Genomic DNA, 72,089 nt, shown 5'->3' on the forward strand with positions numbered 1-72,089 from the left:
CCCCCCAACAAGATGTATATACCTACCATTATTCGCCCTCAGCTCATGCAGTGGGTCCATACTTCCCTTTGTTCCGGCCATCTGGGTATCACCCGTTCCACTGAGCTGCTCACTAAGAAATTTTGGTGGCCCTCACTTAAGGACGACGTCCACGACTATGTCCTTTCCTGTCCGGTCTGTGCCCAGTCCAAAACTCCTCGTCACCTTCCCGCTGGACTCCTCCAACCATTGCCCATACCCGATCAGCCGTGGTCCCATATCGCCATGGACTTCATTACCGACTTACCTCCTTCAGACGGTCAGACGGAGATCCTAGTGGTGATAGACAGGTTTTCCAAGATGTGCCGCTTGATTTCCCTACCAGGACTACCCAATGCAACCCAGCTGGCCGACCTCATGATCAGTCACGTCTTCCGCAACTTTGGCATCCCCGAGGAGATTACTTCGGATAGAGGGACCCAATTCACGTCTCGATTCTGGCGAGCCTTCAGTGACAGACTAAGCATCCAGCTAAACTTCTCCTCGGGATAACACCCCCAAACTAATGGTCAGACTGAGCGCCTCAACCAAGAGATAGGTAAACATCTGACAGCCTACTGTGCTCAGAACCAGGGTAACTGGCACACCTACCTTTCTTGGGCCGAATACGCCCAAAATAGCCTGGTCAGCTCTTCGACCCGTCTCACCCCATTCCAATGCGTCCTGGAGTATCAGCCTCCCCTTTTTCCTTGGGAGGCAAATCCGAGTGATGTTCCTGTGGTGGATACCTGGGCCCAGAAGTGTACCCAGGTCTGGAGAGCCTCTTCAGCACTCTAGCCAAACCCAGAAATCCAAGGCTGACCGCCGACGCAGACCCACGCCTCTATTCCATCCAGGCCAGCAAGTGTGGTTATCGACCCGAGACATCCGTCTTCATCTCCTGTCGAAAAAGCTGAGCCCCAAGTACGTAGGTCCCTTTAAGATTTTAAAGAGAATTAACCCTGTCACTTATAAATTACTTTTGCCACCCCGCTACAAAATCTGTCCTGTGTTTCATGTCTCCTTACTTAAGCCAGTGTTTTACAGCCCCATGTTCCCACCCACTGCATCCCAGACACCCCTTCCACCACTTGATGTTGGAGGTCAGCCCGCATATGCGGCCTGGGCCTTGTTGGACTCCAGACGTCGTGGTGGTCAGTTGCAGTATCTGGTAGACTAGGAGGGCTACGGACCTGAGGAACAGTCGTGGGTACAGTCGAGGGATGTCTTGGACCAAGCTCTCAAGCTTGATTACCATCGCCAGCATCCCGATCGTCCCGCGCCATTCCCCAGAGGTCGCGCTCCTCACAACAGAGCGCGGCTGTCCGCAGCCGTCCGCAGCAGAGGGGGAAGTACTGTAACGAACTCTAATTCCCAAGTTCACTCCGCCACCTCTGGCTCTCCCACTCGCTCCCAATCACCGGAATATTAGTTTCACCTGCACTGTTCATTTCCTCTATTTATACCCTGCCCTTTCTCCCCACAGTTGTTGGTTATTGTTTAGTTTACCCCTTCACTTTGCCAACTCTAGTGTTTCGCTAGTTTTCCCCAGTTTACCTTCTCTCGTGTTGTATTTGTTATTCTGATCTCCCGGCTTCGACTTTACGCTTCCCTCTGACTACGCTTATCTGGATTTGCCCCTTTGTACTTTTGCCTGTCTGCAAATAAAGCAGTTTTATCCCGCATTGTGACTATCTCGTCTTGTGTGCGTTACAGTACTTGTATTTAGTGTGGCTGCTTTTGGTGCAATGAACTATCTTAAGTATTTAGTATTTCTTTTTCTTGCCAAAGACACATTAGGGGGAGTATTTTAAGAATCATGTAAATGCATATAAAAAACAAATTATCGAATTTCATTGCGAATCGAATATAATTTTCAAAAACGTTTTGAATCGAATCAAAAACATATAAACCATGAATCGAATCGATTCGCTTTCAACCCAAAGATTCGTACGCCTACTATTGGGGTATGTTGTCATTAATAAAGGTAAAATTATCTGTATAATTTTTCCTGAGCAATGATGAAGGAAATGTTCAGAAACCTTTATGGATGCTGTTTCCAAGAAATTCACTTTCAAAGACAAACCTGACCTGAGAAATATTAAATGTAGTAAAAAGTGTTACAACTTGCCCTGGTCTCCCCTATACTGTATATAATTTGCTATGTGTGTGTTCCAGATAGAATGACAAAAAATTAACTAAAGCATAATATGATTCTGCACTGATTCACAGAGAGGCAACACAGTTTAAAGCCCCAATTTTAATGCAAGTCTTTTCAGAACTTTGTATTGGTTTATGGCAACATGGCATTTAGGAAACTATCCACTGGGCTACAAAGGTTCAGAAAAAAGTATATTTATATATATTATATTTATATAATATATGCATATACATACATACTTACACACACACACACACACACACACACACACACACACACACACACACACACACATATATATATATATATGTATATATATATATATATATATATGTGTATATATATATATATATATATATATATATATATATATATATATATATATATATATATATATATATATATATATATATTAGTTATTTGAAACTTTAAAAGAGAACAGTACACACTTGCACATGTGAATATAACCACAATGTCTGATGAAGTATTCGTAGGCCAGTGAGAGGACAAAACCTTACATTTTTTTTCCTTTTTCCTTTTCATTTGTTGTCCCCCACTTTCAAGGTTTTTCTAAAGATAGTAGCTCCAGAAGAACATGACCACACTGATTAAGAAGAAAAAATAAAATAAATGACTAGAAAACAGTCAAGTCTAAAACGAGTAGTTGAGTTTATAATGCACATTGTTTAGGCGGCTCTTTGTACAGTACATTTGTACAATATGTATGTGTGTGTGTGTGCACGTGTAGAAACGGGTAAAGGGCTCGGATAGTTGGTATAGTTTACAGTGGACTGTAAACAGAGACACATTGATCACAGAGAGGACAGAGTGAGCGAAAACATCCATGTCCATTGATCATCCATTTTTCTCCTTTTGTCTCTCGTCACTCTAAATCCCCCCTCTGTTCTTCCCTCTTCACTTCCAGTTTTCCAGAAATTTGGCGAGGTTTCTCAGTCCTGCTGAGAATTCTCAGGGTCTTTACATTGTCAGATTGCATCCAATTTAATAGTTTTCCAGGCGCCCAACAGAGCTGGGAAAAACCAAATCCGCCGTGATTATTGAGTTTAGTAAAAAAAAAAAGAAACCCCTTGATGCTTTTGGCCGGTTGAGTTACTGTGCAAACTCATGCTTTTTCAGGAATGTCCACACGGAAGGTGCTAGGAAATCCTTTTGAGGGCTATAGGATAGAGCAGAGAACACGAGGATTGTTAAATCAAATCGCACTCTTCATTCTAACCAATGTTTTTTCCAAAATTTTGCCCAATCTCAAGGGAACATCAATGTAGTGATGTTTATCTGTGCACCACCAAAACATTTGTTTCTCAATGTTTCCTTGAGAGAGTGTATTACCTAAATTTAACTTCTCATTTATTATTACAAGTATGGAATACGGTGAAGGCGGGACTTGTGAATATAAGGTCCATTATATCCACATCTTTGAATGGAAACTAATACATGCACATGCACACTTGGTCTCCACCAATAGGACAGCACATGTGGTACACTTCCCCCAGTAGTACTACGTAGTATGTACTAAATTAAAACAGATGTCTTTGAAAAGCCAAAGAGCAGGATAATCTCACCACCGCCACAGTTTACATGATGTAGTCAGAGGAGAGGAGGCAGGATGCTTTGACTGCAGTCACAAGTGTGATTAAAGTCAAGCTGTGACATATGGTAATTAGAACAGACAGGGTTACAGTGTATGATGATATGGTATAACAGGTAAATATTGAAGGATTTGATCACTAATGCATACGCATGCCGGATAATGTTTATAACAGAGCAATAAACATGTTATATGGATGTTATTACAGTTATATAGTAATTCCATATGGCATGTTGTGTTTTGTGTACACTGACATAAACATGCACCATAATTGATACCACAGATGTAAATTTGCTAAATAGTGGCTATGTGAAATGTAATACCATGTAATAATGTTAAAATAACACTTTGCTTGTGGTCCTTGTATAGTGCAAAATCTATTATAAAGGTATTCTTAATGCCTTATCAAACTCATTGCAATAAAAATGATCTTTTCCTACATTTTGTTACCAATATTATAATAAATTACAATATTCACCTAAATATGTTTGCACAATTATGCATTACAACACACAATAATACATATAATTTGGTGTTGATCATGTGTTTTTTAAAGATATAACTATAAATAGGTAAGTATTATAATGTATTATACCTGTTGAAACAATTATGCTCAAGAATATATAACTAATTGTAATAATATATAGCATTATAATGCATTAAATACCTTTATAACTATATATACAGACTTATGCATTAAAAAATAAAGATATACATAAGTGTTACCAATGTGGTGAGATATGAACTGCATAGGCATACCATGCTTTAAAGATGATGTACATAGATTTCAGCTTAAGGAAAAGTCACAGCACACAGTGTATATTATGTAGGAGGAATTGTTTTAGTTGGAAGTTCAGCCTTTATTAGCCAGTAAGCAAATCTGTAATGGCACATTCGTTCACCAGTGTCATTAAATTCTTTGGGTGGGAGAATTTAGAGGGCAGGGGGAGGACAAAATGTTGGACACAGCTCCACAATTTCACTCAAAAAAGTCCTTTATTGATATGTCCATATATTACACATTTATTTTTTTTATTTTTATTTTTTTTGAAGGAAAGGGGATAACAAATTGGAAAGTGACAGAATAGGTCAAGAAAGTGTGTTTTGAGAAACAGGATTACATTGTTTTCTTTTTAGAAATATAAATAATTCTGTACAAACAGAGCCATGGGTTATATTTGGAACAGATCAGATCTGGTGGTTTCAGAAATCGTACACCTTGAGTGAGTACTCACACAGATTGTTGGGTTTGTATGGCGCTCGGGTGCTTGGTAAGAGTGTGTGTAGCTCTTGGCGTGTGAGTGTGCCATGGTGTGACTTGTCTTTGCCGAACGTAGAGAATGATCTATCATCGGCCCGATTGCACACATCACCCAGAGGCTTGCTTTCCAGTACCTCAGTGTCTGGCACCGCGTCCATTCCCGGTACGTGCAGGTTGCTACGGTAATCGGCACCTTGGCGACTGTCACCAGGCATGAAGGAGGGCATCCAGCAACGGTCAGAGTGTCCCAGAGCCTTACACTCCTCAGTACAGTTGGAGAAAAGATCAGCTCCTGTGGAGAGAAATAATAAAGTAAAGGATAGATCTGCACTAGCAGCACACAATTAAAGTGTACACCAACAGACAGAATGTATAATTAATGGTGCTTTTTAAAACAAATGTATTTTTGCAATTCCGTTCAGTGCCGTAGAAATTACACACTTCAGCTTTAAGGTTAGGGGTTTATTCATATTCACATAATTAATGACAGAAATTAATTTTTGAAGAACAATTCCTTTAAAGGGATAGTTCAGCCAAAAATACATATTCAGTCATTGTTTACTCACCGTTGTGTTGTTTTAACCCTATATTACTTTCTTTATTTTCTTAACACAAAGGGAGAAATTGTGAAAAAAAAATTGTGCTAAGTGATGCCGTTTATGCATTTCTATGCCCAGGCTTATTTTTTTTGTTAGTTTTTGGACTGGTGCCAGTTCACAGTGGAAAGAGTTACCCGTGGGTCCCACGTAATGCCGAAATAGGAAACAAGAGATCAATATCATCGCTCGGCACATTTGGCTAGGACAAAAACTCTGATTACCATAGAAAATATACCTTTTATTGTGTGTCATTTGCCGTCATGTTACGGCAGGTCATATATTTCTCCCTTTGTTTTAAGAAAAAAGTCATGTAGTGTATAAGAACACAGGGGTGAGTGAACAATGAATGAAACCATAGACATGAATGCCTCAAATTGTGCATCTTTTTGAGGAAAGTGTTTATTTAGGGGCCAGACTTGGGTGTGGGTAGCTACTTTTGACTAAGGCTAGTAAGGTACCACCTATACCAACCTAGCAACCACCTATCAAAGCCATAGAAACCACTCAAAACACCTTAAGAACGCCTTACCGTCAGCATTGCAATGCCTTGACAGACATCAAAAACACCCTAACATTTCATTATAAGCAAAGACCTAATTTTGAAATATTTCCAGAATTCATCTTCTCTGATGATATAATACAAAAAGACTGTGAAATCCATGCATAATGCTAAAACAAACTAAATTAGCGTTTGCGTGGGAGCATTCTCATTCCTGTGTCCATGTTCTGAGCTCTGTTTAGCCAACAGATGCTCTGAGGAGGCCAAACACTTTCACACACTACCAGATTTCCTGCTTTCACTTTATGCCCTGCTCTTCAGTTTAACAATTCAGTGTCAACAGTAACACAAAGAGAATAAATAAAGGCAAAATTACTATGAATTATCCTGAGCACAAAGTCTGAAATTATTCATTTTCCAATGGAGATGATTATTCAAAAAGACAGACAGTGAAGCATTGCAAGCTTTTTACTCATTTTATAATCAGCCACTGCGGTCATTGTCAGGCTTCAGCAAAGCAATGTAATTGACTGGAGGCCTTCTGAAAGAAGGATAGTTATATACACAAAGCAGTGAACTCTCTAGCATTTTGTTTCCCTTTCTGCAGTGTCACTCCCACTGCCTGTTATTAAACGAATCTGCTGTGATGTTTACATGCTCTTTTCATGCTGTTAATTTCACCAAGTCTCTTATTCTAGGGTCTATCATGTCCCTAATTTAAAATGCTCTGCAACACAACCAAAACTAACACCACAGGTAAAAACCATCCTCCAAAACACACACTTGTGCATACACACTCATGCTTTTTGGCTAATGACTACACAGAGCATGATAATTAGCTGGTTTCAGAGAAAAGGAAAGAAAGGGGAGCTTTAAAAAGAAATAAATGAAAATGAGGGCCAGAGAGAAGTGTGGTGTCATGGTGAACCCTAAAAAAACCCTGAAGCTGTGGTTTCGGATAAAGACTGAACATAATGTAGACTCAGTTAAACCTTTTTGGGTATTTAGAGCACTTCAAGACCAACTCAAAATTGGTAAACGAGAAGATGAATGCATGAATAAAGATGAAAAATTGAGGAAACAGGGAGAAATGAGGTCAGAACTGTGGCCAAGTGGCTATTGCATGCTCTCATTCATGTAGCTGTGGTTCGAATCTGAGCCACATTTTGCCCCTATGTCCTTCGATCACCGATATTTCATTAAGCTGGATATTCATGGACCAACATTTGTTGGTCACTAGCAACATTTCATCAGCAATCAAATCTCAAGGTTATGTTATGGTTATGTTATGGTAAGGATGGGGCTTGGGACTTTAACAACACTCTTATCTACCATTCCCCTCTGATTTTAGGGGAGAGACCCATCTGTACCTTAAAGAAAAGCAAAGATTGCAGGTATAGTAAGGCACTTACAATGAATGTGAATGGGGCAAATTGGCCCTAATTATCATTCTTTTTGTGAACGATTCATGGCGCCAAAGGGAAGAAATTTGTTTTTTTTTAAGAAATTTTGATCTAAATAACTTGCTCTGCCTCTGAAACTTTCCTTTTCAGATGATACCCCCAGCCACTAAAGACTACTCTTTATGATCCAATCAATTCTCATTGGAAAAATGAAGTCCCACTCATCTTTTTTTTTCTTGAATATCCTGTTGCACTTAGAAATAGGTTTCAATTACACATGTAAATTGATTATAAACACTGTTTCATGTCAACTTTAACCGAGGCACTGGCAATATGTGTGGTTTACTTTCTAACCTTGGAATCTGGGTTGGAGAAACATGTTAGAATTCTGAACGAGGAAAATGGTCGGGATAGGTTTGGGGTTAAGGCCACGTCCACACTAATATGTTTTCGTTTGAAAGCTCTTTTTTTTCTCTAAGTCTTGGCCGTCCGTCCACACTGACATGACATTTTTGACAGCGAACACAAACGAGCTTTTCGAAAACGCTCTTCCAAGTGGATACATTTGAAAATGTATCAATGAAAATGTTGTAGTGTGGACAGGGAAAATGGTGATATCTAAAAAATTATGCCGTATTTGTTGTCATGTGATCCATTCAAATCAAAACAATCAAAATGGCAGCCCATGTTGTAGGCTAGCGGCATTGTTGTGCCTGCTATTCACTTAATAGCGTTATTAAAGATAAATGCTACTTTGTACATCCTTTCAAAGGTGACAGGATGATTACTCGGAATTGGTGTCTGGTGACATAACATGTGGACAGTTGCATTTCAGACCTTACATGGGACGGCAATTTTTCACATGTGCAGTTAGAGGATTTAAGGGTTTTCATATGTGTTAGTGTGGACAAGGAACTTTTGGAAAATGGTTAAAAATGACAGTGTGGACGGAGAGCATTTAAAAAATGTAAATGCCATTTCCAATTTTTTCAGATTGTAGCCTAAGGACAGAGTTTGACAGAAATGTTGTTCCAGAACCAACACAATTTTAGTAATTTGTCTGGTTTCTGTTCATTCCTGATTTTTTATAGTTGGCAAATCATAGTCACCTTCTTGATCCCCCCAAATCAGAGCAGAGAGCATATATACAGTTTATAAATAATACAATTTAATACATTTTGCCTAATTTAATTATGTGTTCAGCTACCAAAAATAGTGTAGTACTATCAGCACCATTTGACACATTTCATTATGTTTAAATCCCTTCCACAGAATTCTATAGATTGTCCCTCAAAATACACACAGAAAATGTGAAAACATATTCTGTCTGGGTCTGAATTAGACATAAAAGTTATCTTTGTGGAGTTTTATACCAAGGTCAGACTCGACAGGTAAAACGATGGAAGGTATGACAAAAACAAAAGAAGTGTTGAGTTTTAGGAGGAGAAGGTGAGGGCATATGATATGGAGGGCAGGATGAAAGAGTTTGTTGGCTGATATGTGAAATGTGAAACAGAGGGCCAAAGACAGACAGAAGAAGGTAGAGAAGGGGGTGGATGCATGCCATGCCAATCTCTAATCTTTAATTCCTTGTGGCAGAAGGCTTTTCAGAGTGAGATCAAAGGACCTAGTTAGACAAATCTGCCCTACTAATAAATCTGACCATGCAATATGTGTGTGTGCAGGGATCCGTGGATGAGACACCATGAATAATAATGCTTTATTAGAGTCAAACTATTGTAATGATTTGTGTAGATGACCAGGATACATGTTATTAGTGTGCCTTTGAGACCTGCAGATAATATACATAAAGCGCATTAGATAAAACGCACTGACCCAGAGTTTTGTGCTGATTAGTTTCAGTTTAGGGGACTTCAATAAACGACAAAGCGTTTTTTCATGATCAAAGTGTCTGGTTATGTAGTGCCCTGATAAATTTGTTTTTAAAGCTTGTTTGTGATGCCTCTTTCATTTGCTGGACAACAAAGAAGGCATAGCATGATAATTGGTTACGAGGATTGCTGGAATCATAAAGTTAGTTGCACAAAATAAACACACATACTGTCAGAGTTTAATTAGAAATGACTTTCCAGAGGACAATTTTTGTGCTCAGAGCGTCATCTTTTATAAAGTAGATTTTTAAATGTTTCTCCTACAATTCCTTAGGGTATATATTCAAATGTACATGAATGACACAATTGTTGGCATACAGTAAGAATGTAGAGCAATAAACATATGTGGATAGCATAGCTCAGATAATCTGGTTCAGATTGATAATTTGAGTTCAGATTGAAATCTCAGATTGTTTATTGTAAACATTGCAAATTGAGCACTATTTGTCACGCTGTTGAGATTACTTCTAAAACTCTAGAAGAGACATGAGATTAGGAGAAAAATCTGAAAAGCACAGGCTTAAGCAAAAGTCTCCATTTGCTCTCCATCTCAATGCTGTCTAGGAGAAGCAGTTGAGAAAGTAAAGAGCAGCCTGATCTCACATATAATTCAGCAAGTGTGCGTGCCAATTTTTCATTAGCCGAAATCGGTATACGTTGAATGAATTTGAAAACACTGCCTCCAAAGGATAAAGCAGTATGTGTTTCAGAGCATATAAACAAGTGTGACATCCATTTATATCCAGGAGAGTTCACCAGAAGCCAGTTGTAAACTTTATTGTTTTCAGCTGAACAGGGTGTAAAACAGTGAAGAGAAATGTTTATTTATTTAATCTACCCCCAACCAAAATCCAAATCTAACCATAACCATTAGTAGAGACAAAGTGTAATGTTAGGGATGAAAATGCAACCTCCTCGTTTGAATGGGTATTTACTGTGGTCTCCCATGCAACTGAAGCAATGCGCTAACAGTCGTGTCACGAGGGAAATTACTCGTTGTTGAGCCGTTCTATATATGTCCGATGAGAGATAGGGCATGTCAGTGAGTCAGCATACTTTTGCCGATCCTAGGGTACCGTAACTTTCGGAAACAGCATGCCGACTTCCCATGTGATCATGTTGCAAAGAGACCTATTTTATGATTATTCTGTCCTATGGACTATGCAACCCTATTGATCTAACACTCACAACATCTTAGCTCATACTCAACTCACAACTCTCACAAAAGCTCAGAGTGTTGAGATGTCCATAAATCACTTCCACAACTTCCACAACCAGCTCTGTCATTTGACCATATATCTGTGTGATATATATATATATATATATATATATATATATATATATATATATATATATGGACAGATTGTACACAAAGACATGAAGCTTTTAAGGCACGGATTCATGTCCTTTGTGACATCCTCTATATCAAGTAAACAGATAAACATGACTGTGTACAATCAAACTCAATGTAATTATACCAGTGGTCTCTAAATATCCCCACAGAGAGAGAAGACAGAAGCTCACAGCATAAAATTCACATCTATATCTGTCAGACAGAGAAACGGGACATGTAAGGCATGCTTGCTTTTGTAGGTGAAATGAAAACGTCTCGGTTACCTACGTAACCTCGGTTCTCTCTAGATGAGGGAACGAGTATTGCGTAAGCTAGCTTATGCTACAGGAAAGATTCATCTTTTCTGAGATATTGAAGCCAAAAAATTATCCTTAATTTTGTATCATTTGTCAACGCAGTGCAGCAACTGCAGACCTTGAGCGGGCTAGCTAGCGAGCTCATTGGTTGCTCTGCGGCAACTGCTGCAGCCTATAGACGAACTTGCGTGAACTCGCGCCCAATGAGAGGCGCCCGCGCGCTCACTGTCCTAAAGCCCGCCAGAATGGGCGTGGCTAGGGTGCATATAAGCGCAGTTCGTAGGCTGGAACCCTGGTTTTCATTGAATGAAGCGAAAATCGCTAGCGTAAGCTAGCATACGCAATACTCGTTCCCTCATCTAGAGAGAACCGAGGTTACGTAGGTAACCGAGACGTTCTCTTACGAGAGGTTCTCTCGTATTGCGTATGCTAGCTTACGCTACGGGAACCCATTGTCAACGCCGTGCGCGCCAAGCATCCACTGCATGAGCCCCAGGGGGGTGGGGGGACCCGGGGGAGCCCTTGTGAGTGGGGAAATAATATTTGGCCGGCAAGAGTGCGGGTCAGTGTGTGTGTGATACATAAGCACATAGTGGGAAGGGAAAAACAGAGCGGCGGTGCCGGTCTGTGTGGAATGTGTCCCATTATTGCAGCTCACCAGGGGAGCTATAGCGCATTAAACCGCTAGTAGTTTTGCCTGCAGAGCGGGCACTTCCAGATTGTAAAATCTGACAAAGGTGGAGGGGGAAGCCCAGCCCGCTGCCACACATATGTCCTGAATGGAAATCCCGCTGGACCATGCCCACGAGGAGGCCATGCCTCTGGTGGAGTGAGCCCTAATGGCAGGTTTTTCGACACGTACGCGGCAGCAATAGCGTCCACTATCCATCTAGACAGTGTCTGTTTCGAGGTGGCGAGACCCTTGGTGCGCCCTCCGAACGAAACGAAAAGCTGCTCAGCGCGTCTGAAAGAGGCGGAGCATGCAGTAAACAATCTCAGTGCTCTGACTGGGCAAAGGAGATTTGTGTCGCGTTCGCTATCGGATGCTGGCAGAGCCGATAGGGAAATAATCTGTGCTCTGAAAGGAGTACCGATCACCTTGGGGACATAGCCGTGTCTAGGCTTTAAAATGACCTTGGAGTCACTTGGTCCAAACTCCATACACGCAGCGCTGACAGACAGCGCGTGAAGGTCTCCCACACGTTTAACTGATGACAGGGCAGTCAGAAAACGGTTTTGAGTGAAAGGTATTTCAAATCCACGGATTCAAGCGGTTCGAAAGGGGGCTTTCATAGCTTCGAGAACTACAGAAAGATCCCAGATAGGAACCGATGGGGGCGCGGGGTTCATCCTTCTAGCTCCCTGAGGAAGCGGATGACCAGCTCGCTTTTTCCCGTGACTGGCCGTGCAGGGGTTCGGCGAACGCCGCGACGGCCGCCACGCACACTTTGAGCGTGGATGGGGATCTGCCCTTATCCAACAGCTCTTGTAAAAACACGAGCAGTGACGACACCCCACATGTCCGTGGGTCCAGGTCTCTGTCGGTGCACCATTTTGAAAACACCGACCATTTGGACGCATAGAGTCTTCTCGTGGAAGGTGCTCTAGCGTGTATGATAGTGTTCATTACTCCTTCTGGCAAAGCGACGGGTAGTCGTTGATCACCCTCGCGTGCAGCGCCCAGCGCTCTGGGTGGGGATGCCAGATCGTGCCGCGAGCTTGAGAGAGGAGATCTGCTCTCACTGGGATGGGCCACGGGGCTGTCAGTGACAGCTGCGTAAGCTCCGGGAACCATGTCTGATTCTCCCAGCGCGGGGCTATGAGGAGCACCGAGTGACGCATTTCCCTGATCCTCTGCATTACTTGTGGCAATAGCGAGACGGGAGGGAAGGCGTAAAGCGGGCGGTTGGGCCAGTCCTGGGCCAGCTGCGTCCTCGCTCGAGAAAAATACTGGGCAGTGAGAGTTCTCTTCTGACGCGAAGAGGTCTATCTCTGCTCTGCCGAATATTTGCCATAATTTCTGGACTGTTTGAGCGTGCAGGGACCATTCCCCTGGGGGAACATTGTCTCTGGATAGTCTGTCTGTCTGGGCCGTCGTTCAGGTGGCCTGGCACGTGCGTCGCCCTCAGCGAGCGCAGGTGGCCCTGGGACCAACTTAGTATGCGTTTTGTCAGATGGAAGAGGTTCCTGGATCGATCGCGCCCTGAAGCGGGGAGGGCGGCGATCGAACTGTAGCAAATAGCCCTGTTTTATTGTGCTTAACACCCATTTGCATATCCCTGGCATAGCTTCCCACGCTTTGAAGCGTAACGCTAGAGGGTGAATGGCCGAGTCGCCCTGATTGCCGTACACAGCGGGCTGAACAGAATGTGTGAGCGCGCTTATTGTGCTTATGCATGACTGCTCGCAGACAGCAGGGACATGCTGTTCTGTGAGTGACTTCCCGATTGAGATGAATGGGGAAAGAGTCACATCTGTTAAGTGATGCGCGAGCATAGTCACGGGCACGGGACTTACACATAGAGATGTGTTTGCTGGCCGTGTGACAGAGCGGGCAGAGAGGAGACGCACGCACGGGCTCGTGGGCGCGTTATTGACTCTAACACTCGAGCGGGCTGTGCCCGCTTTATGTGAGTGTGCTCTGATAGGAACACGGGAAGTGTAATGCTTGTGTGTAGGGGTGAACACTGGATTGTGGGCACATTTTCTACACATAAGACATGTTTGCTCTCTGATAGGGACACGGGAAGTGTAATGCTTGTGTGTAGGGGTGAACACTGGATTGTGGGCACATTTTCTACACATAAGACATGTTTGCTCTTTACAAGATCTTTTTGTGTCGCCGTGAAAACGACGTTTGAGTGCAGGCAAGCGGGTGGAAACACCGGCTTGTTGGCTGCTGAATTCACCACTGTAGTAGCCTGAGAGAAGGGGACTGACAGGGGGCGAAGCTTTGACGGTGGTCCGGCCGTGGCGGGACTGAGCCGTCGTTTTTTCAACAAAGCTAGGAGGACTTCGGTTGTTCAGGTTTCAGCGCAATCTTAGGCCGAGGCCCGCGGGGGGCGGCGGTCTGCGGCGGCTGTCTGAGCGCGATCTGGGGCGGCCGCCCTGTCGACGCTGGGAAGTCTGGCTTTGTTGAGCTGGGCGCTGTGAAGATGCTCGTGCAGGAGGCTGGTTACATGGGCGGAGCTAGCGCGGCAAGGCAGGAAGAGATTCATGGCTTGGGTGGCTTTCTGGACTTTCGAAAATCGGTCAACAATGCCACTTACCGCGGAACCGAAGAGACCGGACGGAGAGAGCGGCGCGTTGAGGAACGTGGAGCGCTCAGCTTCTCCCATGTCGGCTAGCGTTAGCCACAGGTGTCTCTCGGTTACAGTCAGCGAGGCCATGCACTTCCCTAGGGCTTGAGCTGCAGCTTTGGTGGCGGGAAGGGCGAGGTCCGTCGCGCTCCTTAGATCTGTAACAGCCTCTGGGTGCCTGCCTTTCTCATCCCATTCCCGAAGAAGGTCCGCTTGGAGGATCTGCAAGACGGCCATGGAATGCAGAGCAGATGCGGCTTGGCCGGCGGCGGAATAGGCGCGGCCAACACAGGCGGAAGTAGTTCTGCAGGCCTTAGACGGGAGCACTGGCTTAGACCGCCATCTCGCGGAGGGCGGGCAAAGGTGTGCTGCTACCGAATCCTCGACCGGGGGATGGAAGAGTAGCCCTTCTCGGCGGTGCCGTCCACTGAAGCGAGAGAGGTGGAGACGTGGGATCGAATCCTGGCCGAGAGAGGCACGTTCCACGATTTAGAGAGCTCGGCGTGGAGTTCCGGCAGGAAGGGAGCGGCCCGGGCCGCGGGCGCCGCGCAGTGACGGCTTTGAAGAAAGCAGCCGTCGAGTCTGTTGGGAGCCTGCTCAGGGTTTTACTCGAGCCCGAGGCGGTCGACGGCCTGTGTGAGGAGGCGTATCAGTTCCCCTTCGACTCCGGCGCGGGTCCTGCTGGATTCCTGGGCCGATGAGGAGGCTTGTGACCACTCCTCGCTGTCCGAAGCCATGATGGAACAGCAGCCCTTGTCCTCCGCCTCGCTCTCCGAGGTGGCAGCAGTGCGGCCGCTCGGCGGCAACTGCGCATCCCGGGGGGGCGGGGAGGGTGAACGCGATGCTCGAGGGAGAGGCTCCGGCGAGACAGTCGCTTCTAAACCCGATTCCAGCAGCCTTTGGGAGTGGCGCTTCTTCCAGCGCGGCGAAACAGAAGAAGCGCGGCGGCTTCGGTCCTGAGCGCTTCGAGTCGAGCCCGCAGGGTCGACATCGGAAGCTCCTCGCAGAGGTCGCATCCGCCGTCAGCGAAGGACTGCATGCCCCAGTCCCAGGCAGAGAGCGCAGATGATGTGGCGGTCTCCGGCGCTGAGAGGGGTGCGGCATGAACCGGCATCTTTAAAAAGACGATCGTGCTCTTTTGTGAAGTTCACTGAGGAACTAGTTTGCTTTAAAAAGGATACGTCGCCGGATGGCGTAGCTCGCAGGATGGCTGAAGGTGGCGGCGGCCGGCTTCTTCGAGCACTGTCCAAGCTTGCTTGATGCCACTCGAACGGCGACGCGGCTTCTTGCAGTTTCAGAGATGCGAAGAGCTACGCTGAAGAGATGAAAATCAGGGTTCCAGCCTACGAACTGCGCTTATATGCACCCTAGCCACACCCATTCTGGTGGGCTTTGGGACAGTGAGCGCGCGGGCGCCTCTCATTGGGCGCGAGTTCACGCAAGTTCGTCTATAGGCTGCAGCAGTTGCCGCAGAGCAACCAATGAGCTCGCTAGCTAGCCCGCTCAAGGTCTGCAGTTGCTGCACTGCGTTGACAAATGATACAAAATTAAGGATAATTTTTTGGCTTCAATATCTCAGAAAAGATGAATCTTTCCCGTAGAGTAAGCTAGCTTACGCAATACGAGAGAACCTCTCGTAAGAGAACTACCTGAATAACACAATAAATAGATTTGCATATCACAAAGGAAATAACAGTGGGCTTTGACTCTGCATTAATTAAATGGTGCATCAGAGCTACCTCCTGTTGTCATAAAACTCTGTTATCTAGTTATCTGGTAGCTGTTTAAGAGAATTAACAATTAATGTCCTTTTTGTGCCACCTTTGCAATGTAAAGGTAGCCATATATTGTTGATTAGATGTAAGAAAGAAAAGAACAATCATAAATCATTATGCAAATGCAAATGCAAGACCAGTCACATTAAAGTAAGTGAATATTATGAGGAAATTATAATTGACATTTTAAGTCAATGAGAGTTAATTAATCTTATATGTATTAAAAAGGTGGTAACACTGTATTTTAAAGTGTCCATGTTACACATATTAAATGTATTGACTATAGTAATAACAGTCAATTATGCATAATTACAAGCAACTAACCCTAAACCAAACCCTTACCCTAACCCTAGTAACCTATAGTAAGTACATGTTGTTAATTAGTAATAATCTGTAATTACTTGTGTTATTACACTGTAACAAGGACACAAAATAAAGTGTAACCAAAAAGGTTTATAAAGAAACAAAAATAAATACCCACACCTTTATATGATTTATCCAGTGCTTGGATTACTGGGATTTAAAAAAATAGTCAGAATGCTCTCAGAGCAATTTCTAACACATGAAATGTTTTAAAGCATAGCATAACTTGAAACATTTATATTTAATATTGAAATGTCAATAACACTTTACAGTAGGATGTATTTGTTAACATTAGTTAACATAAAATAACAATGATCAATACTTTGACATTTATTAATCTTGATTAATAATAATTTCTACTTATACTAATATTTTTTACATTAAAAAGTTGTATATTTTGACATTAATGCAATATGAACTAACATAAACTAACAATATTATTTTAGTATTTTATATTATTTTGATAAATTAACATTAACCAAGATTAATAAATGATGTAAAAAGTAATTGTTAATTTGGTAATTCATGATATCTAATGCATTTACTAATGTTAACGAATAGAGCCTTATTGTGAAATGTTACTGAAATTTCCATGACTTTTTTTTTATGACTTTTTAAGATTTACCTAATTTCCAAGACTTTTGCAGGACTGGAAATCCCTATTTAAAAATTCCATGATATTTCCAGGTTTTCCATCAGGTTTGAGCTATATGCAGAATTCGGGCTGATGTTTGACCTTATCTTTCTTTTGTTTATTTAGAAAATAAACATATTTCATCTGTCGTGGACGTGGACAACTTTAAGGATATTATAGTTTAATTTAAAAAAGTTAAACTATAACAGTCCAAATTGGCTTTTAGTTGAACTGGGAACAGATTAACGGGGCAGATAAGAGCTTTATGAAATTGTGGTAAGCTGTTGTGTTGTTCAGAAAACCACTATCGTCACTAAATGGAATTGCAAAAATAATCGCTGTTCTCAAACAAATTCCAGAAAACTCTCCCGGTCTTGCATTAATTGTACAAACAGATAGTCTCACCCCTAAATCACACCATTGGTCAAGCCAAAGCTTGGTGTACTAGCAGTTTGCCTTTTCATATTAAGATGGAATATGAGAGAGAATTTTTACTTTGAAAATATTACACACAAACCCGCACTTTGAAGCAAATAAATTAATTAATTAATTCATTAAGTCCCACCACAGGATATTTACATAATTGTCTATGGAATCCTACAATATTAGACCTGTACTCAATAGATATTAGAAATCCTGAGTGTGGCCACTGGCCAGGAGCTTTATTGAAACCATTAATGATTTGAGAAGATACTGGATTCTGGGGCTGCAAACATCTAGAAAGTGTGTGTGTGTGTGTGTGTGTGTGTGTGTGTGTGTGTGTGTGTGTGTGTGTGTGTGTGTGTGTGTGGGAGAGAGGGGGTGGGGGTGTTGAGTACACATACACTGACTACTGTAACTAAGCTGTTCCCCATCAGGAGGAGATCCGCATTCCACAATATGTGTGTGTGTGTGTGTGTGTACGTTTGTCTCTTTACGCTTCTCTTGCATTTTCTCTTCTGAGGACCTCATCACATCTTTTATCAATCGTGTGCAAAAGCATCAGAACGAACATGGAAAAACACAGGCAAAGCCCTGATGAGGAGAATTTCCCTTCTGAACACCTGTCTTCAGGTCGGCCAAAGACCTGCTCACATGCACTTTTTTCTTTTGTGGAACACATAATAAATTGTTTTAATGATTAATCCAGTCTTTTTAACATAATAGCAGTTGATAGTGACTTAAGCTCTTTAGAATATTGCATCATATTCCAAGTCTTCTGAAGACATATACTATTTACACCATATGATTTTGATTGAAAACAACCTGAAATGTAAGTCATTTTCAGTGAAAATCTTGACATCTGTTGCATGTTCATGAACACTGTGAAAGAAGATTTTTCACAGCGGCTCACGTGTTCATGCGAGAACTTGAATTTTTTAGTGTTAAAACAAGAATTTTCATTATAATGTCTCATTTTGTGTTCCGCATAAGAAAGAAAGTCATTTGGGTTTGGAGTAAATTATGACAGAATTTTCAATTTTGGGTGAACGATTCCTTTTCCTGCATTTTTCAGTTGCGTGACAGTAACTGTTTTTAGCGTAGCTTTTGCAGTAACAAGCTACTTTTTCCCCCAAAAAAGCAGTCATGTAGTGTGACAAAATGCAGATTTTTTGTTGTTGGTTTTTTTCATATTTTATTGCAAATGCTGCTTTACAAACAAGCTACCTGAGGCAATAATTAAAAGAAAGAACCATCGTCCATAAGCTCATGCAAACAACCCGGCCCCTGATTAATTTGATTAATTGCTCTGCATTTTCCATCTAGTGAAATATTGCTTAAATGCTGTTGCTTTATGGAAGAAGACATCAATTTCAAAACCCTCTTCCTAAAAAATCTGCATCCCACGATGAGCCATAATTTTGGGATCATGGCCTGCATTCACTCATCATTGTATTTTTGACTGATTTATGTAAATAAGGGTGCTTTCTATTTATATCAGTTGTTTGTAAGTGTAGTTATATGTGTAAGTTTAATGCTGTCACCATAATTGAGATCCTAATTGTTTTTGTGTCAGATAAATACTGCTGTACAAAAAACTACGGAAATTACAGATTAATTGATTAATATATATATATATATATATATATATATATATATATAAATCTGCAATGTCTTTAATTTCCGTAATTACATATAACATTGTTTTTTACTTTTTGGCAGCAGCTTTTAGTGTTGCTAATGACAGCTTCATTATAGTTTAATATGAGAAACTTGTATCTTGGGAAGCTACAGTTTCAAAGTACCTTCCAAAACACTGGCTTTCCCTATTGCCATCTGTGCCATATATTGCTATCTTTGCTTATGTTTACCTGTGTGGAGGAAGGAGTTGCTCTGATGGGGATCTGATTGCATTAAATTACAGTGACAGAAGTGATTTGATTAACGTCATCCCCACACGCTCCTCATTTATAGATAATCATCAATCTATTGCTCTCTCATGTTAATCTTATTGTACAATTTGTCACGCCTCTGTCTCTTTGCAAACAAATTCAGATATAACAGTCATCTAAAAGGAGGCCCCTCCCCTCGGCCCCAGCTCATCTCACTTTAAACCTTTCACGCTCTCCAGTTTCCTCTTCCTCTCTTGCTATCTTGCAGTGTCTCTTGGCTGGGCTTCTCTTAATTTAGAATGATATCTTCAAATTGATGCTGTAAGAACAAAAGGAGGCAAGGTAGGGATGTGTGAAGAAGATAGTGGGTGTGTGTCTTGGTGTGTATGTAAGTGGTTGTTAATGCAGTGGTACTACCCCGTCCGTGTCCCGTGTCCCGTAGGCCTTCATCTTAACCTTGCTGTGATAATTGGCAATGCGGAGACAGGTATTGAAAGAGAGTGCAGAAACACAGAGCTTGCCAACACACACCCAGAGGACAGCAGTGAGGAAACACACACACAGATACACACACACATCTCTTTTTACCTCTTTGACTCTCTAATAAGTTTTGAAAAAAATTCTCAATGTTTTTCCCTCTTGCCCTTTGTTCATTCTTCTGTTTTGATCCCACCAAAAAGCCATCCTACAGTAAAGTTGCCTCATACTGTAGCTGCCTCAAATGCAATCTCCAAACCCACGCTCATTGCAAACCACCAATTGCATTTGTATTCCATTGTGTGCGGTGCATATGTAATATCTGGCAACCCATCGTCGAGCTGTTTGCCAAATGGAAGGCTGAATGTCATGATTCTTTGGAAAAAAAGGTCAGAGCCTTATCCAATTGAAGCCGTAAAGCTATTCACTGGCTCCACCTTGATCAATAAACAAGCTAAATGAAATCTCGAACTTGAAAGTAATAAAAGCTCTTAAATAAATAATGAATAAACAAAACAAAATCAAATTTGCCTCTGACGAATGATTTCCATTTCTCTGTGTTTGAATCCAATTTTTATGGCATTTGATATGAATGGAAAAATAATTGTGTTTGGGGGTGGAGATGAGGTGGGTGACGGCAGCTGTTCGAGTTTGTTACCGTGGAAGCTTTCAAATACTCATTAAATGCTTCAGAAAGCCTGTCCATCAGACAGTCGTTTGCGGTATTGACTGAAATCTGTTTAGCTTCGTTGACAGATGTATACTTTCCACGTACCCCTGTATTGATCCACTTCTGGAATCGGTTGAAAGCTTGTCACGTTACTTTTATAGCCACAATACGCACCAGGCACTCCAAACAGTTTCCCAATGCATATCTCTGCATATATTCCCCCTCAGGATTCAATCCCCAGGGTCTTTTACCATATAATCTACAATTTATAACATATTGGTGTCAACTGCAGATGAGAAAAACCGGACAATCAACTCACCTGCTGTGTGGCCGCGGTTGGTGGCATCATGGTCACTGTCGCCTTGTTCACTATCGCCATGTCCACTGTCTTTAGAACTGACGATATCTGCCTCTTGAAACGCTGAACTGTAAAATAATTTGCGTCATTTAGTAGTCATTTGGTAATTGGAGCTATGTCAACATATTCTCACAGTGCAGTTTTTCATAGCTAACTATTGACTGTTTAATTTTTTGTTTTACAGTAAAAACAGCTGATTAAATTTTATATAAAATTCTGAATCAGTCTTCTGCTATGTAGTATCAAACATTACTAAGACACGAGCAGATCTGAGACAGATTTTTGCCAAGGGCCACTTCAATTAAGTGTGTGTACGTGTGTGCACGTTCGATTGGGGAAATCATCTCACCTGTTTACGCGACGGGGTCTATCCACCAGGTAACTAAGCTCAGTTCTCTGGTGTTTGGTCTAAAAGACAATAGTGTCAAAAAATAGTAATTAAAAAGTGTTTATAACATTCTGTGTTTTGCATTGAAACACAGGTCAGATCTTTGTCCTGCTCTGACCAGAGCACCTCAACCATAGAACTGCCTTTGTTCCACTGATACCCAGCGACTGTGTGCTTAGCATACTTAAACCCCCGTCCGATGCGCTCGCCCCCTCCCTACTCGAATTTAACTCCAGCGAGCTACACTCTTTCAGAGAGAGCAAGCGGATAGTAAGATGGTACATGTATGATAGGGTGGCTCACTTTAGAAAATAGCTTGTGTCCTGCCTAAGAGTAAAGACGGTAGAAGAAGAGGAGAAATATGTTGGCAGGTTGTGATGCAACATATGTAACTGACCCTGAAGCATTGCAGTGTAATTAAAATGCCTGAAAATAACATTCCACAGCCCAGAGGTTGAGCTTCACTGTTAAAAGCACTACCCTACATGAGTCACAAGCAAGCAGATGATTGCAATCTGATATACAAACATGGGAAGGTGAACTCTAACTACTCTAATTGATTTAAAAGGTAAATGTGTGTATGACACACTGTATAGGAATACTGTATATTTATGTGTTCCATTTTTCAGTCACAGAATGTAAAAAATGCCAACAAATGCATGTCAACACTTTAAAATACCTTTTCATTCAAAAGTAATTTAGTAATATTGCAGATTGCTTAATGGATGCATTCCAGTATGAATAGATAAAACTACATGAATCAAACTTTCATGACATTTCTAACTATTTGAATGCACATGTTGAAATGTGAATGATAGCCTACCTATTCATATTAAATGATAACTAAGTGTGATATAGGAAAGTTTAACATATGTGAATGTTATCAATTAAGGTATTATTAAGTGTTACACAACAAAGTAATGAAATATATTTTTGACCTCGCTTGATAAAATGCCCCCATTGGAGATGATGTCTGGTTGCTGATCCGCGTATCCGGTAACGATTGCTCCGCACGGTTTGTGCTCTGCGTCTATGCTCCGGGATGGGCTGCACGGTTTGAGGAACATCAGGTCGGTTTTAGCAGACTCCGGTGTCAGGCATACCTGGTAGCAGTAGTTCTGGTTCTGGTGGTGCGAGCCGAAGTTTCCGGACTCCTCCACCGGCACTTGTGCCGTGGTTGTCACGTTAGTGCTCTGCACGAGCATGATGTCTGATTTACTGAGCTTCTTCTTGCGTCCGCGCGCCTGGCGACTGCAACACTGACAGCACGATTCTCCGGCCATGCACGTATAGATATTGAGTTTTTTGTCCTTTTGGCAGCGCACCGCCAGCACGATCATTGCGAGGAGGAAAATGAAGGACACGGAGCCGAGCGCGATGATGAGGATGAGTGTGAGGTCCAGAGAGCCTTCTTTGGACTTTACAGACCCCCGTTCTCCGCTCCGGCCCACTACCACGCTGTCCACGAGCACCACGTTAATGCTTGCCGAGGAGGAGAGCGGCGGCTGCCCGTGATCGCGCACCTCGATCAACAGGTCGTACGGGTGCGGGGGGTCCCTTTTGGTGGACACCCGACGCGCGGTGCGCAGCTCGCCGGTTCTCCAGTCCATCCGGAACATCCCGATCTCGTTTCCCCGGATGATGCTGTAAGACAGGCGCGCGTTTTCGCCATCATCCGCATCTGTGGCTACAATACGGGTCAACAGGTATCCCGGTTCTGCTGACCGGGGTAAATGTTCCCTCGCAGTGCCGTTTTTGCCGAGAGGCGCAATTATAGACGGCGCATTGTCGTTCTGGTCCACTATGATGACATTAACTGTGGCATTGGCAGTTAGCTCGGGGGCACCGGAGTCCTTGGCATGCACCATAAAACTGAACTCTTTGATCTGCTCATAATCGAAAGAGCGCAGCGCATACAGATAGCCGTTCTCGGAGTTGATTGACACGTAGGTTAAAATGGACATACCCTGTATTTCGCTCTCCAATATGGAGTAAGTGACATAAGCGTTCGGTCCAACATCAGGGTCCACGGCGCTTACCGCGTAAATGTAAGCGCCCGGGACGTTATTCTCAGTCACATACACGTCGTAAACCGACTGCATGAACCTGGGTGCATTGTCATTCTCGTCCGAAACGTGAACTTTGATGGACTTGCTCGTGGAGAGAGAGGGCACCCCCTTGTCTTTCGCGAGCACCGTGAGCGTGTACGACTCCGCTTTTTCGCGATCCAACGGACCGTCCGTGACGATGGTGTAATAGTTTTTGAAAGACGCTTTGAGTTTGAACGGTACCTCGCCGTGCAGCTCGCATGTCATCTGTCCGTTCTCACCGGAGTCACGGTCTGTGACGCTCAGCAAAGCGATCACCGTGCCCGTGGCAGCCTGCTCGCTCACCGACTCGGTGACGGTGCTGAAACTGATCTCCGGCGTGTTGTCGTTCACGTCGATGAGTTTGACCAGAACTTTGCAGTGCGCGGGCACAGAGTTCGCTCCCATGTCTTTCGCCTGCACGTAGATCTGATGGGTGCTGCTCTCCTCGTAATCCACCTCGCCGGTCACTTCAATCCTCCCGGTGCGCGAGTCAATGTTAAACAGATCCCGAATGCGCGGCGGATTGTGACTACTTAAAGAGTAAACAATCTCTCCGTTTTGGCCCTCGTCCATATCGGTGGCGTTCAGCTGAATAACGAGCGTGCCAACTGGAGAGTTCTCGCGCAAGCTCACAGAGTACACGGATTGATCGAACGTGGGCGCATTGTCGTTGGAATCCAGTACTTTAACCACCAGCAATGCGGTGCCGGTCCTTTGCGGCTGCCCTCCGTCCACGGCGGTGAGCACGTACCGATGCACCGCTTGCTGCTCCCGGTCCAAGGGTTTATCCAGCACGAGCTCCGCGAAGCGGTTGCCGTCGCCTTGAGTCTGTACGTCCAAGTAAAAGTAGTTGTTGGTGGTGATGGCGTAGGTGCTCAGGGCATTAGTCCCCACATCTGGGTCGAAGGCGTTCTCCACAGGGAACCGGGTGCCCGGTGTGGCGCTCTCAGTGATCTCCACGGTGATTTCCGTCTCCGGGAAACTCGGAGGATTGTCGTTAATATCCATCACCTCGATTTCGATGCGGAACAGCTCGAGCGGGTTCTCCAAAAACACTTCGAGGTGCAGGAGGCACGGGACGGTCTGGCGACATATCTCCTCTCTGTCGATGCGCTCGTTCACCACCAGCGCGCCGTTCTCCAAGTTTATCTCCAGGTACGGCGTGCGCGAGCTAGGCACGGTCTGGAAACGGCGCGCTGAAAGTTTGGTGATGTCCAGCCCCAGATCTTCGGCGATATTTCCCACAACCGTCCCTCGCTCCTGCTCCTCCGGTACCGAGAAGTGCAGCTGTGATAGCCCTCCATCCAAGATCGAGAAAAAGAGAAATATCAAAATCATTTCCAAACAACAAGTGCACACCTCTTTATTCCCCCTCTCTCGCGCGCTCTCCGCGTCTGTCTTTGCACTGTTTATTCTCCAGTCACAGCTTAGGAGTTACCCATTGCTTTTGTCCAGGAAAATATATGGAATGTGCAACTTCTCAAATAAACGAGAAAGCCCCTTTGCTGTATGGCGTCAGCCTGAAACCATGTCGCCATATGCGCAAGATCTATAGCCATTTGATCTATAGCGCTGTCTCAGAGAGAGCACAATTTAGTAGTCCGTACGTCAGAGCAAGACATTGCAGAACCAACAAATGCCCCAAATCCTTAATAGTGGGGAGCAAAATCTTTCCAAACTATTTTGCCCAGAAAGTGAATTAGTCAGTTCCTCATGAAAAGATAAATAAAATCAATCCCGTATGCGGATTATTGGAAACAAATAAAATTTTTCTCTATACACATTTCTAATGGCACATAACATATAGGAAGTGCTTAGAAATCCGTAGGTCTCCTCTTCTCGAGTTCTGCAAAGAGAGTGAGCAACTGCGCGTTGTTTTGGGCAAAGCTCTTGCCACCAGCAGCCAATGGGCGTCCCGGACTGCCAGCGCTGCCCCACATGATTGGACTGCGGACATGCCAATCATAGCTCCCTCCTTAGCGCACTCTCACAACCCCATTCCAGAGTTCCTCAATTTAAACGGAGAATGAGAATTGATTTACGTGTCTTATAAAGTCAAAGGTAAATATTAACACGGGACAACACGATTCCCGGAGCATAGAAATCATTCCGCTGTTGTCTTCAGTTTTCATTAGCTAGTTTCTAGCCATGGCCTATTTATTTAACATTTTATTATGATAAATGTATTAATCTTTAAACTACTCTAGTCAGCAATGATGATGGATGTGATAATTAGCAATAATTATGAAATACATAATAATGATTCCAAAATGTTTGAGGTCTGATGAACGGAACGTGGTGTGTGTTTAGTGTGTGTGTCTTTAGTATGCAGTTCACGCGCGCGCATGCCGGGTGCGTGCGTGTGTGCGTGTGTGCGTGCGTATGTGTGCGCGCGTATGTGTGTGTGCAGGAATCCTGACTTCTGTGCTGGTCCGTCTGAATCTAATGAGATTTTGTCATTCATCCAAATGTTTACCAGCAAGCTTTATGTTGGTAACAAGATTCTCTCTCTCTCTCTCTCTCTCTCTCTCTCTCTCTCTCTCTCTCTCTCTCTCTCTCTCTCTCTCTCTCTCTCCGGCTTTCCCTCAGTTGTTCCCTTTTACATACTGCTGCATGCCTTCGCATTCTAAACTGATTGTTTAACAACAAGAAACAAGCTCTCATCCCAGAATGCACCGTTTCTGCACGTATCTCCTATCCTCTGATATAAACACAGGAATGAGTTGCTGTGTCAAGCTCTTGCCATTAGGATACCAAGTTCTTTGACGGTCCATGTTCGTGTCGAAATGAGTTGTTCCCCCCGTGAAAGCTTTTGAGCTGTTCGGCTCTCCGACGTGCACAACGCGGCCTCTAGCGGACACTTAATGAACTACTGCACTGTCACTCCGTGTACAGGAGATTTCGAAACCAATAAAGAAACTGACTCGTTTAAAGTCCATCCCAAAGGGTAAATGTGATAAAGAATGCATGTTTAATGATATATTGCATGTCCCTAAGGTTTTACGTTCCTTGTTTGAGGAATGTTGTGGACTGAGCTTGTGTTTGGCGAATTGTTGCTTTAAGTACTGATTCTGTGAGGCTATAGCCTATAACGGTGAGGGAAAGACTCAGCAAACATTGTATTACAAAAAAAAGAAAATAAACAGTTTTCATTACATATGGAATATTGCTACTATACATAATTTACAATTAGCCTCACATAAAAATAAATTTTAAAAAAACTCCCCAAAAGCTTCAGGTTTTTCATCGCAATATTTATTTTTTATTTATTTAGCAAACAACAGCGCCGCCAAGCGGTTTCTCAAATCTACCAATATTCCTCCCTATCCCGCTGTTCTGGGAGATGATTATCAGGGCTGTAAGGAAAGATATGTATAATTAAAGAGCTGTAATGCGACAGTAATTTTGAGGGGCTGTGAAATATTCATTTATGACTAACCTGTGTAACTCTGCTAGGGTGAAGATGATTGGTGCAGTTTTAAGAGAGAGCCATAAAAACAGGCGGTTGAAGGAAATGAAATATTTCTTTCATAAATTGAGATTCCAATTTGCACAGAATAATAAATAATATTGTCATTTTTAAGATCTTTACAGAAAGACTAAGAGATTGATCAGAGACAGTGTTACAATTTGCTATTTTTAGAAGATTTGTGTTTTAGAAAAATCAAGCCTATTTGTCTCTCTCTCTCTTCCCCTATGTTTATCTCATGCTGTCCTTCTCTCTGATAGATTGATTTGTTTTCCATTCATCAATCAGTATATCAAAAAACAGGAAGATGACAGGTGTTTCACTAACCCCTCTTTCTCTTGCCCCCATGACCTTACACTATAAACACATCTATTACTAGAAATCTGTGCCTGTGCATGTGTCAGAGAGGTGGACAGAGTTAATACTATTGGGCTATTTTGACAGATGAAATGATAGTTGCCAAGATATGATGAGCATCTGTTGATTCCCCTGGCAACCCAAAATGTTTCTATTTTCACCTTTCTCTCTGGCTCTTTAACATCATTCTGCAAAATAATGTCTGGAATGAGAAGGGCCTTGGTATGTTTAATTTTGGACAGCGACTATCAAACTATTTTAAAGATTTAAAACCTCACTCAGCCCTCCCAATCCAACCTTACACAACTCAACATGGAATACTGGTGTTGTCCAAATATGATGTGAGCACAATGAGATTGAAGTCAGAGTTTACTGACACTAAGCCAGACCAATTCTCCAGTAAATGGGCTATTACCCTCACAAAAACGTTGGACTGAGTGAGACTTCATTACGAATTTCATTCTTGCCCAAGGTCTAGGATCTATATAGCTTTCAATGGTTGCATAAATGTACAAGTTAATTGGCTTTTGGAGTGGGCTCTCTGTGATTTTGCTCAGCATAAGTGATTTGTTGATGAATAGTAAATCCTCTTTTGGATGCATTCTGATGTAGCGATGTGCAGTGAGGGTCTGTGGGTGTTTATGATGTTGAAAATTACTTTACCACTTTAAATATTCCTATAAGTAGAGTGACTCAGATAATTTAAAACTTAGTTGAATAATAATATAACAGTACGCACACATACACATGCACGCACATCTTTTATTATGTTTTTTAAGCGATTTGAATTATGGTGACACAATAATGTCCTTATAAACCACATTTATAGCATAATACCAATGTAATTACCAGTTTGGAACACACACACACAAACACAGAGAGAGAGAGAGAGAGAGAGAGAGAGAGAATTAAATAAACAAAACTATCAGTTTGACTACTATTTTTGTGTGCGTGTGTGTGTGGGCATGTTTATGTGGTTTACGAAGACAATTTTTTAGGTTACAAACTGTAATTACAAGGGTATTATGCTATAAATGTAGTTTATGAGGACATTTCCAGTGTCCCCATAATTTAAATAGTTTTATTGAAAACGTAAAAATGCAGAACGTTTTTTGTGAGGGTTAGGTTTAGGGGTTGTGGATGTGGTAGGTTTAGGGGATAGAATCTATAGTTTGTACAGTATAAAAATCGTTATGTCTATGGAAAGTCCTCATAATGACAGGTAGACCAGCATGTGTGTGTGTGATTTTGTGTGTGTGTGTGTGTGTTTGTGTTTGTGTGTGTTTTTGTGTTTGTGTGTGTGTGTGTGTGTGTTTTAGGACGTTTTTTTTTTTTTAATAAAGTGGCTCCTGTTCTATGTCTCCAAGAGACTTTCAATGCTGACATGATAATAAATATATATATAGAGTGAGGCAGGCAGCTTCAGGGGAAACGCTACTGTGCGATTACCACCGCAGCTGTAACAAACAAGAAGGAACAATCCATCAAGCGTCAACGCCTTTCCAGATTTTAAGTAATTACACTAACTTGAGACAAGGTCAGGAGCGCGCCGCTGGAGCAGCGGGGGACAGATCAATACGAGCACGCGCGTGACGTGAAGTCATTAAGAAGTTCTAGTTCTTTTGTCCCAGGCGCCTCGCAGTTCAATTACCCAAGAAGGTGTGCTGGTGGAGGTGGATAATGCAAACATATTTCAGTTTAACATATGCATTATGATGAAACAAAGCACGTTTAGCGTCCAGATCAAGAAGGACAAACCGATAAAGGGAGAGAGTGACAGGAAGAACGCGTTAAACACATTTGTCATCAGATTGGAGCTCTTAGCAATTGACCTAATGAAAACATGATTGTTATGTTTGGTCCATGGAGACTCATTCTTTAATTTACTCGTAGATCATCGCTATACAGGCTATCCTTATTTACTCCAATTGCTAAGTACAGCCATAATGCAAATGGCTTTCTCATTCGTAAGTGGATTAAACAGGTGAAAAATACAGTTAGCCTACTGCACTCGTTTTCAACTGGAGCCTCTATTTAGAATTGGCATCAGCAAAAAGGGTGTTTTAATCGTGTATAGCAATGCATTGCTTACAGAAATAACATATGAAAGTAGATTGCAGTTATCATGTGTTGGCCTCTTGTGATTCGAAATGTAACTTTTCCTTCCAAGTGTGGATTTCAGCACCACGGACAGCGCATTGTTGCTGCCAAGTGATATAGATGCTACCAAAATGTATATGGGCACTCAGCCCACACTTAAAGGGATAGTTCATGGAAAATTCTCTCATAATTTACTCACCCTCATGCTCATAATTGATTTGTCTTAAGCCATATTGCCACCTACTGGACAGAGAGGAGAATTTATGGTAAAAATGTACTTAAATATTCATCTGTTTTTCATCCACACCTCTCATATTGCTTTTGAAGATTTGGATTTAACCACTGGAGTTTTATGGATTATTTTATGCTGTGTTTATGTTGCATTTTAGAGCTTAAAAATGTTGGTACCCATTTGCTTGCATTGTGAGGACCTACAGAGCTAAGATATTCTTCTAAAAACCTTTGTTTGTGTTCAGCAGAAGACAGGAAGTCAAACACATATGGGAATGCATGAGGGTGAGTAAATTATGAGAGAATTAAAATTGTTTTGGTGAATTATCACTTTAAAATGTTGTTATAGCGTAGATATCAAAATATCAAACCAGGTGACATCTATAGAGTTGAAGTCAAAAGTTTACATACACTTAGGTTGAAGTCATTAAAAAAAATGTTTAACCGCTCCACAGATTTAATTTTAGCCAACTATGGTTTTGGCAAGTCATTTAGGACATCTACTTTGTGTATTACATGGGTAATTTTTCCAACAATTGTTTACAGACAGACTGTTTCACTTTTAATTGACTATATCACAATTGCAGTGTGTCAGAACTTTATATACACTAAGTTAGCTGTGTCTTTAAGCAGCTTGGAAAATTATGTCAAACCTTCAGGCAATTAGCCAATTAGCTTCTGATAGGAGGTGTACTGAATTGGATGAATTGCTGTACCTCTGGATGAATTTTGGATGAATTTTAAGGCCTAACTTCAAACTCTCTCAAAGTGCCTCTTTGTTTGACATCATGGGAAAATCTAAAGAAATCAGCCAAGATCTAAAAAAAACAATTGTGGACCTCCACAAGTCTGGTTCATCCTTGGGAGCAATTTCCAAATGCCTGAAGGTACCACGTTCATCTGTACAAACAATAGTACAGACACATAGTATAAACACCATGGGACCAATCAGAAAGGAGATGCATTTTGTCTCCTAGAGATGAACGTATTTTTGTGCAAAAAGTGAAAATCAATCCCAGAACAATAGCAAAGGACATTGTGAAAATGCTGGAGAAAACAGGTAGACAAGTATCTATGTCCACATTAAAACGAGTCATATATCGACATTACCTGAAAGGCTGCTCAGCAAGGAAGAAGCCACTGTCACAAAACCGCCATAAAAAAAGCCAAACTACAGTTTGCAAATGCACATGGGACAAATAACTTGCTCTTGTGGAATAAAATAAAATTGCACTGTTTAGTTACTTTTTTATGGTTGTTTTAGGGTTTATGGCAATATGTTGTCATGGCAACAAAGTTGTAAAATTGGATATAACTTTACAAATAAAGTGTTAGTGTGCTATTTTTATCACACCGAAATCATGTTATTAACACATATTGTTTACGTTTTGGCTATTCTTTTAAAACAGTATGTTTTTTTGTAATGTTTACGGATTAGCCCCATTCACTTCTATTGTAAGTGTCTCACTGTAACCCAGGTTTTTGCATTTTTTAGAGAAAAGGAGGGGCAAGCCAAAATACATTATTTGTTGAACTTGTATCGAACCTGGAATATTCCTTTAAAACATAAAACGTTTATTTTTGATTAATGTTTTTCTTGTAAAATGTGCTTGTGCATCTTTCTTTAAAATTAATGCCATGTGTTTGATATTTTGTTAATGCAATGGCAATTCTTTTTTGGGCAACTATAATATTAGCCCTAGGTATTTTTTTTTACCTATTTAAAGGGTTAGTTCACCCAAAATTGTTAATTCTCTCATCATTTACTCACTCTCATGCTATCCTAAATGTGTGAGTTTCTTTCTACCTGATTTTCTGAAGAACATTTCAGCTCTGTGGGTCAATAAAATGCAAGTTGATGGTTATCAACACTTTAAAGCAAAAAGAGCACAGAAAAATGTTTAAAAGTAATCCATACGACTCCAGTGGTTAAATTAATGTCTTCTAAAGTGAAACAATCAATATTTAGGTCCTTTTTACTATAATTGTACATTTCCAGTCGCTCCCTGATGCGTGTCCACGAGGGGACTCTGCTTCTCACAGTACGTAAACACATTGGCATGTAAGCGTGAGGAAGTATGACATGATAAAACTGAAAGTGCAGCTCTATTTGTTTACAAGAGAATGCTTCACAAGCTTAATTGGTTCTGCTTTCATTTGAACATGCCAGCACGCTTACATCATGCGAGGGGCAGGGTGAACCGAGTACCCTTGTGGACATGCCTTGGAGAGTGACCGGAAGTAAACAATTATAGTGAAAAGGACTTAAATATTGATCTGTTTCTTAAATATCGATCGTATTGCTTTGGAGGATAGGGTTAGGTTAGGGTTAACCAGAAATCGAACCACTGGAGTCATGTGGATTTATTTTATTATGATTGTCTTCACAGATCAACACAGAGCTGAGAGTTTCTTCTAGTCATACATATCTGGGATGGCATGAGGGTAAATGATGAGAGAATTTTCATTTCTGGGTGAACTACCCCTTTAAGAGTGCAAAACTATTGAATTATTTTTCTTAAATGCTTTTGTATTCTCCATAACAAATAATAAAATAATTATTTAAAGAAAAAATGTATGCAATGTCAGGGTGTTTTGGGTGATAACTTTGGCTTTGCTAGGGTGTTGCAAGGTGGTTGGCATTTCTAAATGGCCTAAGTCAGAAGAGACCATCCTCAATTCTCCGACATCCTGATTCATAGATACATATGGGAACCTTTTCAATAAATTCTAAGGGATTTTTCACTCAATTTTCATCCGACAGACAGACGTTTAGAGAGAGAGATAGAGAGAAAGAGAGAGGAAGTCTTTTCATCCCACAATATGAGGAGGTGGTGTAGGTGGCTAGAGAAGTAAAAAGAGCATTGTGTTGATGCACACACAGCAATACACACACACATCGCTGAACATATCCAGACAACACGTAAAGAGCACACAGCATTCACTGTAACATTGACTCATTTATGAATAAAAGAATACAAAAAATTGCCTTATCACATGTACTTAACCCCAGATGAAGGTCAGGCCAGGTTACTTTCACTGTAATGCTTGTGGGGGACTGTGTGGATTTGTTTGACCTAGACAGAAGACAGATAAATGTACTCTATTACTAATAAATATTGTATTGATTTTTGAGGTGAAGTTCAGGTGCAAGAAAGAAGCAACATGAAATGTAGAGTGCACGATTATTCAAATTTAAACAGACATGATATAGTAACAGTAGGGTAAATAATTAGGCAAGAAGCATTACAGAACACAAAAATAATGTTCAGCACATTTCAAACGAATCACAACTTAATTATCATGACTCGGCAGATTACACTGAATATTAAATAAAGGCTTCACAATAGGGAACACACATTAACTGTAAAGAAAAGTGCCTATGATCATCTATTTCAGACATTTTCGGGATGTTTATGATGTATCCTTCTAAAGCAGGGGGCTCTGAGGTTTTTAAAACACAATTTGTTTTGTGGATTATGTGAACATATTGTGGGGCCTCACTTCGATAATCTATTTTAAAAAGAAAAGAGATGTAGCTGTCTGGAGCTTCAGTTTGAATTGCTGTCCCGACGTGGCTGTCCTCAGGTATGCTGTATTATATTTTAGAATGGATTTTTTGCAGGCTGTGCAAACTCAAATATGCAGTTTCTCTACTAAACATTTGGGAGCATTGAGTTCCTCACTACAGGGTGAATATACAAATTCACTGCTAGAGGAGCACCTGAATGTTGCCGGCAATTTATTGATTCAAAGAAACCATCTCAGATGTTTGTAACTTCACCCCTGACTTTATCAAAAATCTTTCTGTCATCTCTTACTTACCCTCAGAAAAACATTTAGGTCATAGTGAAGCACTTACAATGGAAGTGAATGGGACCAATTTTTGGAGAGTTTAAACACAAATGTGAAGCTTATTATTTTATAAAAGTACTTACATTAATTCTTCTCTTAAAATGCATGTATTATTTGAGATGTTAAGTTGTTTAAACTGTCATCTACGGTCGTTTTAGGGTTTTAGTGTCTACAACACTTCGTTGTCATGGCAACAAAGTTATGAAATTGGATTTAACTTTAAACAAAAAAGGTTAGCAAGTGATTTTAACACACTAAAATCATGCATATTGTTTACATCTTGTGGCAATACTCTTTTAAAAAGCATTTTAATGTTTACAGATTAGCTGTATGTACTTCCATTGTAAGTGCCTCATTTTAAGCCATATTTGTCCTTTTTTCTTTCTTTTTTTAAGAAAATGAGGCACAAGATGAAAAATGTTTTTTTGGTAATCAACATTGTAGCACAAATGCTGTGGATTAGGCCTAACTTGTATTGAACCCTGGATATTCCCTTAACGAATAATTATTCAGATTATAATCTATTTATAATAGATTATAAATCATTGATATGCAGTTATAACAACATGCTTATAAATGGCACCTTTAATGCAATATTAACATTAATAACATTAATAAATTCTTCACATGTGTCCGCTTTGCATAAGGTACATTTTCATAGGTATCTAATTTTGAACAAGTATGTTATTAAGCATATATAACATGTGAGGTACACTGGTTCACTATTTGGCAGGTACTGCATGAAAGCTGCCATTTTTATGCTTGTTGTTTTAACTCAAATTGTTTTTATGATTTATAACGTTTTTAAAAATAAGTTATTAGTCATTAATAAACCTCCTTATAAACCAAATGGAACATTAATATAAAGTGTTTCCAAAAAAATTGAAAACACCCCTGCAAACAAGATGAGTCATCCTAGAAGTTTTAGGAGCACACCAGTATATCGATGACCCCAAAGCTGCCAAACAGTGCCTAAAAGACACACAAATCAAGCATTTTGTTAGTTCAGGCAGGTCTCGTTAGTCAAGCTTGCAGTCAGCTAATGCTCATCTGATCATGATCATGGATTTAATTTGCTGCTCTCCACTCTCTGTCCATGCATGGCTTTATAGATGGTTGGTGGGTTTGCCCCAAACAGAACTATACCACCAGCACCAACATAAATCAAAGAATTCATTCAAACTATTCAAGTCAAAGTATTAATTTGAAGGGAGTGGTCCTGACTGAACTCCAATTGTAATTTCACTTTGATGTACAATGCATTTGTGAGAGCGTTTCTCAGCATTGTATTTTGAGTCCCATCATCCTTAATTTCAGTGCATTTTGTCTTGTGAACGAAAGCTATTTTTATCATTGCAGATGACCATTTGAAGGCTCTTGCTGAAAGCCCAAAATAAAGTGATTTCACAGAACTGCTACAGTAAAATAATTTTATACCTTAGGTCAGAACCAACAGCACCTACTGAAGAAAATAAGAGAGTGAGCGAGAATCACTGTTATAATTAAGCTCTCAGGAATAGATTAAACCCCACATGCCACAGTAAATGCTCTCAAACACATGTAATTTCGTAAAGTGATATGGCAGCATTATGGTACCCTGACTGTTCAGTCTCTAAAGATGATAAACTGAAGTCGTTCTGCATCGGATGGACGTTTAAGAGGAAGCCAGCTTTTCCTGTGATGCATGCTGGGTGGATTACAGGATGCTATGCATTTCTTGTGATGGATGATAAGTGCTGGTATCATGTAAATATGGTATAATAGTTTTTCGGCTTGAGTGTATCTACTGGCTCAGCTCTTATCTCTCTCTTATTCCAATGGCTCCCTTTCCTCTCTCTCTCTCTCTCTCTCTCTCTCTCTCTCTCCTTGAAATGAAAAGGTAAAAAAACTAAACAAGAACATGGCACTAGATAAAAGGTCATCAGCTATTCGCTAATAATTTTTTAAATGCATTCAGTTACTGTAACTCTCTCTCTCTCTCTCTCTCTCTCTGTTGCACATGTGTGGATGAGTGACTGCGAGAGGTGAATGAGCGTCTGAGTGAGTGCTGACGGTGCTTTTTCTGTAAGTTTTCTTTACATTTCCTACTTTCTTGTAGATCAGATAATTTTTTTTGTAGGTGTGATTAGAATTTTCTGTGTTAAGTGTTGCTGGAATGGGAATAAATTCTGATGGTTTTTCTTCTCTAACTGCACGGCATGGATGTAAATACATGCTGGATGAATCAATCACAGTTGAAGAAGTTTTAAATGCTATCGGTGATGAAATAGATGCTAGAAATATCTTGTCGGCATCTAGGATGAATAAAGCCCTCGTTGTTTTCTTAAAGAAGAGTCAATGGTAGATGTTTTGGTTGAGCGTGGATTGTCTGTAAGGGATGTTTTCTTGCCAATTTTACCGTTGTCTAACTTAGCCAAAAAAGTGATGCTATTTAATGTACCCCCATTTATTCTTAACGATTCATTAGAGCACTTACTTGGTCACTACGGCAAATTGGTGGGACCGATAAAAATGATTCCTCTTGGACTAAAAGACCTGGACCTGAAACATATTACGTCTTTCAGGCACCAAACACACATGGTTTTGAATGCATATTGTCAGTCCTTAAATGTTTCTGTGAAGATGACTTTACAACGCAAAGGTTACACAATATTAATTTGCACAGACTTGATGAAATGTTTCAATTGTGGCAGATATGGACATATAAAACAGGCATGTCCATTGACTATTGAGGCTGAGAGTGTCGTTAAGAATGAGTTTGAACTTGCTAATGTACAGCAAGTTACCCCAGCTCCAGAAAACCATAGGCTGAGTGAGAACAGCAATGGAAAAAATAATGATCAAATTGAAATTTTGACTCTGTCTGATGATAGAGAAAATCAAATTGAAATTGAATTAGCAAGCAAAGTGAGTGCAAATGAAAATGCTGTGGACACAGATGCACTTATGAATGATGGAGTAGAAGTTTGCAGAGACTCTGCAATAGTTGCTGCTGAAAAAATGTAATTGAATGATTCTGGCGAACAGATTATTTTGTCTTAAAAAAAGCAGATATAATCTTGCTTCAAGAAACCCATACATATTTACAAAATCAAGCACACTGGGTTGGAGATTGGAAGGGCTATGCCTTTTTCAGTCATAGAACAAATTTAAGTGCAGATGTTGCCATGCTCTTTTCATCACGTATTGGTAACCAACCAGTAATGATAGAAATTATGCCTGGTAGAATTTTACATGTCGATATTACTCTTGGCAAAGCCCATATAAAGTTATTTTGCCAGCAATATATGGAGCAAAGTATCAGAAGCCTAAAAGATTAAATGAAGTCTCTTGAACAAAGCATCCTTGAACAAAGCGTCAGTAGTATTCATGATGACTCAACTGCTGTTGATTACATCACAGAGAATAAGCTTCTTTTGAAAAACTTGTTGGAGGAAAGAGGAAAATTAGCATTTTTAAGAACTAGATTTTCCCAACTAAATGAAATGGACCTTCCTACCACATATTTTTTTGGCCTTGAAAAAAAGCCAAGGGAACAGAAACAATTTAATCAATTGAAACTTCCAAATGGACAAGTGACAACTGATCAACAAGAGATTCAATCTTGTGCCATTTATTTATATAAGGACTTGTTTTGTTCTGACCAGTGTGATGATTCAGCAACAGACTGATTTTTTCTACTGGATTTGCCAAACATCTCAGATGAAGAACAGATAAAGCTTGACAATCCTTTAACTTTCTCAGAGATTTCACAGGCTGTTCAGGAGTTGAGCCTCGGAAAGTCACCTGGGTTGGATGGACTCTCAGTGGAATTTTACAGATCCTTATGGAATCTAATCGGCCAAGATTTGTATGATGTCCTTTTAGGAACCATTAATGAAGGGACTCTGCCTTTGAGTTGCCGGAGAGCATTGTTAACTTTGATCCCCAAGAAAGGAGACCTTGGTTGCCTAAAAAACTGGTGACCAGTTTCACTTCTATGTGTCGATTTTAAAATCTCATCGAAAACATTGACTAACAGGCTTTACTATATATGGCAACCATAAAACTTATGGATAAAAAATGTTGCATCCCTAAAAGGACAATATTTGATAATTTATTCTTTGCGAGAGACATAATTACAACTGCAAAAATAAATAATGTGGATATTGGTTTGCTTTCCTTGGACCAGGAAAAAGCTTTTGACAGAGTAGACCACCACTACATGTTTAAGACTCTGGAAGCTTTTGGACTTGGTCCATATTTTGTGTCATGTATTAAGCTGCTGTACAGTGATATTTATAGTATGCTTAAGATCAATGGGTCTTTAACTAGATCATTTTCGGTGACTAGGAGTATAAGGCAAGGCTGTCCTCTATCTGGTCTTCTCTATGCAATGTCGATAGAACCTTTTTTAATCATGTTGAGGAAACAGTTATGTGGTGTTTCTCTTCCTGATTTTCCTAAAATGGCACCCATTAAACTTACTGCATATGCAGATGATGTAACAATAGTTATAAAGAATTCTGAGGATGTTAACAGTTTAATTTCTTGTTTAAATTACTTCCAAAAAGCATTATCTGCATGCATTAATTGGGAAAAATTTACATCTTTATTGCTGGGTGACTGACAAATTTTTGAACCTCCTAAATTGCCTAAACAGTGTATGTGGGGCAGCGATGGTTTCAAAATGCTTGAGATTCATTTTGGGAATGATCAATATGAAAAGAAGAACTAGGAAGGATTAGTTGATCAGTTGATTAGTTGAACTTCAAAGGTGGAGATGGCTACTTTCCCAACTTTAATTTAGAGGAAGATGTTTAGTCATTAATAACTTGACCGCCTCAATGTTGTGGCACAAGTTTACTGTTTTAGACCCTCCTAAAGATTTGCTTAAATGTGTTCAAAAAGCATTGGTTAAATATTTTTGGAATGGCTTTCATTGGCTTCCTCCAGGGGTCCTTTACCTTCCTGTGGCAGAGGAAGGGCAAGGGCTCATAAATCTGGTGTCAAAGATCTTGGCAATGAGGTTGCAAACATTGCAAAACTATTGTATAGCTCAAATGATGTACCCTGGGTGGTATATCACTTCTATACTTGAAGAGATTGGGGAAATAGGTATTGATAAACAAATGTTTTGGTATTGATAAACAAATGTTTTTAATGCAGAGATATTTTGTTAAAAACATTTCTGATTTGTCTTTTGGTTTTTACATGTCAGTGCTTAAATCATGGGATTTGTTTGTAGTATCAAGAACAGTCGGTGAGCATTATGGTGTGGAAGAACCTCTTTTTTTTAATCCTCTTATTGAGCTTCTATCAAATATATCAAATTTTTTAATCAAGAGATTTTTAAATGCTGGTATTACTAAAATTATTGATTTGATTGATATAAATAGAGGTCAATGGAGAACTACACAATCACTTGCTGATCAGATTGGCTTGAACTATGTCAGAATTATAGAAGGTTTTTTAGGGGTTTTAAATCCTCCTTTCCACTATTAAATGATAATTTTGTAAATCATGTTTTGAAGAATGGTGTTGTACTGCTTAGTTTTCCTCAGTTAAAAGTATTTCCTAAAGATTGTGGAATTGATGAAGACACTGGTTGTACTTCCTTATTAAAAAATGTCTGTATTCTAATAGCTTATTTATATTGGGATGTTGTTATACGTACTAGCAATATGTACTTGCTAGTTTTGTAATAGGTCAAGCTAAATTAGCAATTCTGGAATCTCATCAGGCAAAAAATACAGGAAAAGATATTTGTATTATTTAAATATTTAGTGGAATCATGCGTGGTTATAGAATATACGTATTACAAGCACATTGATAATGTTATTTTCTTTAAATGGAGATGGAGTGTTAGGGAAGCACTGATTACAGTGAATGAGTATAGAGGGTTAGTTTTTAATTGTATTTTATTTATTGAGTGCTTCAATTGTGTAGAATGAAGGTTTTGTAAAAGTCAAAAAGTCTCTCTTTCTCTCTCTCTCTCTCTCTCTCTCTCTCTCTCTCTCTAAAGAAAGATATATATATATCTTTCTCGTTCGCTCACTCGCTCTCTTGTTGGAATGGATGAGTGGTCAGCCCATTTAAACCGCGTGAAGTGTGGCCTTGTTTTTTTCTAGTTTTACTTTCTCTCAGCCTGCTTTTATTTCATTCACTTTGCAAGTCCTCTTCAACTGACTCTAAATAAGCCTAGAATTGGCACCAAAGAACATTCACACTCTTTTTCTTCCATTTTCTTTTCCCAACTTCTTTTTTTTCTCTTGGAAGGAGGGAGAAAAGGTAGAGGGCTCTATTGTTGGATAATATTTTTTTTCACTGAGCATTAGCTAATCTTTCAGCAAACATATTACCTGTACATTGCAATACTGGTAGGTGATGATGGATTGGTTCACAATATAGTGATTTACATTTTAATTTGAAACACTTCCTGTTTATCTTTCTATAATCTCTTCTTAAATTCACCCTGGAAGTATTCCTATCTGAGGGATTGTTGCTGACGTCAATTGTAAGCATAGTTTTGTCAGTCAGGATGGGCAGAATGTGAGTTACTTTTGATAAATATTGCTTACTTAAAGAGATCTGTCTGCTGTCAAGTAGTTTAAAAGGAGTAGTTTACCCAAAATGTAAAATTAATGTCATTCTTCATCCTCATATAATTCCAGAGGTGTATGACATTCGGTCCAGAATTCACAGGGAGGTACAGGTACATGTAGATTGGCCAAGATGCTCTTTTCCATTCCATGTGAATGGGGATGGACATTGTTGAACTAAACAAATGCAATAACATTTATTTAGCTCAACAATGTCCATCCTCGTTCACTTTCATCTCAAAACAGAAACAACATTTTTATTTTTTTTTAATAAGAGAAAGAGATGCCTAAATACTTTATGCATTTTAAACTAAGTGAAAGAAAGGAGATGGTAGAGTAAAACTGTAAAAAGGAAAGTGAACAACAAATATGGAATTTACATGTGGCTCTGGACAATGTGTGCTTGAGTGGGAGAATTCAAGATTTCCTTATTGTAGATTGTATTTATCACTAGGGTTTGGAACAGAGAGCTGGGTCTTATTCAGAACCACTTCTATTATAGAAAAAAATATGCTGGAATGGAATTATTTTGACTTTTGATTCCAATAATAGTTCTCAAGCATAGATTCTTCTGCCAATGTGGACAGGACACTGTGCTAAATTACTCATGTTTCATGCAATACTATTCAGTGGCATTGTGACACCGTTACTAAATCACCAGCTCCAAACATACCGTGTGACCAGTGTGGTCCAATTCCAGAACGGATGGCTCTCGGTTCTTTTGAATTTACAACGCGAAGCATACGGTCTGACCATTGTGGTCCGATTTTTTTAACAAATGACTCTCATGAGTCGGTTCTGTGTAATGTACACAACAACAGTGAGTCAAGACCAACTGACTCTTATCAGTTTTTTTATTTAATTAATTTTTTTATTGAATGAAAAGCTTTGTTTTGAATCGCAAGTCAACATTTTGTCATGTCAGATTTTATATTATGTGTTACTGTGTTATGTGTGCTTAAGGCACGTGAGACTTAAATCAGAGTAATATCTGGATGGATATTGATATGACAAGGTGTTAAGATACATATTATGATTATGTTGGATAAAAATACAATTGTCCATTGTTAGTTCATGTTAGTTCATAGTGCATTAACTAATGTTAACATATACAACTTTTGATTTAAAAATACTATACAGTATGTTGAAATTAACATTAACCAAGATTAAAAAATACTGTTAAAGTATTGTTAATTCTTAGTGTAAACTATTTTTAACAAATGGAACCTTATTGTAAAGTGTTAGCAATAGCTTAATTAAAAAGTCTGTGTAAAGTGTTCCATCCATCCATCTTCAACTACTTATCCGAAGTCGGGTCGCGGGGGCAGCAGCTAAGTAAGTAAGTAAAATTTATTTATATAGCACTTTTCACAGATAAACATCACAAAGTGCTTCACAGTAAAATGTAATACAAAAACAATTTAAATACATTCCCCAAAATACAAACAACAAACACTACAAACAACCATAAAAAAAAAAAAAAGCTCCAACAGGGGGCCCCAAACTTCCCTATCCCGAGCCACATTGACCTGCTCTGACTGGTGGACCCCGAGAGATGTAATCTCTCCACCTAGTCCTGGTTCTTCCCCGAGGCCTCCTCCCAGCTGGACGTGCCTGAAAAACCTCCCTAGGGAGGCGCCAAGGGGGCATCCGTACCAGATGCCCAAACCACATCAACTGACTCCTTTCGATGCAAAGGAGCAGCGGCTCTACTCTGAGCTTCTCATGGATGACTGAGCTCCTCACCCTATCTCTAAGGGAGAAGCCTGCCACCCTTCTGAGGAAACCCATTTCGGCCGCTTGTACTAGCAACCTAGTTCTTTTGGCCATGACCCAGCCTTCATGAACATAGGTGAGGGTCGGAATGAAAATTGACCGGTAGATCGAAAGCTTTGACTTCCGGCTCAGCTCTCTTTTCATGACAACGGTGCCATAGAGCGAGTGCAATTCTGCCCCCGCTGCACAATTCTCTGGCCAACCTCCCGCTCCATTGTCCCCTCACTCGTGAACAAGACCCCGAGGTACTTGAACTCCTTCATTTGGGGCAATACCTCCTTCCCTACCCGGAGTACGCATTCCATCGGAAAGTCTTATTTCCAAATAATAAAATAATTGTTATTAGAACTGTTAAGGAACTGGAATACTTAAAAGGAATCAAAATAGGAAGAAGAACCCTATTTGTTACATAGTTTACAATGTTAAAATGTTCAAAAGCTTAAATCAGGGTAAACCAACAGACAGTTTTCATTTGACATTATTTGAGCTGATTAATGTTCCACTTCATGCTATCAGAGCATGCTCTGTGTGTGTGTGTGTGTGTGTGTGTGTGTATGTTCAACATACAGAACAGTGTGTTGAATGGTCATTCTGTGGCATAAACAAGACTTTAAAGTAATTCATCTTCAAACTAAGCCAATAAATGTATACTCAAACATTGAGAAATAAAGCTGATTGGACTCAGTGGTTCTTCCACCTGTCACGATTCCCTTGTTGTCTGCCCTGTGTTTCACTAGTCTTTGTCAAAAAACTCCAATTCCCATGATTCCAGGCCCTCATCACTCTGTCATTGTTCGCACCTGATTGGCGTTTGTGATCATCCTGTGTCTGTGTATTTAAACCCTGTTTGTTCCCGTTCCTTGTCGATCGTTGAATGTGAATGTTTCTACTGTTTTTAATGTTTCAGATGTTTTGTATCCTGATGTTTACTCTGTTACCTGTCTAGCCGTGTTCATCCTGCCGTGTTTTCCCAGTCCGTGTTCCTTCAATGTTTTCATGTTTTAGTTTCAGTTTTCCCATCATGGATGTTTCTTTTGTTCCTGTTTGTTTGTTTTCACATTGTTTTCAATAAAACCCACAGTTAGATCCCCACTCCTCGTCTGCATTCTTAACACCACCTTCTACATTTTGAGCTAGTTTTTAGGAAAATATGTGATTTCGAATAGGACATCTGTGCCATATTGTAATTAACCATTAGTCCCAAAAAATATTGTCCTGTTGTTAATATTGTCACTGTGAAGATCATCAAATGAAAGCACTGTTTATAAAAAACAAGTGTTCTATAAGGTTTTATACATCAGGAGACCCAAAGAGAGTGAAATCTCTTAATGAGAAAGTCATTAAAATGCTCTCTAATAGAATCTTTGCAATGTTCCTGGATTGTTTTTACTGTACTCTAATAATAGTTATGTGTTCTTAAAGAAATAGTTCACACAAAAATGAAAAATTCTGTCATGATTTACTCACCCTCATATCGTTCCAAAGCTATATGAATTTTTCTTACGCGGAACATAAAGGAGATGCTTTAATGAATATTATTAGTCAGTGTGGTTTGTGTGTCATATTCTAAGTCTTCTGAAAGCATACAGTAACTTTAAAATCTCATTTTTTGAGGATATTTGATGATATTGTGAAGAATTGAAGACTTTAAAGCTTAATTTTTCTTTAAATTTACTATTTAGGTATGTGGATTTTGTTTTTATTTTGATTGACTTTCAGTTTTTTTATTTATTTTTTTATTTTATTGACTTTGAAATTCAACAGAGAAATATTGGAATAAAAATCATATATATCCTAGATAACTGGGTGCCACTTGCTGAAGTAAACATACTCATGATTTGGTCAACATAATGAGGTGTGTGACAACTGTTTTAAAAGTTTAGCATTGCACAGTGTGCATGTTTAAACAACAACAAAACAAATAGTAGGCAGTACACAGAGTTTATATCGAGCAGTATGCAGAAAGCAGTACAGTACAGACTTGACCATGGCTTGACTAGAATGGAACAAATCAACAAAATTACATACACAATACATGACACTATACAATGGCAAACATGAGGGCTTAAATACAAGGACATGGGTAAACAAGACAACCAATCAAAAAACTAAAATATAAACAAGATAACAAGACAAATTAACTATAACCAATAAAAAGACAAGACTAATAACAAAGTAATCAAACAATAAACCAATGAAAACAAGACATATGAACAGGGGAAACACATGACAAGATCACATGAGGGAACAGGAAATCACATGACAGGAACAGGAACTAAACTTGAATACATGAAAATACATGAAGGGGGAGAGGAGGGGGTCCTTGAGACGTGGCCTGACAAGACATCAAGTTCAAGTTCAAGTTACAATTGTTTACAAACATTAATAACACAATTAAATAGAACTTATAAAATGTTAAAAAGAACAAATTAATAAAACATTATAAAACCTACACAATAACTGTTATAATTGTCAACCAACATTATAGGCTAAAAAGAAAAAAATGTGTCTTCAATCTAGATTTAAATATAGGCAATGAGGAAGAAGACCTAACGACAAATGGAAGTGCATTCCACAACCTGGGGGCCGCAACTACAAACGTCCGATCACCTTTGGTTTTCAAACAGGATCGAGGAACAGAGAGGAGTAACTGATCTGATGATCGAAGAGACCTAGGTGCCAAATGTAGATGAAGTAAATCGGCAATGTACTGAGGGGCTAAACCATGCAAGGCCTTATAAACATACAGCACAACCTTGAATTTAACTTTGTAACTAACTGGAAGCCAATGTAGGGAAGCGAGAACAAGGGTGATATGCTGTCTTTTCTTGGTACCTGTTAGAAGTCTAGCTGCTGCATTTTGGACTACTTGCAGACGTGAGAAAGAAGATTGAGACAGACCCACATATAAGGCATTGCAGTAATCCAGCCGGGATGTAATAAGAGCGTGAATCACTATTTCCAAGTCCTTCGGTGAGAGAAACTGTTTTAATTTAGCAATGGACCTTAGATGAAAAAAGCTTCCTTTAACAACAGCATTTATCTGCTTATCAAATAATAAGTCAGAATCAAAGATGACACCCAAGTTCTTAACTCTATTGTGCATGGTTAAAGACAAAGTACCCAACTGATTTTCAATGTCAGCGATATGTAACGAAGAGCCAAAAGCAATGACCTCGGTTTATCCTCATTAAGCATGAGGAAGTTTTCAGATATCCATAATGAAACTTCCTCAAGACAGGAGATGAGATTAATGATGGAACAACAATCTTTAGACCTGGCAGGAAGGTAAAATTGTGTGTCATCAGCATAACAATGATAAGCTACACTGTACTTCTGAAAGATGGAGCCTAAAGGAAGCATATAAAGAGAAAAAAGCAGAGGACCCAACATGGAGCCTTGTGGAATGCCTCATGTGAGCAGTGTTGGGGAAGAGAAGTGATTATTAATACTGATAGAAAATGTTCCTTCCTTAAGATATGAGGAAACCCAGTTTAATGCAACTCCCTGGATGCCAACCACCTTCTCAAGGCGATTTAAAAGAATGGAGTGATCGATCATGTCAAATGCCGCACAGAGGTCTAGAAGGATTAAAATGGCCCCGTTTCCAGAATCCAGGGAGACTAAAATGTCATTGGTCACCTTTAATAGTGCAGTCTCAGTACTACGCAGTGACCTAAAGCCTGATTGAAATTTGTCAAATATGTTGAAGGTGGTTAGATAAGAATAGAGCTGCGAATAAACCACCTTTTCCAAGATTTTGGACAGAAAAGGCCATTTTAAAATAGGACAATAATTCTTAAAAACTGTAGGGTCAAGGTTAGGTTTTTTCAGCAGAGGCTGAACCACAGCATGTTTAAAGCTGGCAGGGACTACTCAATTTCTCAAAGAACTGTTGATTATGGCCAGCATAATGGGGGCAACAGAAATAAAAAACATCTTTGAGAAGCCGTGATGTATGACATCAATGGGAGAATTCTCTTACTCAGAGTTTGTGTAGGAGTCAATGTTGTGCTGGTAGCCGGATGTTTGCTGGATCCCATCTCTAAGCTAATGTGACCTAGTGTTGCAGATGGTTGTCACTGTTGAATAGCAGAAGAGAAGCACCGATGCAAGGCCATTGGGAGTGAGCATAAACGTCACATCCTTTGGATTTTTCTGTCAAAACAGACCCACTCCCATTGCATGAAAATCAGTCTAAAGGCTTTAATAGACAACCTAGGAAGTCCAGGAAGGGCTCATTTTTTAAGTTGCATTACAAGCCATTCACATATTGGCAAAAAAAATTAAATATTACATGTAAATTGTTACATACTGCACCTTTAAAATGATTAAAATGAATAATAAGAAAAAGAACATTAAATTGTGAACACATCCATATCTGTTGTTAACCTTCCCTGACTAAACAACAAAAAATGGTTGATACACATTCATTTGTGTTAACATTTTCTGGAACAGAAGAGTATAACTAAGTTGTAAGACCATCCATGACTGTTGTTAACCTTCTCTAATTAAACAGAGGATAATACAAAATTGTAAACATATTGAGAAAAAAATTATATAAAAATAAAATAAAAAGAAATAAAGTAGAATAATTAAAATGATAGAAAGACAAAAGCAAAATGAGTGCAGCACAATGATCAATCAGAAAATGTACAGCTAAACAGATGTGTTCCCTTTACAAAAAGCTTCACTAGGATGCTGCACTGAGAAAAGCACTTTGGGAACAATCCTACATGTTTGTGACCAGCTGAAATATGTGTGTAACACGTCAATGAACATTGACCGGAATGTATAGCCTCGCCATTCTCTGTGTGTGTGTGTCTCACAAGCCTGACAGAAACTTTCTTCCCTCTGCTAGGATTTAGAATTTGTTAGGCAGTGCGCAGTGAACCTTTTCTCCTTTCTCTCTCTCTATATATATATAAAAAAAGAAAAGAAAAAGGTGGAAATTTTTGGAGAATCAAAGCAAACGAGGCATGTTTCCCTGTCAACGTTCTATGACTGTCAGGGACACGCATCAATATTGTTTTGTTTGTTTGGGGGAAGAGCATGCTGCTCTCGCGTTGGGACAGGGCGGGTGCATGCATTGTGACCTACTTTTGGTCAAAATGCTTCGCGCTCGCCTTGCTTACTTCCGAGAGCTGGCACCCACACTTCATTCGTGGGGCTCTTGTATGGATCTGGTTGAGGAGCGAGAGACGGGTTCGTCCCTTTCGCTCGCTCTCTCCCCAAAATCTTCTGAGGAGTTACTCAATGTGGTTACTCATGCAGTGGCCAGACTACAGTTAGACTGGCCACGCGATCAAGAGACCCCCAAACGCTCCAAATTAGAGGACAGATTTCTGTCTGGTGGCCAGGGGAAGGGAACGCATCAGTCCCTTTCCTTCTTTGATGACCTCCACGACAAGCTTTCTCGTTCATGGAGGAAGCCTTATACCTCTCGCATTTACGTGCCCTCGACGTCGTTATATTCGACTATCGTGGGTGCTGAGGCGCGAGGGTATTCAGTCGAGGGGTTCGGCATCATCTTTGAAAAAATTATCTTTGAGTGCGGGTGAAACTCTCGACGAAGAAGCTTTTTCAGAACTTCGTCGAGCTACAGATTTGTCTCTCCGTGCGACCAAGCAGTCAGCCCATGCCATTGGACGGTCTCTGTCCACTTTGGTCAGTATGGAGGGGCATTTATGGCTTAACCTTTCAGGCATCCGGAGTTTTCTTACTCAGTGCCCCGGTTTCGCCTTCTGGTCTCTTCGGAGATGCCATGAATGCGGTTATCTCCAGATTCCAGGAGGCAAAAACCACGAAAACCCCGATTCTGCTAGGAGGGAGGATCAAAAACAGAGTGTGGCGAGTCGTGCTCCCCCTCGTAGGGACTGGGGACAGGCTCGTCGCCCTCAGCAGCCGCCCAAGAATGACCTCAGGGCTGTGATTTCTAAAAGAAAGAAACCCTGACGGTCTTGGACCCAACCTTGTGAGGGTAGTTCCCTTCGGGACAGGGCGCGTGTATCATCCACTTCAGACCTCCCAATACCTTCATGAAACCTCTTCACTCCCGCCACCTTTTGTGTTTCGGGTGATAGAGGCTTCCAACAAAGAGTTGGGTGTACCGTTGCTTCCTGCCTTAATCCAGGACACGGAACACTCAACACCCCCTCAAAAGGAAGTGTTGAAATTAGTACCCATCTCAGAGAAAAATATTTATATGTGGGTTCTAAAGACAGTAGAAAGAGGCTACAGAATTCAGTTCGCTCGCCACCCTCCGTGTTTCAACGGCGTGGTTCCCACTACCGTAAGACCGGAGCAGGCATGTCTACTGTGGAAAGAACTGCAAAATCTCTTGGTAAAAGGGGCCATAGAACATGTTCCCCTTCCAGAGAAAGAGTCAGGCTATTACAGCAGATACTTCCTGGTTCCCAAGAAGGGTGGGGGGTTGCGTCCGATTCTAGATCTTCGAGGCTTGAACCGCTCGGTCAGGGTGTTCAAGTTCAAGATGCTTACTGTCAAGTCGGTCGTGTCTCAGATCCAACATCACGATTGGCTGGTCACGATCGATCTCATGGACGCATATTTCCATATTGGAATTCTGCCACAGCACAGGAAGTTCCTGAGGTTTGCTTTCGGGGACGAAGCCTTCCAGTATTGGGTTCTTCCATTCGGCCTAGCCCATCACCCCGCACATTCACGAAATGCATGGATGCAGCACTGGCTCCTTTGCGACTCCAGGGCATCCGCATTCTGAATTATTTAGACGACTGACTGACACTAGCACAGTCTCAAGAACTGGCAGTTCAGCACAGAGATATCGTCTTGGCTCATCTAGGTTCTCTGGGTCTGAGACTCAACGTCCAAAAATCGTCTTTCGCCGACCCAGGTAATTACCTATCTAGAGCTGTCACAGGGCTGTCGCCTGAAGTTATCGAGACCATTCCTAGTGCTAGGGCTCCCTCCATCAGAAGAATCTACACCAATAAATGGGGTGTCTTTGAAAAGTGGTTCAGTTTACATGGTGCAGATCCAGTTAACTGCCAAATTGTTTCAGTTCTGAACTTTGTGCAGAAAAAACTGTCAGCAGGCATATGCCCCGCTACTCTCAGGGTTTATGTGGCCGCCATTTCGGCTTGCCACGCCTTGATGGACGGGGTGCCTTTGGGGAGGCACCCTCTACTCACTCGCTTCATTCTTGGAGACAGGCGACTGAGGCCTCCTGTTAGGACCAGAACTCCTTCATGGGACTTAGCAATAGTCCTGGAGGGTCTGGTTGAGACCCCCTTTGAACCTCTAGAGTCAGCGTCTGACAGACTTCTGACTCTCAAGATGGTTTTTCTTGTGGCGATTACCTCTCTTAAGAGAATCAGGGATCTACAGGCTCTGTCTGTTTTGCCGGCCTGTTTAGAGTTTGCTCCAGGTATGGCCAAAGCTATCCTGCCTCCTCATCCTGACTACCTTCCTAAGGTGCCTTTTTCGACACTACACCCTGTCACTCTGGAAGCCTTCTGCTCCCCGCCTTTTTAACGCCGGAGCAGGAAAGACTTCATGGAGCCAGTGGCGTAAGTAAGGGAAATTATTTGTCTGCTATGGGGGCCGCAATAGGGGGGCGGCCGCTACTAAGCAGACTATGTCACATTGGGTGAAGGATGCTATTACCCTGGCCTATAAGGCGCGCGGTCAAGCTTCGCCAGTAGGTGTCAGGGCTCACTCCACCAGAGGGGTCGCCGCCTCTAAAGCCTTGGCTAGAGGGGTCCCTCTGCAGCAGGTTTGTGATGCGGCAGGCTGGTCCTCTCCGAAAACGTTCATCAGATTTTATAGTTTGGATGTTTCTGCTACTCCGGACTCTTAAGTCCTTGAGTCGACATCTCAAGCTCACGTCTGAACAAGTTTGTGATGCGGCAGGCTGGTCCGCTCCGCACACATTCATCAGATTTTATATTTTGGATGTTCATGCTACTCCGGGCTCTTACGTCCTTGAGTCGACATCCCAAGCTCATGCCTGAACAAGTTTGTGACACGGCAGGCTGGTCCTCTCCGTGCACATTCATCAGTTTTTATGGCAGGCTCATGCCTGAACAAGTTTGTGATGCGGCAGGCTGGTCCTATCCACACACGTTCATCAAACTTTATGGGTTAGATGTTTCTGCTACTCCGGGCTCTTACGTCCTTGAGTTGACATCAAGCTCATGTCTGAGACCTCTCGCATTTTTGTGCACACTTCAGAACCGTAGGGGTCCGGACAGCCCCAGTGCGGCGGCATGGGTATTGTATTCCACGTAGCGCTTAGCAAAAGCGCAGCATCATAGCTTTTTGTAAAGGGAACATCTTGGGTTACATGTGTAACCCTTGTTCCCTGAAAATAATAAAATATTATGTTGTCAGTTATTTTGGAAAATATATTTTTATTTGATGAAAAAGTTTTATTGATTTAATTTATTTAAACACCATTTTGATGATAAAATGTAAATAAACCGCTGATATGGAATTTCACAAAAAATTTTACAAAAAACAGGTATAGATACTCACGAAAAAGTAATGGGACCTCCCTACTTAAATGCAATATAATTAAGGACTCAATTAAGTCTTTGGAGTAATTAATAAGCTCTTGAGCAATCTCAGAGCAACTTAATTTGCCTATGTGTAGATTAGATAACTTTTTACCTGTGGAAAAATTATTATTGTTATTGTTGGCATGACACATTTGCAATCTTACTTGACATAAGATTGGGAGGCTGCGTGAGAGAGAGTAATGCTTTGGCGATATGTACTTAAAGTATGTTATGCCAATAAAGCAATTTCAATAAGAATTTGAGTGTGTGTGTGTGTGTGAGAGAGAGAGAGATTGACAGTGTCAGACACTCTTTTCACTCTTTGACAGAGATTAAACTCTGACTGTTCTTTTGATCTCTCTGTATAATCAACCATAGTAAAGCACAGGACAGATCACAGTTTGTGTGTCTCAGGGTTTGATAATTGTGATCCCGTGGGATATTTAAAGCCTAGATGGCAGATTTGTTGATGTCAGTGGCAGAGATTGAGAGCAGTCAAAGAGACAACACACACACACACACACACACACACACACACACACACACACACACATACACACATTTGAGCAGTGGAGAGCATAACAAACTTAGCTTTTTCCAGAGAGTGTTTGTATTGGTATGTGTGCACACAGGGTCCAAAATTAACTTTTGGCCACATTCAATGGCAGATGAGTTCAGAAAAAGTACTGGCCATCATTTTTTTTTTACCGGTAACAAAATTTTATTTAGCAGTTTTTGGTTTTGTTTCTATGACACTGGGATTATTAAGCTGTTTATCTTGCATATTTGTGACAAACGCTGACAGGACAGTCATTGTGGCATCATATTTGAGATGAGCCAGTCTCTGTCTCATAGTGAAACTGCTCCTGTCACAAAAACACATCATGATTCTGTTCCTCAAATATTTGATTTGGTGTCTTAACGTGAGGAATATATGTCTCCACATGGAGTTATGGAAAAGAAAACTTTAGGCATCCTAAATAAACATCTGATGATACATTTTAAATGAGGTAAAACTTATATATTTTAATATTTTTTAGGCCTGATCTTATATAGATCTCATATAAATTACATGACTGTGGCAGCATTTTTGCTAAATGAAATTGCTGCAGTTTCAAGGTGAAATGACCACAGAGTGGCGCTAAAAGTAAGTGTAAATAGCACCTGCCACACAGTGCGGATATTTGCATTCCAGTAGTGTGGCGTAAACACAAAAATTTAAGAAAAACTGCATCCAGTAGTGTTGCTGCAGTAGCGTGGACTGTAACAACAGTGTGGATTTGTGTTTTTCGTGCTAACAACCCAGATGAAAACTGGACATTACAGCAGTGGAAGAAGGTCCCCTGGTGCGGTGAGTCCCGCTTTCTTTTACATCAAATGGATGCTCATGTGTGTTCGCGCCGTTTTCCTGGGGAAGTGATGGCACCAGTGGATGCAGTGTGATGCTCTGAACAATGTTCTGCTGGGAAACCCTGTGTCTGGCCATTTATGCGGATGTCAATTTGACATGTGCCACCTACCTAAACATCACTGCAAACCAGGTACACGTCTTCATGGCAATAATATTCCCTGATGGCATTGGCCTCTTTCAGCAGGATAATGTACCCTGTCACAATGCACACATTGTTTAGGAATGGTTTGAGAAACATGATGAATTGTTCAAGGTGTTGCCATCTCAATCCGATTGAGTGTCTGTGGAATGTTCTGGACCAACAAGTCCGATTAACAACAGCTCCACCTCGCAACTTACAGGCCTTGAAGGATCTGTTGCTTATGTCTTGGTGCCAGATACCACAGGACACCTTCAGGGGACTTGTAGAGTCCATGTCTCTGCTGGTCTGCACTGTTTTGGTGGCACACAGAGGACCAATAGCATTTTAGAAAGGCATTCACAATGTTTTGGCTTATGAGTGTTATTAGGGGTGCAAACAGTATCTGCCACTATTTGCACCAGGGTGTCTGATGTGTTTGTCTATCTGTGTGTTTGTGATGTGTGTCAGGGTTAATTTTAAAACCTTAGCAACAAGCAGACAGCTGATGTGTTGCCACTGAGGAAAGCTGTGATTGAGAGAGAGAAAGAAAAGAGGATTGTGGGAGAGAGAGAGAGAGAGAGAGAGAGAGAGCATGCGAAAGCGAGGCAAGTCTCTCAGTGAGTGGTCATTAACTTATAGTTTCTGAGGAAAAGAAAGGTCTTATGAAAGTATATTTGAGGAGTCCTCTTTAATACTCAGTCAGTCCACACAGCATTTTAAGGCTTTTTACTGCATTTCAGTCTCAATTTTAGCTGCTAGCTTTGATAAAAGTGTGAGTGATCTGGGCCTGTAACCAAAATTAAATCCATGTACCTATCCACTATTGTGTGCTTGTGCTATGCAATTAAAGTAACAGTTCACCCAAAAATTTTATTTTGAAAATAAATGAAATATCAGTTATTCTTCCTTTTATATTTATTCATCCTCACCATGTAATACTATACTCTTATTACATTCTGCTGAAATTTTGTGTGAAAAAAAATTAAATAAAACAATTCCATGACCATGTGGTAACGCTTGGAATGGAATTCTAATGTATTACTGTAAAGTATATACTAGCAATTTATAATTTTTTTCTTTAACACTTTACAATAAGTTTGTATTTATACTAGTCAACGCAATAGTTAACATGAACTAACAATGAAAAATAGTATTACAGCATTTATACATTTTGGTAAATGTTAATTTCTACATATACATAGAGTTGGATGTAATCTGATTACATATGGTCTGCACTTATATAGTTACATATTACTTACACACTTACATGGTATTACATACTCTAATGTATTTACTTTTAAAATAAAAAAATATTGTTACACTTTACTTTTTTTAATAATTGTAATCAGGTCACAGTTACTGACTTTCAATTAACTTAATTACCTTTAAGTATATTACTGAGTTACAATTATTATTTTTTTTTATAATTGTGTTTAAGTATAGTATGCTCATATGTTTGTCTGCATTTTCTGCATTTCTGTGACATCTAAAGAGTCATTAAAAAGGAGAAATGTGACTTGTGCGCAAAGAATTTAAAGGGAGGAATTATATAATTATTTTGAATTTGTTGAGTGGAAAGTGTTTTAGAAAGTAACTTAAAAAGTAAAGTAATCTGATAATAATTATACATATATATATATATATATATATATATATATATATATATATATATATATTCTATATATAAAAATGTTATAACAGAGTATTCTAAAATGTTATATATATATATATATATATATATATATATATATATATATATATATATATATATATATATATATATATATATAACATTTTAGAATACTCTGTTATAACATTTTTATATATAGAATTTGTCACACTGGAAATGGAAGGTCAATACATTAAATACAGTAGTGTGGTGTAAACACACAGGGACAAAATAGTGTGGTGAAAACACAAGGATATAGTAGGCCTAAATATATCTCACCTCTATATCATAAGCATACTGTGTACAGTGTACTGTATATACTACATACTTTCTGTCACAAATTGTTCTATAAAGTAGTATGTCATTCCAAACATACCCAAATATAACCAAACATAACTGGTGATGCATCAGTCAAGGGCATCATAAACTTTACATAAACATTAAATTCACATCATGAGGTTAGATTGCCAACTTTGGATACAGTGAATGTATGATGACATTATTTTTTTGTTCTTTACACTGTCTCTGTCTCTAGACAGTTAATAACAGTTATACTTTTAATCTTATCACTTTCAGGTATGCTAAACGTTTAAAGATCAGCACTCTCTTCTGTCTAAGTGTGTGTGGGTGTAGGTGTGACTGGCTGTATAGGTACTGTTTTTGAATAGCTGAAATTTACACATACACATAGACACACACACACACACACACACACACACACACACACACACACACACACACACACACACACACACACACACACACATGTTGTGTTTCCATGTTTTATGGGGACTTTCCATAGACATAATGGTTTTTATACTGTACAAACTTTATATTCTATCCCCTAAACCTAACCCTACCCCTAAACCTAACCCTCACAGAAAACATTCTGCATTTTTACATTTTCAAAAACATAATTTAGTATGATTTATAAGCTGTTTTCCTCATGGGGACCGACAAAATGTCCCCACAAGGTCAAAAATTTCGGGTTTTACTATCCTTATGGGGACATTTGGTCCCCACAAAGTGATAAATACACGCTCACACACACACACACACACACACACACACACACATTTTCTGTTCTCATTCCGTTCTGCAGCTAGAGTAATAACTTTTCTGGGCTGCTTGGATGCTTTGAAAAGGCAAGTATACTCACATACATACACACACACACACACACACACACACACACACACACACTCACAGTTTTTTCCCTTGTGGCTCACTAAAATTTACTCAAAGGCTTTTGCACCACATAAGTGTTCCTAGTATTTTATTTATTTATTTTGCTGTTTTGTTATTGCCCTCTGAGGTGCTGATTGGAGAAAGTATTAGCTGCGAGAGAACAAAAATACAAAATCTGTAAGTAAAATGGTTCACTTGCAGTTTTCCCCAGAGCTAGAGCTAATCACAAACCACAAGCAGTGAGGTAGGTTTAGACAACCCCCCCAACACACACACACACACACACACACACACACGTTCTCATTGCCTTACAATCCCACATTTATTCATACTCACACTCCCACCTAACTTTTTCAAATGCCTGTATAAACTCACACTCATACACACCTACAATATTAGTGTATTAGCATTTTAGAGATCATTTTAGATATTTTTAAGGTATTTCTGTGGTCGTGCTGCAACTCTGTGGTAGTTTTCAGACTCTGTTTTCACTGAAACGGAGCATAATTGAGCCAAACCTATCTGCCACTGGACATCTTATAGTGTAAGTGACCCGATTGCCACCATAACTCAATTTTGACTAAATGCAGACTTCAGTTTGACAGAAATCCTTAGTTCCCCGTCGGTTGCTCACTTCGACGTTGTGTTGAAGAAGTGACACTAAGGGTCTCTCTTGAGAGCCTTTTGCATCTCTGATCTATGAGAAAAGGTACATCAAAAATAATAGTCCCCTTAGTGCTCCTAGCATGGTTCTCTTGCTTCCCAATCTGGCCAGGACCATTCGACTCGGTTATGCCGGGCGTCCGCTTTACCGCAGTACACGGCATAGATGCCAAATCCCTGCGCGCGGAAATCGCAATTCTCTTACTCAAAGACGTGATAGAGCCTGGCCCTCCAACCGAGATGAAGAAGGGTTTCTACAGCCCTTACTTCATCGTACCCAAGAAAGGCAGCGGCTTACGACCGATCTTGGACTTGCAAGTTTTCAACCGGGCCTTGCCCAAACTCCCATTCAAAATGCTCACGCAAAGACACTTTCTAACTTGCGTCCGGCATCTAGATTGCTTCGCAGCGGTAGACCTGAAGGACGCGTGCTTCCACGTCTCAATATTGCCTCGCGTATCAGTACAAGGTCCTCCCCTTCGGCATGTCCCTGTCCCCTCGCGTCTTCACGAAGGTCGCAGAGGCAGCCTTGCCCCACTTCGGGAAGCAGGCGTCCGCATTCTCAACTACCTCGACGACTGGCTCATCCTGGCCCACTCCCGAGAGTTACTATGTGCCCACAGGGACCAGGTGCTCAGGCACCTCAGCCGTTTAGGGCTTCAGGTCAACTGGGAAAAGACCAAGCTCACCCCAGTTCAGAGCATCTCTTTTCTCGGCATGGAGTTAGACTCAGTCTCAATGTTAGCATGCCTTACCAACGAGCGCGTGCAGTGCCTCACCGCGTTCAGGCCGGGCACGGCGGTCCCCTTAAAACATTTCCAGAGGCTCCTGGGGCATATGGCATCCTCCGCGGCAGTCGCACCAATGGGGTTGATGCATATGAGACAACTTAAGCACTGGCTCCAGACTCGAGTCCCGAGATGAGTATGGCGCTGCGGCACGCACAGTGTGTTCATCACCCCCGCCTGCCACCAAACTTTCAAACCCTGGACAGACTTCTGTTTTCTACGGACAGGAGTCCCCTTACAGCAGGTGTCCCGACGTGTCCTGGTCACCACAGATGTCTCCAAATTGGGTTGGGGCGCCGTGTGCAACGGGCACACAGCCGCGGGCTGTTGGAAAGGGGCCCCACTGCGCTAGCACATCAACTTCTTAGAGTTGTTGTCTGTACATTTTGCTCTGCGGAGGTTTCTCCCGCTAATTCAGGGCAAACACGTCTTGATCCGATCAGACACCACCACCACCACCACGGTAGCATACAGAAATCGCCAAGGCGGTGTACGCTCCATCACATGTTACAACTCGTCCGTCGTCTCCTCCTTTGGAGCCAGCAGCAACTCAAGTCTCTGCGTGCCACTCACATCCCGGGCAACCTCAATGGGGTAGCGGATGTGCTATCACGACAATGCTTGCCCAATGGAGAGTGGTGGCTTCACCCCCACTCGGTCCAGCTGATTTGGTAATGGTTCGGCAAGGCCCAGGTAGACCTGTTCACCTCCTGACAGACCTCCCACTGCCCGCTCTGCTACACCCAAACAGAGCTTGCTCCCCTCGGGGCAGATGCGCTGGCACACAGCTGGCCCGCAGGGTGGCAAAAGTATGCATTTCCCCCAGTGAGCCTGCTTGCACAGGTGCTGTGCAAGGTCAGGGAAGACGGGGAACAAGTCATTCTAGTGGCTCCCTATTGGCACATTTGGACTTGGTTCTCGGATCTCGTATTTCCCCGAGGAAGGACCTTCTTTCTCAGGGACGGGGCACACTCTGGCACCCAGACCTCTGGAACCTCCACGTCTGGCCCCTGGATGGGATGTGGAAGATCTAGCTGATCTACCACCTGCTGTCGTAGACATGATCATCCAAGCCAGAGTGCCCTCTACCAGGCAACACTCACGTGATCCTAAGACCACGACCGGGCTACGTGCCCAAGGTTCCTACCACTCCCTTCAGGAACCAGATAGTGAACCTGCAAGCGCAGCCCCTTCGTTGCTGTGTCCGGTACATGCTTTGCGTATCTACTTGGAATGCACGCAGAGCTTTAGACGTTCTGAGCAGCTCTTTGTGTGCTTTGGTGGACAGCGGAAAGTGAACGCTGTCTCCAAATAGAGGCTTTCCCACTGGGTAGTGGACACCATTACGTTGGCCTATCACACCCAAGCCGTGCCACCCTTGCAGGTCCGAGAACACTCAACAAGAAGTGTTGTGTCCTCATAGGCACTGGCCAGGGGCACCTCCCTAGCAGACATATGCAGAGCAGTGTGTTGGGCAACACCCAATGCCTTTGTGAGATTTTACAATCTCAGGTTTGAGTCAGTTTCATCCCATGTTTTCTCAGGTCTGAGTCGGTAGAACTCGGTACACGCTGCCAAACTGACCGGGTGGACCGCTTGCACCTAGCACCATTTCCCTCCGCTAAGGTAATACCGTGCGCGTTTACCCCAGGAGATCCCACGAACTTGGCTCCCTGGATGACTCCTCCCTAGCCCTCTGGTCTGTGAATTCAGGTGAATTGGATGACCAAGACCAATGCGGGTACTCAGTTTACCCTGTACTGGAATAGGTGCTCCACAGGACGGGCTCCCACTTGGACTTTTCCCCCTGTGTGTATTTTCCGAGGTACAGTCGACTTGCAAGCAGACCCACGTCTCCCTTGGGAAGTCCTCACGGACCCCCGTTACAGTGTTTGTAACAACTCGTCCCTCCCAATGAGGTACGATCTACCACCGCGCCATTTTCCACATGTGACCTAAAAGCCCACATGATGTATTTCACCACTCTTTACCTCCACCAGTCTGGGCAGGTGTGGTCTCCGCAGGGTCTTTCCCTCCTGAAAGAATAGGAAATCTGGGAAAGATCGCCTTCCCCGATGCGCGCGTAAGATGGCCCCAGCCACTTTAACTCTATGCGAGAAACATAGAGAGAGAAAAGGCGCGGCCTGCTCCTATGCTTGGCACGTCGCATTGTTCCCCCTTGTCGGGGGTAAAGAACCAGAAGGCTTTGATGATTCGATGGGGCGTAGGGGAAGGGTACGTGCAGCCTGGCAGAGACGGTCGCTTTGGCACGTAAAATACCTGCCCACTCCTGTGTCAGTAGTACACTTACACGACTCAGCGCATGGCGTGATTTAAATTGGACCCCTAGTGTCGCTTCTTCGACACAACGTCGAAGTGTGTGATAGACTGGGAACGTCTAAGTTACGGATGTAACCTCCATTTCCTGATGGAGGGAACGAGACGTTGTGTCATCCAGGCCACGTCACTGAACCGAGCCACTGTTGCGGCCGAACATCATTTTTGGCTCCTCAGAAAAATCCTGAATGAAACATTGATGATGCATTTCCCTCCGTTTATACCCGTATTTCCGGGGGCGGGACATGCAGATTCTGTCCACCAATTTCTCATTGGCCTTTTCTCATAGATCAGAGATGCAAAAGGCTCTCAAAAGAGACCCCTAGTGTCGCTTCTTCGACACAACGTCTCGTTCTCTCCAATAGGGAATGGAGGTTACATCGGTTGTTGTCGTTTTCACAACTCTCTTCTTTTCCTGTCTTAATTTTCTTTGTTTTTCTTTTTTTGGTAGTCCTGACTCACATGGTGCCCTAATTGCATTTTTCCACTGCATGTTACGGTTTGACTCGCCTCAACTCTACTGGCTTTACTTTTCTGAGCTTGCATTTCCATGTAGTGCCTCCTCAGCGTGGGTGGGATTATAGTTTGATCGTCATAGTTGCGCCGCCTCTACTGCCGTTACATCATCTTAAACATGACACAAAAAAAATAACACAACCGCTAGCTGTTAGCTTCTAGCTCATTTACTGCATAAAGCAGTTGTTGCATGGTGATTTTACACAAGTGTAACAGTTAAACTGGCCTTGTTGTTTTAGAAGCAAGCTTCCAGTAGCTGGTCAACTAAATAAAGTGAAGCTTTCAAGCAGAGTATAGAGTTAACAAAATTTACCATCCTCTGAGTCCAGGGCACTCTCCCTCCCATTGCTTGCCGATTTAGTTAGCGTCCATTTGGTCAAAGCACTTCCATTTTTCGTTGATGGTTCTGTAGTCACATTTACGTTTTTTTTACTTTTCCCTCAATGTTGGTAGGACCTCTGGTAGCCTTGTGTGGCCAACAGCTGAGATACTTCCTCAGGGACTTTTTCGTTTCACTCATCTAATGAGTGGCCCATCTGCATCTTGTTTATTTACCATGGCATGGTTTTGTACAGAGCTATTTCTTTTTCAAAATTCGATATTCGCGTGAACAAATTATACTGTTATTGCTGTTACTAACTTTAAAACTAGAGGGTTGATGTCGCGTGTCGGAAATCCAGTGATGCTGATAGTGATGATTCTCTCTGACCAATCAGTGATCTCTAGGGTTTTGATGTCACATTTAGTATCAGCTCGGCTCACTTGGAAACTCGACGGAGGTGGTACTAAAAATCAGGTACCAGGTACTATCCACAGTGGAAAACCCCCAAAAAGCAAGCTGAGTCGAGTTGTACTGTGCAGTGGAAAAGCCCCATACGTGAGATCAGTCATGAATGATACAATGTGACAAAAATCAATGTTGTGTTCTCTGTCAAAAAGCTACACTTTGATACTGCGCTGATTTAGCGCTTTGGGAACAAATTTAGGTGACCATAACAAAAACATGGCTAACATGCCATTGACCCACAGAAAAGATTTGACAGCAATTCCAACATTTTACTGTTTCTTTAGTTTTCCTTATCAGTTATTAACATTACCTACATGTGACTTGGTGGGCCAAGTGTTGCTGACATAAATGTGGGCAGTCAAGTGTTAATGTATTCCTCTAACTGATGTTTTAATTTCTGAAAATTAAAGTCCACATCCACAGTGTGGCGGCATGAGTATTCTCGTTCACAAAGCGCTAAATCAGCGCAGCATCAAAGTGTAGCTTTTTGACAGGGAACGTCTCGAGTTACTTAACTGTATCCCCTGTTCCCTGATAAAAGCGGAACGAGATGCTGTGCTTCATTGCTGCACTGGGATGCCCCAGGACTGCTCTTCAGACAAAATACCTGATGATGCACCTGTGACGCATCTATTTATAGCCCTGCTACAGGTGCATCTAATGATGTCTCCAGCAGAGGCTATAAATTCTGATCAATTTCATTGATGTGTTGCACACATATTCACAGCTGGTCACACCTAAACTTGTTCCCAAAGCGCTCTATCAGCACAGCATCTTGTTCCGCTTTTATCAGGGAACAGGGGTTACAGTTAAGTAACCCGAGACATTTTCTCATGCTACGTCATTATCAGTGAAAATATATTATTTTGTGAAAATAGTTTATCTACAGTACTACAATGCTACATAATGTAATTAAGTTACTTTCAAGATAGTTACTTCCCAATGTTAATGCAGATCAATAAAATGCTTTGTAAGTTTAATGTGGATTAAAAGCGAGAAAGACTCTCTCTTAAAAGGAAGCATACATTACGCTGAACGATGGAAGCAGTCTTGTAACTGTAAACACAAAATTTGATGCTCATATTTATGACATAAATGTGGGCAGTCTAGTGTTAATGTATTCCTCTAACGTACGTTTTAAATTCTGAAAATTAAAGTATGTTTCATGTAAGTTTATTTCAAAAGATCTAGGACAATTATATTTATAATTTGAACCTTTTTAAGTTTAGACTTCTAAGCACAAATATATGTACTCTGAACACAAGTCAGTGTTGGTCAAAAGAGACATCAATCCGCATGGAAAAAAGCGGTGTGTGGCGTTTGTTTAACTATTACAAATTAAATTTAATAAATACTTGAAGTTTCCAATTTAAAAAATTATTATGAACTTTGGGCTTTTTTGGGAACTTTATCTCATGAAATTTAGCTCCTTAAAAGTATTCTGCTCTTTCTTTTTGTTCTTATCAAATAGGGACTTTTTTCTTTTTCTTAAGCCTAGCCCTCCGCAGCACTGATTGGCTAATTGAACTTAGTCTTTCATGTTGGCGATGCTTGTACCTGAGTGATGGAACTTGATGGAAACTTTGAAGAAGAAAGTCAGAACGTTAATCAGAGTATGTGTCAACTTCAAACACAATGTTTCAGTTGCACACAGCTCAACATAAAAACACACACACATACATATAAAAAACACTCCTCTTGGACATGCACACACACTCATCACACCATTCTTAACAAGTCTTCCATTTTTAACACACGCAGACAAACTTTGGCATAGCCTGAGCTTGTGAAAGCACGAAAACTCTCTTTCATTAGCGCTGACAGTTTGATGTTCTTAAAGTCCTCCTCTTCAAGAAAATCTCTTATTAACAAAGTTCAGCATCCCAAAAGCCACTCTGGAACCATCAAGCTTGTATGACAGTGCATACTAACTCACTAAATTTAGTACATACTAACTAACTAAAAATTCACTTGGACATTTTGCCTTGATTTATCCACTGCGATGTCCATGCTTTGGTCTCTGTATCTCTTTCTTCAGAGAATTTGTTTTCCAACATCCAGTTCCAAGCTGTTCCAGACTCTTGGAAGGAGGTGGTAGTGCAGTTCGGGACTCCTCAAAGGAAAATTTTTTGCTCAGAGGTTACTGTTTCATAGCTTAGGACAGTGATTCCCAACCGGGGATCCGCACACCCAAGGGGGTACTTAAGCAGGTCCCTGGGGGAACGCCAAAGAAATTGGACTTTGCAAACCATTCAAACCATTCTCTCTCGTTAATACCGCTTATTGGCAGAACTGCCGCCGGTAGTTTTAAAGAGACAGTACTGTTTAGCTCTTGTTCAACATATCAATCTAAACACATGTAAATAGTACACATAAATAGCACAATAAAGCAATAGCACAATAAAGCATATTGCATGCACATATACAATTTTGTACATTTAAAATAATAAATAAATGTGAAAAACTAATGATAAAATACAATTTCTAAAATTAATATTTTGTAATGTACCAAGTTAGGAGGTCCCCTGTATACTTAACAGCATTAGCTTAGAGAAAATTGGACATAATAACAATAATACCTGAAATATTATTGATAATAAGCCATATTTCTGGTTATGTTAAAATAGAGTCTTTGGTACATATCTTTTGGTTTTCTGTCGATGAAAGGGTAGTTTCATCCTTAATGAAGTGTTGTGGGGGTACTTAATAGACTTAATAGAGTTCTCAGTTGTGTTTTTTTCATGCATCAATTTTGTCTTCTAAAGAATTTAAAATATAAATAAATGAGACAATTGTTTACAGTATAGAGCTATAAAATTAATGTTGGTTGCACTGACAATTTGGAATTGGAAGAATTTGATGAGAAATTATTGAGTTGACATTTTCTGCCTGATCTCATGAAAATTATGTGACTGGCGACATTTCTTCAAAATGATATTAAGTTCATGCATGTGCCATGGCAGTTCTCTGTTAAAATGTCCACTGTGTGGTGCTTAAAGCAAGTTAAATGTTCTCTCAAACAGATGACATCATTTTGTGGTGCTTCTATGCAAGTTTATAATAGCTAATGCCAAGTTTACAGTGCACGATTTTAAGACAGATTTTCGCTCACTGACAGTTTTGTGGAGATCGCCGACAAAAGCCTGAAATCATGGGCAAATCGCCTCCGTGAGGGACGATCACAATGTATGAACTATCAAAGACGCGATTTGAGAGAAGCTCTGATGCATTGCCGATGTCAGCGAGATATCAAGAATGTTAAATATATGGACCTGTCTGCGATTCCAAATCGCATTATGTGAAATAGGTTTTGACTGAATACAACAGCAGCGTTGACCTACAGCCAATGAGAGAGCAAGAAACGGGGCATGGGAAGTTTCAATAGGAGGAGTCCTGATGTACCTGCAACAGAACATCAACTAGCATGGCTGCGATATCAAGAAAGTCTCATTGGACGGAAGAAATGGAGGAAAAGTTAGTGGAACATTGGCAGGAGCACCAGTGCCTATTTGATGTTTCCCTGAACTGTATCACAACCGGGTGGAGAAAGAGAAGAGTTGGAGAGAAATTGACAATTCTCTTGGACAGTCAGGTAAGCAAATAGTTAGATTTTACAGTTGGAGGTCATTTTTCATATTGTAACCAATAAAATGTATGATTAAAAACATACACATCATATTCTGAAATGCATAACATATGATAATGCATTTGTTTTTGTATCTCGTGTCACCTCTCACGTGTATTCTTTTGTGAAACGTAATTTGGAGTCCAGGCAGAGTCGTCGGGGATTCGTCAATTACACAACAGTTGTGTAATATGAACTGTACCAAAATCCGACGCCTTTGAAAGTTGTGTAGTGTGTAGGAGCCATAACTGACACTGAAGCTAAAACTGAAAAAAAAAATAAAAATAAAATACAAATTTTAAAATGACATTTTCAAAAAACTAACACTAAACTTTCATAGATTGCTTCAAAACTAACTAAAACTAACTATCTGTTTTTTTTTTTGCATTGAAACACACATCTACTGGCCATGATTCTCTAGCAAGTTAAACCTCATGGCCGGATGGAGACGTACCAGCTGCATTTGGGGGTTCTTTGAATATTGTGCACTAACTGATAAATCTAAACAGGGGTGGACTGGCTAGGGAGCACCGGTTGTTTTCCCAGTGGGCCGGCCTGCTGCAGCGTAAGTACCGACCCGTCTTACAGACGATATAGGCAGCCACCCTGGGCTCCAACATGCCCGCACAGACCTCATAACAAAGCAAAAATCCAATATAATGGCTTTTATTTTTACGTAATGTAATGATTGGCTTTAATTTTGAAATCACTTACACATCGGAGCGCATCTCCGTATGTACTGTACACATCAAGTCACTATGTTCACATCTACTCTGTACCTTGTGTGGACCTCATTATTTGACATACAAATCACACGTAATGGTGACAACCAAAAACATCATATTAAGTATAAGATGAGCTCTAAATAATCACTAAATGACAAATAACTGCAAGTTACAACAAATGTAATAACAACAGTGTATATAAAATCTGCAAACAGTAAAGATATGAGTAGTGCTTAGTCATTTGCATAATTTATTCATACCAAAAAGCATTACTGGGAGCAGAAGTGCAGCTTGCTGAACAACGCTCACCCCTATAAACATGCAGAAAATAAGCCATGAAAAATATTACTTTGAGGGTATTTGAGTCTTTGAGGCTTACTTTGTTTAAAGGATAGCAGAAATAGCACTTGTCAAAGCATAGGGCTTTTCACTTTTTCTCAAGAATAATCTGGGGAAGGAATTAAAACACTGCAGATATAAAGACACAACAAACACACATAGAGAGAAAATATGAGCAATTAATCTGCAAAATTTCTACAAAGCTCTACACTTAAAGAGGTATGGTTTTTTTTATTTATTATTTGTTTGTTTTTTTATATATATTTATATTTGTGTATTTATATATGTACATATTCTGGCCTTTTCGTTTTCACTAATATTTTAAAATAAACATTTACATTCAATTTTAAGCACTGTGATCAGTGTGACACTTTGTTCATATAACTATTTTAAACCACATTTTATAATCTTGTATAGCTATAAATACATATATAATATATTATTACTATACTTGTTGTTTCCACAACCTCATATTAACTAAGACAACAGTTTATTTGCAGTACTAGAAAAAAGCTGAAAGGTGATTAAGATCTTTAAAAACGTAAAATACACACTTTACCTTGTACATTCATATACATTTTAACCTAACATCTGTATGTTGGGGAAAAAAAGGTTTTTGGACATGTTATTTGTCTGATCTATAAAGTACCTATTTTTAGAGCTTTTTCTAAAAAAATCCGCTCATCATATTTACATTTACACATTTAAGTTTAAAACATTATGACATTTTTTGCACTGGTTGGGCCAGTTGTCATGAATAGAAGTCAATAGAATTTTTTTTTTTGTTTTCCAAGACAACAATTTTAAATTGAGCTGGAAAATGAAACCAATGAACCAGTGTGTTATGGTGTGGTGTGTTGTGGGCCAGATTTGGTGGGCCACTGTGGGCCAGAAAGTCCAGGGCCACTTTTTAGGCCCAGTCTGGCCCTGAATCTAAATGCCAAATTGTTGTTGCTTTAAATGTGAACATGCAAAGCATGCCAATGAAGTGTACAGACATGATAGGCTGTGGGGCTTCACCTGGGAGCGTGCCATTAGCTATGTTTCCATCCAAGTTACTAATTTAATTTACCGTAATTTCCGGACTATAAGCCGCAACTTTTTTCCCACGCTTTGAACCTCGCGGCTTATACAATGACGCGGCTAATATATGGATTTTTCCCGCTTTCAAATTTTATATATAAAAAAAAAAAAAACATTCTGTGACGTGCTCAGTTTTTTGGCGGCGTGAAGCTTTCATTAGACCAATGAAATTGCCGAACGGGTTAAGGTCAAAACAACTTTTTTGTTTACTGTTTAGATTAAATCGCGTGTGCTCAAACTTCCCATCATTCTGATTACGGTAGTAATTTTGTCACCCTCACCATGGCAAAGACATGGAGAAACGCATATGATGCTGCTTTCAAGTTGAAGGCGATTGATCTGGCTGTTGAAAGGAAATAGAGCTGCTGCACGGGAGCTTGGTCTTAATGAGTCGATGATAAGATGCTGGAAACAGCAGAGTGAGGAATTGACTCAGTGCAAAAAGACAACAAAATCTGAGGCTATTCAACTCCGACACCGAAGGAGATGACTTCAGTGGTTCCAGTGCACAGGACGAGGAAGATAGTGACCAATGACTTTCTTGGTAGGCTACTGTTTACTGCAAATGTTTTATTACAAGCCGTGTGTGGCAGCGGGGGCGTGGTCAAGCGCCCGTCCGGGAGAGAAAAGCTGTAAGGGCGCTTACACCTGCGCTAAATTATGTCTAACACCGGTGTCTAATTTCAAGTGCCCTGCTTCACGTGTCCTTCTTGGGAAAACTGTCACACGGGCACCAGTGTGACAGTTTTCAGCAGGGCACTTGACGTTCCAGGTAAAGCTTTTAATGGCCACAGCAATGTTTACAATCAATTTTATAAAGTTTCTCAATTCTTCTATGCGCCAACACTAGACTGACGTGTGTCACTCTCTCAGTTCTGTGGCTGCTGCCTTTTTATGCCGCTCTCACCATGCTTACTGAAATTAGACACCGGTGTTAGACATAATTTAGCTCAGGTGTAAGCGCCCTTACCGCTTTTCTCTCCCGAACGGGCGCTTGACCACGCCCCCGCTGCCACACCGTGTTTCGTTAATGCCTATTTATTTTTGTTACAAGCTGTGTTTCGTTAAAGCCTGAGTAAAGTTAATTTGTTTCAATGTACCGGTAAGCACCTGCGGCTTATAGACAGGTGCGGCTTATTTATGTTTAAAATAATATTTTATTTAAAAATCAGTGGGTGCGGCTTATATTCAGGTGCGCTCAATAGTCCGGAAATTACGGTATGCAAAATGTTGAATGTTGCAAAAACAATTTGCAAATAAATTTGTGTTTCTGTCCCATTTGTTCAAGAGAACAACATCGTCACTTCTGGGGAAATTGGAGCAAAATATAAATTAAAATATAAATGTAAAAAGTTGAAGCAACTGTTGCTCTTTTTTATGAAATGTAATTGGGCTTTAGAGTGTGCACAATAAATTCAGATATACTGTATATTCTATGGGAATATATTAATTAAATGTGTTTCCATTATAGTTTATGTAGTCCTTATCACATAAAACATCTATTATCCTCAAGAAAGCATGTGCTTTTTTTCTTCTTTTCTTTTGTCTACATTTTGAACTAAAATGAAGCAAAAATAGGCTCCGAAATGCAGCACCACACTTCTCACATGTGTGAATGCTTTTACCTGTTTTAATATAGAAATTAATACACGCTGCATACACAGGATGTGTGAAATGGGCCTTAGAGGATTTGACATGAAGGCGTTCTGCCTTGAATTCATGAGGCAGGTTGATTAAATGTGGGAGTTAATGAGGGTTTCGGGACAAAAGGGGGTCGGAGTGAGAGAACGGGCTGTCTGTCTGGATGAGGGTCTGACAGGGTCAGGGCTAAGGTTTAGCTGTGAGTAAGACAGTAATTAATTTTAATATGAAACATACTCACCGCTAATGGAGAGAGAGGTCCAGATGCAAAGATGTTATAATCAGTTGGGGAGAGAGACAGACAGAATCAAGGGGAGTTCAAGCAAATGTGCAGAACATAATGAATGCCTTTTGACTCCTGATGCACATCCTCGTGTGTGTGTGTGTGTGTGTGTGTGTGTGTGTGTGTGTGTGTGTGTGTGTGTGTGTGTGTGTGCGCCAGCAATTGTCCCCTACATGACATGGTTTGCAAAATGAAAAAAGGTGGGGTAACATTGTAACTTGTGTAAAAATGACATCTGTATGTGTGAATAGGGCTGAACAATTTTCAGCGGCTACATTAAGTACAGTGATTACTGAAAGGGATAGTTAATCCAAAAATTACAATTCTGTAATCATTTATTTGCTCTCAGGTTGATCCAACTTCTTATGTTTTTCTTTCTTCAGTGGATCACAAAAGGAGAAGTTAGGTAGAAAGTTCACGATGCTCTTTTCCATACAATGAAAGTGTATCGAACCAGATGCTTTCAAACTACGAAATGACAAAAAAAATAAAATAAAATACAATGAATATAAACCACAATTTTCCAAGTCTTCTGAAGCAATATGCAAGTGTTTTGAGAGGAACAGACCAACATTTCAATATTAACTGAAAATCTTGCTCCAGCATAGCACTCAAATTTTATTTACGTATTTTATTTCTAGTATGGCACACCAATACACATCACACCAGGTTTGAAATCAATAGTGCCAAACATCCTTGGTAATTACAGGTAGGTATATTGTAACCAATCATGACACCCCAAGTTTAAAAATGCTTCAGTGAAAATAAGTTTTAAGAGCTACAAAGAAAGGAAAAAAAATAAATAAAAAAAAAAAAATATATATATATATATATATATATATATATATATATATATATATATATATATATATATATAAAACCTGTGCCTGTAAATATAGTGCATGCATTGTATAGACTGTCATGATTATTTTATTTTGTTTTGGGAAATTTTTGTAGCTCAGCAGACCCCCGAAAATCATTGAGGTTTTGAGCGATATTTGTGTGAGTACATGATGATCGAATTTTAATTTCTATCTTAACTTTTTAACTGTTTAACTTTAATTACCAAGGCCAGCTTTGTTGACAGCAAACACTGTTGTCACTAATTAACACCATAACAGCTTTTTTCTTTTTTTAACTGCTTGTCCGTAGTTTCACTTTTGTTTGTGGCTTTGGGTTATTGTAATGCTCATCAAATCAAAGGATTGCTTCCAGGCTTTTACTATTTCACTGCTTTATTATCAGACAAAACTGTCTCGATATGTGTTAATTTGTTAGAGAGAAGTTTGCGGAAGCATCTCAGCAGCCCTAAGAATTAAAGAGTCATTAAGCACCTAAACTGTCTGCTTCCTTTGGTGAATACTGGAGCTTTTTGTACTGGGGTGTTTATCAGGAGGAATCTGAAGTGAAGATAAGGGCAAATAAACACTTGGAAGGAGTCTTAATGACTTCATTAGACATTACAGATATAAGATATACCAGGAATACAGAGCTGGTGCCAAAATTCTGTGTGTGTGTGTGTGTGGTTTACGAGGACAATTTGTTTAGGTTACAAACTTTCAATTACAAGGGTATTATGATATAAATGTAGTTAATGATGGCATTTCTAGTGCCCCCATAATTCAAATCACTTAAAAAACATACTAAATTGTTCTTTTTTTTTTTCAAATGTAAAAATGCTACGTTTTTTTGTGAGGGTTAGGTTTAGGTGTAGGGGATATAATCTCTAGTTCATACAGTACAATATAGAGGGGGTGTGCAATAGTATTCACAGTATTTTTGTGTTCTTTTAGATACCTACTGTATGTAGTCTAATGGTGTTTAAAAGAACATTGCAAAAATCCTATTCTTAGGGTTCTAGTTCAGTATCTTTGTCTATATTCCCAGGTAAAAATATGTTACAATCCTTAAAGCAATATACATTTTCATCATAAATAAAAATGTACATTTTGTCATCATTTACTTACCCTTGTTCCAAACCCATATGATTTTCTTTTTCTATTGAACACGATATAGCACAATTTCCAAGCTGCTCTTTTCCATACAATGAAAGTGTATGGCGAATAGGACTGTCAAGCTCTAAAAATGACAAAACATTTTAAATCTTCTGAAGCCATATGAAAGCTTACTGTCATTTCAAGTTTTGGAACAACATGAGGGTAAGTAAATGTTTACCCTCATGTTATGTTTTTTTTTTTTAAGACATGTTTTCAGAGAATGTATCTAACCTTAGGCTAAATCTGGTACAATGCATCAAACCGAAGCATGTATGTTTAATATTTTACATGGTCCATTATAAAAAAATTATACAAAAATAACATTAATAAGCACATTTTGTCATCCATTGGCAGATATTTTCAATTGCTTAAAGACTAAAATTTACTTCTCAAGTTTATTCATCTTGTTTTAAGGACGTTTAGATATATTTACTATAGAATAATAGCAATTTAACACAGATTAAATATAGGTATTTATTTTTTTCATTGAGGCTGCTGATACCAAGGTATTTTGATCATGTTGCTTTAGATGGAATTCATTAGAGCTCAGAAATGAACACACTCACACCTCTTGTGATTCATGTTCATTGTCAGTATACGTACAAATTAATTCACAATGATGTCAAAGCTATTTTGTGTGTGTACAGGCAATAGTCCTTTACGGGAAGAACACAAGCGATATTCTCAAGAGATTGTCCCCACAGTCCCTTCTTCAGTCATTAGAGACGCTACTAATCCATCTTTTATCTCTCTTTCCCACCCTCTATCTCTTTTTATCCCTCGCCCGCTCTCTCTCATCTTCACACGCATGTGAAGTTGTCTAAAGTAGGCCGTCAGAGAAAGTTCTGTGGTAATTAAACTGCCTCGTTCCGGCTCGACGCTTTGTGTTCGCATATTTAAATGTGGCAGATATCAAGTAAATGAACAAGAAAGAGACAGAGATGGAGCTAAAAGCATTTTTAAGTGTCAGGGGAGTATGTAAGGAAATGTGTGTACTGGTGTGTATCCACGTAGCTATGTGGTGAAATGCGCGTGCAGGCTACCATGCCAACAGGGTTTTCATTCTACAGTGATGGCAGAGTGCCCGCCCCAACGTCAAAGGCCTATTTTAAGAGCCAGACGTATCACTGTCATACTGCCTTTTTTAGCACATGTTTACATACAAATTGCATCTGTGTATGCATCTTACAGATGAATAATGTATATGTAAGCAGAATTAGCCAATGTATGTTGGTTCACAAGTGTGAAATAAGAACAAAGGAGAATTGTGGACAGCGTAGTGGAAAAAGAGAATTATGCATTATTTGTCGCATTTAAATATTTATGTAACACATTCTTGTGTAAGACTCATACCAGGCCTGTAAATAACAATTTCGATATTGTGAGAGTTTATATAATAATTGTTGCATATTAATGTTTCAGGAATCTAAGATTAGGTGAGTATGGCCACAAATAGATAATATCTAAACCTGGAGGGGGAATAAACATGATGAATGATGGCCAATAACTAAACCTGTAGATGTGAAAAGGTCACCCTACGGAAATGGACTCTTCCAAACTCCCTGTTCGTGATTCGGACTGCTCCAAAACTTTCCTGGGAGTTGGAAAACAAGATGTTATGGAGTGAGGATGTGTAGATGAGCTTGTTTGTAGGGTATAATAGTTCAATTAGTCAGAGGTGTTGCCATCTAAGGAATTTGTGGATTATGTGTGTGCGTGCAACTAATTGTAAGTACATTTGCATACTTTATTGCATAATACATTTATTAAAGATCGCTATGGCATCATTCCGTCTAAATGCACATTATCCTATAACATAAATTTCATATGATCCTCCCATGTTAATTTCTCTGTACATTACTTCATGTTATATCTGCATTATAACGTGTAGACTTAAAACGTGTCTCAGGAAACATGTACAGGTGTGTTTATCTGGCAAGTTAGATGCATGCGCTGTTAGCACTATGTGCACTAGGCATGTAGTGTGGTAGCATAATAATTTGTATATATAAATTATTTGCTTTATGATTAGTTCTCCAATGCCTTTTACCATGCTGGTTATACTTATAACCAGTAATCAAGTACTGCTTTATAGTTCTAGTACTGTTTATAGATCTGTGATTTGTACGTTTATGTTTATTTATATTTTGAATATTGTTTTATGTTTACAGAATGTTGGGTATTACATATATAATTTAGAGATGTGGACTCAATCAGTTAAAATGCTTATTTTGCACGCATTTTAGCATCATTATATGTAGGTTAATTTGTACACATGCTAAATTTTGGAGGGAATTTAGGGTCTTGAAATTGGTGAGCTATTAACTAAATTAAACTGTCCCTATTAGGTAATGAAATGTAATACGGAATTAGTCGCATTCGACAACCATTATAAATTAGATAAATAACAAATAACTAGATTATTTGTCTTAGTAGATTTATGATTAATAATAAGTGAATTATGATTAATTAACTTATTGGAGTGATATTATTCTCATGGCTTATTGAAAATAATATAATATGTATTTAGGTACAGCTTTGAAGCAAAA

At 40.3% G+C, this 72,089-nt stretch overlaps 1 protein-coding gene across 3 annotated transcripts; it reads right to left on the reverse strand.

The window, feature by feature from the left end:
* Nucleotides 1-2,603: 2,603 nt before the first annotated feature.
* Nucleotides 2,604-25,849, reverse strand: LOC127644284 (protocadherin-10-like). Of its 3 annotated transcripts, none has more exons than XM_052127401.1 (5): nucleotides 22,307-25,849; nucleotides 21,330-21,388; nucleotides 20,942-21,048; nucleotides 5,024-5,341; nucleotides 2,604-3,356 (listed from the first exon to the last, which is right to left on the reverse strand). In XM_052127401.1, exons 1-5 carry the CDS (start codon nucleotides 24,794-24,796, stop codon nucleotides 3,337-3,339), a joined length of 2,994 nt encoding a protein of 997 aa, XP_051983361.1. In that variant the 5' UTR covers nucleotides 24,797-25,849; the 3' UTR covers nucleotides 2,604-3,336. The 3 variants fall into 3 exon arrangements, with proteins under 3 accessions (XP_051983361.1, XP_051983362.1, XP_051983363.1); XM_052127402.1 differs by having other exon boundaries at nucleotides 5,184-5,341; nucleotides 22,307-25,847; XM_052127403.1 differs by lacking the exon at nucleotides 2,604-3,356 and having other exon boundaries at nucleotides 4,330-5,341; nucleotides 22,307-24,871.
* Nucleotides 25,850-72,089: the final 46,240 nt, after the last annotated feature.

Source organism: Xyrauchen texanus, chromosome 5 (genome assembly GCF_025860055.1).
Source record: "Xyrauchen texanus isolate HMW12.3.18 chromosome 5, RBS_HiC_50CHRs, whole genome shotgun sequence".
NCBI classification, from domain to species: Eukaryota; Metazoa; Chordata; class Actinopteri; order Cypriniformes; family Catostomidae; genus Xyrauchen; species Xyrauchen texanus.

What these genes read in the sequence shown, in the direction of transcription:
- LOC127644284 (XM_052127403.1), bottom strand. Translation starts at nt 24,796, where the DNA reads ATGATTTTGATATTTCTCTTTTTCTCGATCTTGGATGGAGGGCTATCA. An exon ending in GGGGCATTTTATCAAGCGAG is followed by an intron (nt 21,389 to 22,306) that starts GTCAAAAATATA and finishes ATTGTCTTTTAG; the next exon opens with ACCAAACACCAGAGAACTGA. An exon ending in AGACCCCGTCGCGTAAACAG is followed by an intron (nt 21,049 to 21,329) that starts GTGAGATGATTT and finishes ATTATTTTACAG; the next exon opens with TTCAGCGTTTCAAGAGGCAG.